At 39.0% G+C, this 72,089-nt stretch overlaps 2 protein-coding genes across 2 annotated transcripts; both read right to left on the reverse strand.

The window, feature by feature from the left end:
- Positions 1 to 22,181: 22,181 nt before the first annotated feature.
- Positions 22,182 to 23,159, reverse strand: LOC149158764 (disease resistance protein L6-like). Its single transcript, XM_089434097.1, has one exon. It carries the CDS (start codon positions 23,157 to 23,159, stop codon positions 22,182 to 22,184), a length of 978 nt encoding a protein of 325 aa, XP_089290223.1.
- A 270-nt stretch (positions 23,160 to 23,429) lies between these two features.
- LOC149158765 (toll/interleukin-1 receptor-like protein) lies at positions 23,430 to 23,825 on the reverse strand. The gene has a single exon (XM_089434098.1). It carries the CDS (start codon positions 23,823 to 23,825, stop codon positions 23,430 to 23,432), a length of 396 nt encoding a protein of 131 aa, XP_089290224.1.
- Positions 23,826 to 72,089: the final 48,264 nt, after the last annotated feature.

The raw sequence follows: 72,089 nt of genomic DNA on the forward strand, positions 1-72,089 counted from the left end.
ACCTCCTCTTTCGGTTTGGAAAGAACTGATGAGGGTTGTTCATCATCCATTGTTGGTGGTTCACTAGCTATTGTGGCACATTCCCCAACTTCTTTCCTGACATACCCAAGTCCTACCTGACGAGGTAATTCCTCTACTTTGATGGGATTAATAATGCCTTGGCAATTAATGCCCAATCCTTTCCATTCATACCCCATTCTCTTCAACAATTTGGAGCCAATTCCTATGGTGTGATTTTCAAAAATAGCGAAATCATCATCATTAAGCATACATGAAGATGGAAAACTAATTTTTACCTCACATGGGTCATGCTGCAGCTTTTCCAAGGCCTCGTCCTTTGCTTGTAGTTGTTGTAGCAAACTCTTCTTTTCCTCTTTCTCTTCATGTAAGCGCATCTTCAATTCATCATTATCTTTTTGAAGATTATGTTTGTTTTGCTTCAGTTCCTCCATGGCCTCTTCTGTGGCTTTCAACTGAAGCTATAACCACTCATTTTCCTCTATTTCTTTATGTAGAGTTTCATACACAATTTCCACTTTCTTGGAAATGTCGAGCATGGTCTCGCACATCGCTCTTTCATCCTTTGTCATTGCACATTCCATTGTTCACACTGCAATTCACATACACGTAAAGACCGCTCTGATACCACTTGATCCAGGCCCGGGTGTGAAGAAGGACCCTTCCAAGACCTTTTACTTTCATGATGTGTTAAAATTTATTTTTGAAAGAACATAAAAGAATACATCTGCATGCAGAAAAGAATAGGAACATAACAATCATCAGCACATGAAAACATAAGACATTGATAACTGAGTTCGTCCAGGAGGGACTATGTCTCTGGGCCCCAGTGTCAAGATGGTGTAGGCCACTGGGTTAGGTGTTGTCAATAATGGTGATGTACACAAGAGATGATGTCTCAATCATACAAGGAAAAATGCCCTCACACAGGAGTGGCTCTAAGAGATATCCCACAACTTGGAACTCTCAATTGAACTCCTATCAGTATGACACAAAAACATGCATGGTGAGCATCCCACCAACATGGCACAAAAGGGATGTCAAAACAAAACACATGCATGACAACAACAAGAGTATCCCAGAAACATACAACAAGGGATATCAAAACATAACATGATGAGTTATGACAACAAGTACATCACATAGAATATTCCACATCAAATCAAGCAAGGAATCATGACAACATGTAATAAACAAGATCCTGCATCAACATCAATCAAGGATCTATGCAGTATAATGCAGAAAGAAGAATTACATGAACACATCATATACCTCACAACCAAGGGCCATCTGAAGAAGTGGATGTCTCACTGTTGAAGCTGCTCAGACCATTGATCTCAAGGCATGGATGAAAGCAGATGGTTGCTTGCACAGAAATGTGGACATCTAACACATAGCTATCAATAAAACGATTAATCTTGTTGAACATCAATTTCTCATCATTGATTGCAAGAAGAATCGAACAAAAAAGAATCAATCAAAGAAGAATTGATCAAAAGATGAATCGATCACAAGAAGAAGAATCAATCATAAAGAGAAGAACTGCTCTAGACTCTTGGCTCTATAGCTCGCTGGCTATCTAGCTCTGTAGCACTCTGGCTTATGTCACTGCAGCTCTAGATCTACCTGAATTTCAAGCACTATGACTCTATGGCTATCTACACTATGGATTGATCAAGCTCTGTATCTCTATGGGGTTCAAGCGCTGTGCTGGCTTTCAAGCTCTCTCTGGCACTCAGGCTCTCAGGTCTCTTCCTCGCAGCCTTTCCACGCAGCCTCTCAGGCTTTCTGTCATACTTCCCACTGTTACATAGCCTTTCCATGCTCCCCTCACACAACTTTTTTTCCCCCTCATCTCTCTGCATCCATCGTGTTTTATAACATGTTTGGATCAAAGCCGCGTTGAAAAATCAGAGGTCAATTTTGTTTATAATGGAAGCCGTTTGCATAGAAGCATCAGCTGGTGCAAATAAATCCTCAGAATAGCCTTCCTCCTGTTAAAAAAAAAATACACTAAAAATTGATAAATTCAACCAAAACATAAAAGATCAGATCTTAAAATTTTATCAAATCGGACTTATAATGCCCATCGGGGCTGTGCCTAATCACTTATCACTATCGCTTTTGCCAATAGCTCTGCATATTGAGGGATCTGTCGATGCCATCACTAATCACATTCACTACACCCAGGGGTCCTAGTCCTCGGCCTTTGGGTTTTGCCGACGCAATCCATCAATGCCGACATTCCATCGCCAATTTACAAGAACTGATATCGCTGATTTAACTTCAACGGCCCCATATATCAGCAATCGCTGATTGGGAGTCTTAAAGTCCACCTTTTACACGATTCTCGATGTGATTTTCCTTATAAAGGATTTAAGTCCATTTTTATGAGAAAAGCCTCCTTTTTCCAAAGGAACCAAGGCAACTTATTTTTCAATAGCTTCATCATCTGGGCTCAGATTGACGAACCATTCATACCTCCGCGATCAAGAAGATGAGATACTTAACATGAACCTGTTTCGAGCATAATCCAAACAATTTGATTTTTGAGCCATCTTTGTCCAGTGTGTCTCTCTGGAACCACCTGGATCACTGAGAGGTAGAGCACGCCTCCTGATTACGTAATTGAGGCTAGGCTGGAGGGATGGATTTCATGATTCTCAGGGCAAAGGTTCGGCTTGAGCACTGGAATTGTGTAGTGCACAGTCCTAGGAGGCAAGAACTGTGAATTGTACAATGTTAAGGGTAAAGGTTGTAGCCTGAGGGTTTGAAATGTGTAATGCACAGTTGAGGAAGGCTAGATGAGGCTAGGTTGCTGAGAAATTTTCAAAATTTGGCTAGATGAGATTAGGTTGCTGAGAAATTTCTGAAATTTGGCTAAGTGTGCGGGCAATGAGCTAATGTAATCAATGACATGACTTGACTATGACCAAACCCTTAGAACACCTAATGGCAAAACAACATATATCATCCATGATACTTGAACCACACATTTCCCTTAGTGTGACAAATTTGTGATGAATTACAACAAGTGAGACACCAAAGATACACTTTGCGACCACTGTGACAACACTTGTGCGACAGTGCTTAAATATTTGGGAATGAGTGTGATGGATGTTTACATCGTTAGATCAACTAATTTTCACAAAGATAACCCCTTGAAATCACCAAAACAATCCTATATACATTGTGCGATAGCTAACATGTGAAAATACAACATTTTTCCTTTCTTGCAAAAGGGACCAAAACACTTGAAGAAAACACATGGAATGGATTTCAATGGTTGTGACAACAATATACAAGACCAAGGTAGGCTCTAAAATTTGGTGCAGGCCAAAATTTTGGATGGTGTTGTAGTAGCGAAAACACTTGGTGACGCACTGATAGAATTCTAGCTTGAGTCTTTCTTGGTTGACTCTTTTGTGCAAGGCCTGTGTTTGATCTAGGTGGCTCCAGAGATGTTCAGAATCCAGAAATAGATCAAAAATCAAATTGGTTAGATTACTCCCAAACCATATCGAGATCATAGTGCTTGTTTCCATTATTCCAATGGTGTGAAAGACACTCAAATCTGATTTCGTATGGTCAATTTATTCACAGTCAAAGATTTGATTAAACTTGGCCAAGTGGCGAGTTTAAGGAGACTACAAATTGACCGTGACCGAGACACAGAATATGGCTCCTAAGAATAGTTAAAATTATAGGATGGTTAATTTGTCCTATATCCCTTATTTTTGGGTTGGTGAATTTTAACTAATGTTTCATATATATAATCAAATTAAAAAGGGACAGGTCGGGCCCGCCAGACCCACCCACCCCCCAACGGTCAAATGATATTAAAATTCAAAGTAATATGGGGTGGCAGGTGGCCAAACCCTGCCATCCCCAGACAACATATAACACATAACAATGGAATGGTGGAACCGCCACATGGTAGAGCGTGTATGGAGGGGGAACTGGTGGGGATCGAACCCACCCGGCACACAAAGGTCGGCCCCAAATGGGTGGTCCCATATTTTACAATGAAAATAGTTAGCTATTATGAAATCTGACAGTTAAAAAAACTGTGTGGCACAATTAACCCTTGTTTCAACAAAACGCCAAAGTGGGGGGTCATCGGGGTTGCAACCCTTGACCTCCCCACCTCAAATAATTTGTATAGCCATTATGCCAAGGATGGTGGCTTTGTAAAATCTGCCACTCAATCACTACTTAAGATACCATTTCTCATATGCATGGGGTAGCAACCAGCAGAGACCGTAAACGGGAAGACGGAACCTCGAACCAGGGTAGAACCATGATTTGCAGAGTGTGGAACCATGAACCTGAGATATTAAGATGCTGAAAAGATTCCCTTGAGGGAAAGAGGCACTAGTGACAGAATTTGACATGCTTATAGTAATTTTTGCATGTTTTCTCACCAGGATTCCAAACATGCAGTTAGAATCTCCATTTTAGTAGCAGAAATGCAGGTGTCCAGTAGCTAAGAATCTTTGGAGAATCTTGTGGAATCTAAAAGATTCCTTGGACGTTGATTTTTTCCAATGTTGGAATCATGCCGACATTATAGTCATTTTTCTCATAATTTTGCAAGGAGCACAGTGGTGTCCTCAGAATCTTCATCTAAGTAGTGGATTTTCCGGCCATCTTCAGGAAAGAATATTTGGGGGAATCTTCAAGATTCCCGAGGATCCAAAATTTGATGGGGTTAGAATTGGACAAGTTTATAGTCAATTTTAAACCACTCATCACCACGAATTCAGTGGTGCAGTCCATTTTAGTAGCCAAGATTTTAATTTTTCGACCATCTTTAGAAGTGCAGGTATATGTTGCAGTTATGCCATGTCTTTCTGCTTGGCTTGCTAAGATGATGTCTTTATTGTTGAGATCCTTGATTACCATTATGTTGAAGGATACTTGTTGCCACATAATGTGAGATTTGTTTAGGTTGTCATGTTGAAGGAGGACCCATTTGAGTGAGAGTTCCTATAGGGAGAACGTCTCATGGAGAGACATGCCACTCAAGTTGAGGGTATTTTTCCTTGTAATGATAAATAACATACCTTGTATATCATCATCATTTGCACCACTTAATGAAGCAGCTTCTACTCTCTTGAAATCAGGCTTGGAGACGTGACCCACATTGGGTGAACTCCATTATCAATGTGTTTTGTATAGTTTGATTTGATGATTTTTGTTATGTTTCATCTTCTTTACAGTATGAACATGTTGTTTTTCATATTATTTTAAATGAAATTATGTTAACATAATAAAAGTAAAATATCTTGGTTAATTCTAGTAGGTGAAGAGATCTAGATCAAGTTTGGTACCAAAGAAGTCTTCTCAGTGATGTGAATTGTGAGTATGAACAATTGAATGTGTAACAAGAAAGAAAATGGAGGATGACAGATATATGTACAAGGTCTTCTAAAAGATGCCAAAAATGGTAGACATAATGTATGCGGCTTATGAGGAGAAGATGTCAAGAGAGGAATGGGAGAAAGAAAGAGTAGAGGACGATGCTTCATTTACCCCCTCGAGTGTACATTCATCTTTTTCATCATCTTCTCATCATTTAGATGAGGAGATCATTCAGAGCCTTCAAGTCAAGAATATCAAATTGAGGAGACTTATATGAGAAGAAAAAGAGGAGAAGCATATATTGCAACTTCAATTACGAGCCGTGGAGGAGGCCTTGGAAGAATTGGAGTGCAAAGAAGGCTTAGAAAATCAATCATAACCTGTTTCAGAATAAACACTTGAGGTAAATAGTTTTGATCATTATTTAGTTTCGTTTTCACATGACACTATTTCTATTGAAAGCATGGAGGTACCCATTTCAAGAACTGGCATGAGACTCCTTACCAAGATGGGGTATAAAGGAGGAGGACTTGTTGTTAATGTCTAAGGAATGACTCGGCCATTTCACATTGTCAAAAGACCTCGATTTTCGGGTTTGGGATACACTAGAGGAGAGTGCTCAAAGGTGTTAGAAGCTTCCAAGACATTGTTGAAACCATTGAAGAAAGAGAATGATTGAAACACATCACAATCCTCCCATGGCATTGCACATTGCAAAGGAAGAGCTAAGGTAATCTCTCATCACCATAATCGCACCAGAGACAGTCAAAGGAGGTATAAATAGTCTTAGTATTCTAAAGTTCATTTTGATTACAAGCATGTTGTTAATAATGAACAGAATTCATGGCATAGAAAACTATGTGGTTTTTGTAGCTTACATAACCATGTGATTGTTGAGTGTTGGAAGAGAATGGTAACAAGAAAGAGGATGAGGCATGAAAGGTCTTCTCCACATCAAGGAAGGAAGAAGGTTAAGCAGTTATATAGGAAGACGACTTTTTGTAGTTATTGAAATAGAGGGAGACATAAAATAGCGATGTGTTGGAGTCTCCATCCAAAGCAGCCTCTTAAGGAAAAAAACTCTCATGCAAGAACTAGTTGGAAAGGTTGTTCGACAAGAAAATATGTCACAAGGAGATGACCCATTCACCTTTACGAATGAGAGATGGTTTTTCTAGATATGGTAGCTTTCCATGGCCGCATATTGTAAATCATGTGATGTGATTTAAATTGTAAAAGCAATGATGTGTTTTCCATCGCTTATTAAAGCAATGAAGACGTTTTGACCTTCTATGGATAGTTGGGGTATTGATTTCCATTATGATGTAAACTTGACCACATAATGTGTAATAAACTCATGGCAAGTATGGGGATGCTTGGGTCATTATTGGTCATGTAATTGAGCATGTAATTTTCAAATATGTACTATAGGTTTGCAGAGGATGCAGGTGTCAGTTCATCACTTATGGCTCTGAAGGAAAAGGGTGAAGGAGAAGGAAGTGTGACCTGTCAGGACACTTGTGGTGCAGAAAATGTACACAATAGTTGCAAATTATGTTCATGCTTTTGGAGGACCAAAAGCTCCTCAGTGGGGAGGAATGATTTAGGTGGCTCTAGAGAGGCTCAGAATCCAGAAATAGATCAAAAATCAAAGTGGTTGGATTGATCCCAAACTAGAATGGATCGTAGTACTTGTCATTCTGATTCCAACAATGTGAATAACACTCAAATCCGAGTTCGTATGGTCAAGTTATTCACGGTAAAAAATTTGGTCAAACATGGCCAAGTGGTAGGCTTAAGGAGGCGACAAATTTAGTGGGACCGGGGCACGAAATCTGGCTCTCGAGAATGGGAAAAATTATAGGATGGTTAATTTTTCCTATATCTCTTATTTTTGGGTTGGTGAATTTTAACTAATGTGCTATATATATATAATAAAATTAAAAAGGGACAGGTCAAACCTGTGGGACCTACCCACCCCCCAATGGTAAAATGATATTAAAATTCAAAGTAATACAGGGTGGCAGGTGGCCAAACCCCGCCATCCCCAGAGAACATATAACACATAACAATGGAACACCAGAATTTCCACATGCCAAAGCATGTATGGAGGGGGAACCAATGGGGGTCGAACCTGCATGGCCCATAAGGGTCGGCTCCCAATGGGCGGTCCCATATTTAACAACGAAAATTGTTAGTCATTAAGGAGTCCGGTGGTAAAACAAACTGCATGCCATAATTAAACATTGTTTCAACAAAACGCTAAGGTGGGGGATTAGTGGGGTTGGAACCCCCGACCTCCCCACCTCAAATACTTTCTATAGCTGTTACGCGAGGGATGGCGACTTTGTAAAATCCACCACCCAACCACTACTTAAGCTACCATTTCTCATATGCATGGGGCAATGAACAATGGAGGCCGAAACTGGGAAGGTAGAACCTCAAACCAGGGTGGAACCATGATTTGCAGAGGGTGTGGAACCATGAACATGAGAATATTAAGATGTTGAAAAGATTCCCTTGAGGGCCAAAGGTGTCAGTGACATAATTTGACATGCTTATAGTCATTTTTATACGCTTTCTCGCTAGGTGTCCAACTGTGATGTCAAAATATCCATCTGAGTAGCGGAAATGTAGGTGTCCAACAGTTAAGAATCTTTGGAGAATCTTGTGGAATCTAAAATATTTCTTGGATGTCAATTTTTTCTAGTGTCGGAATGATGTCGGTAGTCATTTTTCTTAGAATTTTGCAAGGAACACATTGGTATGCTTAGGATCTTCATTTGAGCAGTGGATTTTATGACCATATTTAGGAAAGAATCTTTGGGGGAATCTTCAATATTCCTGAGGTTCCAAAATTTGACAGTGTCCAAATATGACAAGTTTATAACCTATTTTACACCACTAATCACTCGGAATTCAATGGTGTGGTACATTTCAGCGGTTGAGTTTTTCATTTTTCGGCCATCTTCGAAAGTGGAGGTATATGTTGCTGTTATGCCATGTCTTTCTTCTCGATTTTTTATGATGATGTCTTTATTTTTTAGATCCCCGATTACCATTATTTTGAGGGATACTTGTTGCCACATCATGTGATATTTGTTTATCTTGTCATGTTGAAGGAGGACCCATTTGAGTGATAGTTCTTTTAGGGAGAACATCTCGTGGAGAGACACACCACTCAAGTTGAGGGTATTTTTCCTTTTAATGACAAAGAACATGCCATGTAAAACCATCATCATTTGCAACACTTAATGAAGCATCCCCACTCTCTTGATACTGGGCCTGGAGACGTAACCCACATTGGGTGAATTCCAATATCAATGTGTTTTGTGTACTTTGATTTAATGATTTTCATTATGTTTCACCTTCTTTACAATATGAACATGTGGCTTTTCATACTATTTTGAAAAGAAATCTTGCTAACATCACATAAGTAAAAGATCTTGGTTAATTCTGGTAGTTGAAGAGATCTAGATCATTATTCTTCAGGGAGTATTGATTCATTATGCATATCTCATTGGCTACCCCACTTACACTATGTGTAAAACTTGTCTCGTTTATCCCTCTCTCGGTTGAACAAAAGCATGAGATTCAACAATATCACAATGTTTCGAATTAGAAAGGGTAGTGAAGTTTGCAAGCTTTAGATTTTCAGAGTATAGTTCTTCATCTCCAGTGTTACTCCATTGTTAGTAGGCTTGGATAGTACCCGAGCAAAGTAACTACAGAAACATAAACATTGCTCCACTACCAACAAGCCTAGAGAGTTCCCCAGTGGAGTTTCTTTCTTCACCTCTCTATACATGAAGCCTTTCTCTTCTTTCACCTTTATTTATATATTTAAGAGGACCATGCATTAGCACTTATTCATTGTGTGGGTGGAAGAGGGGTCCTGACTTATTGAGAGAAATACAGGTTGTTCCTTCAGATAATCATATAAAGACCTCTGATTTAGGTTTTCTCATTTATATGTTTCCCCTCTTCCTCATCTATTGATTGGATAAGCATGAAAACACTTAAACACAGAAGTAAGTGTGGCATAACGTTTCTAGAATAAACATAAGTATCATAGTTTGACCAAAACTCTCCTTACAGACAAATCGTATTTACCATCGGAACTTCATCGACCAAAATCTATAACCAACACAAGGAAGGATGGTAAAAAGTTAGCCAAATGTTGTGGTGTCACAATACACTTTTCAATTCAATCACACGTAAAGAAGTCAGAGAACACGTTCACACATGACACCTATTTACACAAATGAAAAAAAACAAGACCAATGAATAAACAAGAAAGAAAATAAATTATGTACATAAGGCAGGGCACATCCCCATATCATCATTGAAAATAATGTTATAAGTAATCTCCATTAATGCGAAAAGATTCAATCCTCCTATCTAGTGATTATAGACGATATGTGTGTTGGCCAAGATTTTCATGTATGGTGAACAGTCTAATCCACAGAGATTGGAACTTACTGTGTTTTCCTCTTTCCTCATGGGCTTTGTCCCACTTCAAGACTAAGTCACCCACAATGAATTCATTCCTCCTAGAAGACTTCCTATCGAACCACTTCTTGATACGACTCTAGTGAAGTGAGAAATTTTCTTTTTCTTGTTTCCTTTCTTCTTGCATCTTGTAAAGGGTGTTTATCCTACACTGAACCAATAAGCAAGGATTTCCATGGGAATCATGTGAAAGTTGAAGGGAAGGTAGGTAGATGTTCGAGGGTAGGATGGATTCTTTTCCGTACACCAGGAAGTAAGGTGACGTATTAAGATATGGTTTTGGCGTGACATAGTCACTACATAAGGAGTTCACCAAAGCGAAGTACCAGTTCCTATGTTTAGAGAAAATGGTCTTTTTTATGATGTAGATGAGGTTATTATTTGTAGAATCAATAAGACCATTTCCCTGTGGATAATAATTAGTTGAATTTTTCAATACGATTCCATTTTCCAATGCAAAATCATATAATTTTAACGATGAAAAATATGTTGTATTGTCAAAAAAAAGTGAAGTCAGAATGTCGAACCTAGAAATGATATTCTGCTTAAGGAATTTGATGACTTCCTAATCATTCACTTGTTTGAGTGCAACTTCTTATGTCCACCACATGAAGTAGTATGTAGCAGTAAGGATATAGTGGTGTTTCTTTGATAAGTGCCGAAAAATTTCACCAATCACATCTAAGCCCCATTATTGAAATGGTTCTTCCACTACAATAGGTTGTAATGGGGCGACTCACTTATTTCCTATGTCGGTACACCTTTGAGCAACTAGACACTTGCGGGCATAACCATGAGCATCCTTGAATAATGTCGGCCAATATAAATCAGCTCGCAAAACCTTGTGTGTATTTTTGTCACCTGCGGAGTGTCCCCTGATTGGTCTATCATGGAGATCATGCAATACTCGCGCTGAGTCATGCGCTTCCAAGCACCTGAGCAGAACTTTGTTATGATGCTTTTTGAAAAGAAACCCATGAACCAACTAGTATGATAATTCTTTGAACCTGAGTTCCCTCTTTTTTCATGTGGATAAATGAGTGGGCATGGTTCCATGCTCAAGATACTGATGCACATCCCTGTACCAATAGTTTGTGATGGTAGTGGGGGAAGCTTGCTCAACATTATACATTTTGATTTCATGCTCCCATCCAGATGGATCTTCTTCTTTCGCATCTACTAATTTTTCTTTTAGCCGATAAAGACCATGGCCCTTAATCATGTGAACTAGTTTGAAATCTAAGTCATACTCATGTAAACTAGTCATCCAGCTCGCTCTTCTTTCACCCAGCTCTTGTTGAACAAATAGTGATCTACTCGATGGGTGTGGCACAAAGATAATACAATGATTTTTCAAGAGATAGGGTCAGAAATGCTTCACCACCTTGTAAAATACATAAGCTTGTTTGTCAATGGTCGGGTAGTTGATTCATTTCCTTGAAGGCTAGAACTCATGAAAGATATTGGCCCCTCATTATTTTGATCATCCTTTTGTGTAAGCACAATGGCGAGAGAAGTATCAAATCTGAAAGTGTAGAGAAGAAAATCTTTGGTTAAATTTGGGTTGTGCAACATAGGCACATTTGCTATAGCTTGCTTTATACAGGAAAATGCATCCTTTTCCCTCTTATCCCACTTATATATTGCATCCTTCCTTTCCATCTCCTACATGTGTTTCATGATTTAAGCATAATTGGAGATAAATTTGAGAGAAATTATCTTTCCTAGGAAGGACTGCATGGCTTTTTTGTTCACCGGGAAGGGAATCTGCATTATAGATTTGATCATTTCTAAGTCTACCTTAATCCCACTCTTCATGATAATATGGCCCAAGAGATTACCCTCAGACACTACAAAAATACTCTTCTTAGGATTAAGGGATATCCTGTATTTCTAATATCTCTCGAATATTTTCCTTAGATGGTGTAGGCGGTCATATATTTTCTTGGAAAACATTATAACATCATCTAGATATACCACTATGTTTTTCCCAATCATTCCACGAAACGTAATTTACATTCCATGTTGGAATGTCACACTGGCATTTACTAGCCCAAATGGCATTCTTTTGAATCTGAACATACCCCACTTCATGCAAAATGTTGTCTTGAGTTTGTCAGACTCAAGACTAGAACCTAGTTACAGCCAAAATACACACCTAGAAAAGAAATCATTTATGACCCTGATACTATCTGCAATATCTATTCCATAGATGACATAGGGTAGTCATCTTTGTCTGAGGCATGGTTTAAGTTACGTTAATCAACACACAAGCAGATTTCCCTAGAAATGTTTCTTACTAGGACCAAATTTGATACCCAAGTTGAATGTCACACTTTATAATTGATTTGAGCATCCAACAGTTTCCTTAAATCCTTTGGAATCAGAGGCTGAATTTTTGGATGTACCTTCCACAACTTCTTTTGGAAAGGCTTGACCCCTTCTTTAATCAGAATCACATTCTGGATTATTCATGTGTCATAAATTTTCAGCTCATCATACATCCACGCAAAAACATCTTGGTACTGCTTGAATAACCAGAGGAATGCTTTCCACTCTTGTGGTGTGCAAAAAGTACCAAGATTAAAAAACTTTGGATCTTTTTTTGTTCTAATATTTATTTTCTCATGTGACATCATTGAGCTAGGGATTTTTACGTTAACTGACCCTCTGAAGTAGTTTTTCAAGTCATACAACTTTTCCAATGATATGGTGCCTTTTAGCATGGGGTTCTCTTTGTTTAAGCAAGCTTCATCCTACAATGCTCTCTCTTGCTTGTCTTCATCCATAGATGCATCCTTAAATACATTAGTATTCACCATAAAGTGCAATATATGATGTTCATCATTAAAAAACGTGTAAATTAGTAATATTGTCAGGGATGGAAGGATTATAAAGAATTTCTACAAAAAAATTGTCCTTAAGCGGTGATAACCTAACAATAGTATTTGTTAATGCATCTGAAATTGTGTTGTGTTACGCATCCTAGGAACATAAAAAATATTGAAAGGTTGGAAATGAGAAATCAAATGTCATACCTCTTATTGATAACCTTTTAGATGAGGTGGCATACAGTGTATAGTGTCACGTACCTATTGTACGATAATTTCTGAGTCACATACTACTTTTAGAATCCCAACATTGAGGTCAATGGACCTTTGTAAGCCCAAGATGAGTGCTTCATATTCCGCGGTGTTGTTCATGCACTCAAATTCCAGGCGGCCTTAGATCACATGTTTTCTCTATCATGGTTCTACTAAAACACAACTAGCTCCAGAGCCCTCCTATGCCTTCGAACCATCAAAATACAATGTCTAAACATCATATGTACAAGGACTATTTATTGCACTAGTAATAATACCATTACTCCTACATAATGTACAAATGTCATTTTCACTAATTGGACTAGGAAGGAGTTCCAACTATGTTTCAAGTGGGATCGGGGATGCCTGAGAAACATAGCACCCCAAATCAGTTTCTGAGAATAAATTCCCAAAGTTAATATCCGTGAAAGCCACATGTTCATTTTTAGCTTCAAAGGGAGTTACATTATGTTTCCTATAAGGCTCTGAGTTAACCTAGATTTGATTGTTTTTAGCCTTGTACAGAATCCATAAGTGTGACCATTCTGTAGAAAAATACCCTTGTAACTTCTCAGACCAATCTTTGGTCAGCAATGCACAGTAAACTTCTGGAATGTCCAAAATTACTATGTTTATACATTGGTGAACTCGTTGGTCGGATGATAATAATATGAGCACATTTCTAAGTTCCCCAATAGCATGGAAAAGATTCTTGTCTATTTGAATGGTTTGTCTATCTTTTTTATCCAATTTTCCATTGATTTTATTTGGTACATATAAAGGCATCACGTTTACAGATGCACCAGAATCGACTAAGCAATTGTGCACATTACAATTGAAAATTTAAAACGTTAAAAGAAATGGAGGGCAGAGTGTATTAGCATCTAATGTTCAAGTCTTAAGTATAGATTCCAAGGAACCAGAGGACTTTCTAGACCCCTTCTATGAAGAAGCATCATTACCTTTGGCAGACTGTTCGAGTGTGTGGACAAGAAATTCTCGTTGGCTAAAGGTCTTTGTCATTTCAAAGAGTGAGATATTTGCATGAGATTTCTTCATTTCATCCACTATGTTATAATATAGTGCGAGGGACATTTCCAAAGTCTCTAGTGGATTTGATTTATCTTCTACTTACGAAATGATGAACTTAATTTTGTTGTTTGTAGAAGAACTTTTCATTGTAGCAACATTTCTAGACTTTCTCTGAGTTTTCTGGGATGATTTGATGGCCGATGTGATCTTCATCAACAAATTCTCTTTCAATTTTTTCTTCGTCAAGTCTTTTGTAGAGGCCAACCCTTGGTTTATCAAATGTATCAAGTTTTTTCTATTGATTCAAGGCCTCACTCAATGGTTGTTCTTCGACACTCTTCTTCTTAGCTGCAAAAACACAACTGAATGCATTCACTTCTTGTCAAACATTCATAGTTTCTTTGTTAGCATCATTCTCTTATATCGGCTCAGTCTGGTCATCTGAAATTATTGTATCAAAAAAATGTGCATCAAGAGTATTCATGTTGTGGTTCCATTGTGGGCATGTTTTTTTTTTGTTTTTGTTTTTTGTTTTTGTTGTTTTTTTTTTTGAATGATACTCTTGCTGAAATGACAATATTGTTCCATGCTTATACTCTCAACATTCAGCACAAAGTTTGAGCTTTGTGTAGACTTGGCTGGATGGTTGTTGCTACTGCTAAAGTTTGTAGCCCTTCTCAGAAAGATAAATTTAGGAAGCTTGCTACTCATGGTGACCTTGCTTGACCTTTTTTTTAACTCTGCTAATTCATTGGATAGAGAGTTGATGGTGTGGGTCAACCTCTCAAGATTGGTTACCACTTTCTCATTGGCCTTACATAAAAAAAGTCCTGAGACCTTTTACCTATGTATTTGGATTCCTTTATTGATTCATCATCTGTAATGACTCCAATTGCGTGCAATTCCTTTTCAACTGTGATTGCTTCTTTGTAATTTTTAGCTAATGTTAGCTTCATAGTTCTTTTCATGAACTATACAATATTTGTTGGTAAGGAAGATGTGCAATAATCAATAGTGATGGAGCCATGAGCTTTTTTGTCTATGGGAAATCTATTCAATATACATTTAAACCTCTGATTAAAATCCTTCACTTTCTATTTCTGCTCCATCTTCAGACTCCCCAGATCTCTTAACAACATGCCTCGGGTTTTATCATTAGCAAACTTCTCAAGAAATAGTTTCTTAAAACCCCTCCAATTCTGGATTGAGTTCAAAGGAAGGCTATGATATGATATAGATGCACTATCATCTAAGGTACATGGAACATACCTCAAGCATTTGTAGATGCAGGTAATATTTGTCCAAGTGGTCCTCTGCCTTCACTTCTTTTTTAGGTTCATACTTTGTTAAAAATTTCTTCGGGTGCATCAACATCTTCTATAGCACAACTCGTAGTGCAAGTGGGCCCTAAGTCATCCTATCCAGATCTTGGTTCGCCATATCTTTGTCATTGTTTTCCTCCTCATCGTCGGAATCTAATGGGTCTTCTCCATCTACTTCTTCATTGACTAACCCATGGAAAGTATCATTTGAGAGTACAACATTGTCATCGTCACCACTGTTAAAAGATAAACGTTGGTCTTTTTTCTCTACATTTTCTGCAGTCTCTCCCAACTCTTCAAGGGTGGAGAGAACCAAATCTTCAATTTTTGAAACGACTATCCCAGTAGGGTTGGTCACATTATTCTTTGGAAAATACGAAAGGTTATGTACTCTAGGTATCAATCCATTTACTCTTGCAAATTTACAAGTGATAGGATGGATGGCCTGGATATGGTTGTAAGAATTTTTGTATGTTTTTCTGAGACCAAGCTGAGAAGAATCACCAACTTTAGAAATATGAGTATGGGAGGTGTTGGGAATATTATTTCCTTGACTGAAATAATTAGGATTTGGGTGGTTGAGGTTATCAATCATAAAAAAATTATTTCCATCCTTCTAGTGGCATAAATGTTGATGGTGTTGGACCTGCCAACATTCAAGGGGTCTCCCTGATATGTGGTCCAAATTAGACCTCACACTACTTGCGAAAGGAGTCCCATCCAAAATATGTCCCGATTTCTAGTTTCTTAAATATTTTCCTTCTCTCTAATTGTCAGCAAGGGAGAGGAGTGCAAATGTGCCTTCGAAAAGCGAGTGTGCCTGGTGAGTGTTCAATTGTAAGTGTGTCAAGGTGATTCTATTGCAGAGGGAGAAAATAAAGTGAGCCTCTAAGAGAGAGGTAATAGTACCGCCCTAGTAGATACACACTACAAAGAAGGATTTGTCTAACATCCAATAAAATATTCTGCAAAGATGAGATAGTCATTACAACCAATCAACAAGAAATGTTTTTCTAATATCTAGTGGAATAGTCCACAAGGATGTGATAGTAATAGTAACCATTACATAAAATTCTCAAGATAATAAGTACTGAAATAGTTCAACTACTTTAGTGTAGGTGAAAGAAAACATGAATTACAAACTTCCACAAAATAGAGACTTGATGATTTTTCAATTGCGCAGCTTAGGCAATCAGGAGTGAAGCTTGAGCCTTGATACCGTGCAATGCGCAATTCAAGATATAATGGGTAGGGAGATTGCACAATTTTAGGACTCAGTGATACGGATTGAGTGATTTCACATTGCTTCTATTAGAAAATTATATATTACGGAGCAATGGAACACATAAAATATTGCAAAAATATAAACACAGAAAACACATAAAACAAGAGAGACACAAATATACGTGGTTCACCCAGTTTGGGCTACATCCACGGAGAAATAGCCAGTCCTTATTTTATTATATTATTCAGCAAACTGAAGCGATACAACCTACAACAGATTTGCTGTAACACCCTCTTCGCTCTCAATCTCCTCTCTCTTCCTCACTCAGAATACAGATATCCATAGACACAATACAATTCCCTCATATATAGTGAGGGGTTGCCTTATAAAGAAAAAAACCCTAAATTAAACATAACTTCTACCGTCAGATCATCCGCCTAATGAACGGCCCAGATTGACTAGAAATTGCTAGACTTTTACAAGACAATTTTACATCTATTTTTATCTTCAGGGGTGCTGCCCCCAAACCCCCGCTAGGGGACCACTGGCCCACAGACCCCCCATCAGGGGGGATTTACCCCCCACGTGGAGGGGTGTACAGTCTTCCTAGGGTATACATCCGGCTGAAACCTTTAAATACAGACGATAATCAGGCTCCACACCCAACAATCTCCCACTTGGAGACTGATTAACAACTCGATCGTTGCTTCATTTTCTAGACAATGACTTCAATTTTGACCTAGCTATTTCTCATCTTCTTCATCATACTTGAAGACCAACTGAAACTGAGCAGATTCTCAGTTTCTCCCTGGTTACAACTTTTGTTAACATATCTGCAGGATTCTAGCTAGTGTGTATCTTTTCCAACTTCAATTGTCCATCTTCCAATGTTGACCGTATGAAATTGTACTTCATTTGTATATGTTTAGTCTTGGAATGAAATGCAGAGTTCTTTGCAAGATGTATGGAACTCTGGTTGTCACTGTATAACCTGCACAACACCTGCTTCTTACCCAATTCATCTAGAAACCTTTGTAACCAAATCATTTCTTTACTAGCCTCTGTAGCAGCAACATACTCTGCTTCTGTTGTTGAAAATGCAACAACACTTTGGGTTTTTGAAACCGAACTGACAATTATTCCACCTACAATAAACACATACCCTGTTGTGCTCCTCCTGTTATCTCTATCACCTGCCATGTCTGCATCAACATATCCCTGTAGAGAAATATTTGAACCACCAAAGCATAATGCTTGATTTGTGGTACCTCTCAAATCCCTAAGATTCCACTTCACCGCCATCCAATGTTCTTTTCCTAGATTGTTCATGTACCTGCTTACAACTCCCACTGCATGTGCAATATCAGGCCTTGTGCAGACCATTGCATACATTAAGCTTCCAACTGCTGATGCATATGGAACCTTAGACATATGAGCCATTTCTTCCTGAGTCTTGGGACATGCCTCCTTACTTAATTTGAAATGGCTAGCTAAAGGTATACTAATTGGAACAATGTAAACTTTGAAACGGGAACTATAAACTCAAAACGGGAACTCTGGCCCAAAAACCTCAAAAAAACCACAAAAACAATGCTCAAAACGAAAAGTGTGTATACTGGAACGATGTTTTTTTTTTTTTTTTTCAGGTGTCAATTTTGCGGCTGTTTTAAAAATGGCAGTGACTACGAAATTTTCCTGCAAAATATAGCTTCAGAACGAAAGTGTTGATACTGGAATAATGATTTTTTTTTTTAGGGTCAATTTTCATACTTTTTAAAAAATACTAATAAAACCAATTTTTTATGTCTCAAACAAAGTTAAAATTTAAGGAAAAAACACATTAATGTTTCTAGTAGAATATCATTTTTCTTTCCTAAGTATAAATTTAACATGTTTTCAACCACAACATGCTAGATACAAAAGAAATTGAAATTTTTTCAACTATAAAACTAAAAAAACATGACATTATGAACAAATTATATCACTGAATGAATTCAAAAGTCTTTATTTGTATACTGAATAAAACAGACATTATATCTCTAATTTGATATTGCATTGTAGATATTTAAACAATAAAATTTATCATACTTAAGACATAATCCAACAACATAAAAATGCTTCATAACTTCTCATCTAACAAAATATGGAAAACATTAATTTTATTTGAAGATACGATGCATACATCAGTTATATAAACTATCTTAAACAATTATTCAAAATCACTCATATTTTCTTGCACACCATCAGAATTCACATCTTCAAATGAGTGACTGGATGCTGACGAAGATGTTCCATATTCTTCTCTTTCATCAACTAGTGCCCCATCTGAGTTCACATGCATGCCCAACATTCCAGGTTTCAAAAGTCTTCTAAATCTACGACTGGTTTCAGTAGACTCCCATGTCAACATTGTTCCTTCTGGTAACAACCTTTTTAGAATCTCTGTCGTCTTGAAGCGAAGAGTTCCTCTCTACTTCCATGGTGGATTTTTGCAAACAATACTAATTTTTTTTATATATTTTTTCTCTACACACTAACCATAACATAACCATACTTATTTGAATGAAAAAGGGACCAAGTAAATTGATTGTTATCCCCCACTCTACGTATTTAGTGGTTTAAAATTTAAAATTGTTCTTTAACTTGTTTGTCTTTTCATTATTTTCAAAAAAAATTCCACGTGGTGCATCAACTCGCAGTGATCATTGATGCTTTTACGAGCCACACTATGTACAATGGGTTAATATATAGAGAATATTGTTGGTTTATTATGCTTGTTAGTATACTTAGAAAGAAAGGACATACCATTTATGGTGATTTGGTACATCTTAACTCGCTATTGAGTTAAAATTTCCTGCAATTGTCGGTCAATTATTATTATTAAATGTAGTAATTCACCTTTAACAATGCTCCAATAGATCTTAAGTACATTAATAAACAAATTTCATGGCCGTATTGATGTGCCTTTAATTTCTATGATGCACTACTGGTGGTGCTCCAGGACATAAAAAAAACACCATGAGATAATATTTTAAAAAATTATTGTGCCAATGAATCCATGATACTTGAGAACACCAATGTTCTAAAAATTATTACAACGCACAATTGATGATGCATTATAGTAAATTGGGAATCAATGACTTTTACTCATTATTTTGGCAGAAAACTTTAAGTTTAATATTCAATGAATATAACAAAGGGTAATTTAGACTAGATTTTTTTTATTTTCCACCCGCCCCCCACGCCCAGAAAGATCTAATAAGCACCTTCAAATTACTGAGCTTGATATTGCATACTATAATCATAATATTTGACTACCTACACCATATCTATGTGTGAAAGCTCTGAAATGTTCATCCATCCGGAAACCTGCCAAGAAGTAGTGGAAGATATGGCGGATATATATATATATATATCTATATATATATATATATATATATACCATGGATTTGGCACCCTAGATCACTCTTTCTACAATATAATAGCATAGAATGGATATATGAATACTTTCATATGAAACGTGATAAGAGTTCATTAATAATACCCTGCACTGAATAGATGAACCTTTTAATACATCTCTTAAACGAAAGGAACGTTGTGAACGAGTCTTTTACGACGTTTCAGGGAGGAATGCTGTGAATATCTAGAGGAAAGTTGTCAGTGAATCTTTTAATATTTAGGAATGCTGTGAAAGAATCTTTTAATGCATCCTTAACTAGACTGTATGTTCGGGTCATCCGAGAACAAACTGCAAGGTCAACCGTTGAATTTCTTGCTGGGAAGTTCCGATAACCAAAGTTACAATCGGGTCTAGGTCTTCTGTAAAATACTATTGGATATATATTCCTGGAAGACCTGCTCAGAGTTAATGGATGATATGACCGTCACCTATAAAAATTAAATAACCCATAAACATAGGGATTCACAGCCTTTCTCCAGCGAATGTGTTACAAAGGTTCATTTATTAGGTCCCAATCTTATGGCACTAAAATTTATGTTGGTGTGAGAAGACTAACACCTAATAATAAATGGACCTTTTTAATACTTTCTTTTGGAGGAAGGCTCTAGGTCTAATTAGAAGCAAAGGGCATCTACATTAGAATACTATAGACATGGATGGAAAAATATTATCATATAGTTTGTGAAGCCATATTATGTCTACTTGTACTTTTGTTTAAATTATTGTTGTGAAGCCATATTGTGTCTACTTTTACTTTTGTTTAAATTATTGTTTGGTACAATCAAATGAAGATATTGAATATATCGATGAAATCATGGACAAAATGTCAATATTTGGGAGTTTGGTTTGTGACATACGATAGAACCCTAGAAATAGATTTATCAATGTAGGTGAATTTTGCCGCTATATCAATTGGATTTGGATAGTCACTCAATTGGATGGACACCTAATAAATGAACTTTTTTTAGTAAATATTTTTGGAGGGTTGTAGGTATAATTAGAATCAATACTCTTCTGCTTTAAAATACTATAGATCTGGATGGAAAAATATTTGCATATAGTTTGGGACGTCATATATGGCCCGATACAGGTGGAACTACTATTGTTTAGATTATTGTTCTTGTACAATTGTATAATGATATTGAATTTATATATGAAATCATTGACACAACGTTAAAATTGGGGAGTTTGGTTCAATTTAATATGTGACATACGATAACAGCCCTAGAAATAGATTTATCAATGTAGTTCGTGGATTTTGCTGCTATATGCTTTTGATCTTCGGTAAAGACCGTCGTCGAGGAAGCTACTGCAGCGCTCCAAGCGCCAGGCATTCGGGCCATTGGAATTGAAGGAGATGTTCACAAGATAGAGGATGTTGCTCATGTTGTTGAAGTAACAGTAAAGCAGTTTGGAAGACTTGATATTCTTGTGAATGGTGTTGCGCGCAATTTTCTTTGTGCTGCAGAGGATTTATCACCAAATGGCTTCCGAATAGTATTGGATATTGACTCTGTTGGAACATTTACAATGTGCAATGCTGCATTGCAATATTTAAAGAAAGGTGGACTTGGAAAGTCTCCTTCAGAAGCTGGTGTTATTTTGAACATAAGTGCGACATTGCATTATACAGCAGGATGGCATCAAATTCATGTCTCTCCGCCCGCACAGGGCCACCCCCGGGCCGCCCCGCCCCGCCCGAGGGGCGGAGCATCGATTCCGGGAATCGACGCTCCACCCCTCGGGTGGGGCGGGGCGGCCCGGGGGTGGCGCTGCGCAGGCGGCGCCCGGCAGATTTCATCAGTGATTTCATCAGCAGTGACTTGGAAGCTTGAGGATGGCATAGCAGTATTTGCTGAGAATAAGAAATCTCAGATCCTAAATGCAGTAACAATGTTAGAATAGAAAGATTTACTCCAAAACAAACACTCACATTTTTGAGAGAGAAGAGAAGATATCAATAGGACAACAGCGACTTGATATAGCATCAGTTGTAAAGATGGTTGTGGAAGGAGTCCACTTGATCTGGGTAGGGCGTAGTATATATATAATTAGGCATCTTACTCTCCACAAATGAGCAGCCAGCACTTCGAACGTAGAGCAATTTCCTGACAGTTGCCCGCTTGCTGAGACCTGGCTCTTCAAGGTTTGAAGCGTTTCTTCGTTCATAAAAAATGTTTTGAGTTTGCATCGCTGTTTGTTGAGGTTGCATAGTTCGGAAATCCACTCCATCCCGACGCATTCCATATCCTTATGGCCGTATTTTTCGGGTGGCTGGTGAAGAAGTAGGAAACGTCCTGGAACATCTCCTTCTCGTCCTGCTCCAGTGCATCATAACTCGTTTGAAGTTTGTTTTTGATGTCTCTATTCAGCCTTTCGAATGAGTTATGCAGTTCTATCTCCCATTCCTTTTCAGATTTCCCATTAAGTAGGGCTCCGAACTCTTTAAGCAACAGAGGTAAGCCAAAACACTGTCTCATGAAGCCATCCACTACATTTTCAGATCCGATAACTGGGCTGGGCTGGTTGAAGGCGTGCCTACAAAAGAGCTCCCTCGCATGCTTTTCGGCCATCGATTTCATTTCATAGAGCATAGATTGGGGGCGGCTAGTAAACACGCTCCTGTCACGGGACGTGATAATTATCAAACTGTTGGTTTGAAGGACTTTTTGGACCAAGAGGGCATCTACTTGCTCCTTATGATCAATGCCATCTAAAATAATGAGAAAGCGAGAAGTGGTCTCAACTTTTGCGAAACGATCCTCGAGAATCCACTTTCCTTCAATCACGTTGTCAATCTCTAAATCAAGATTCAGTAACCTTTTCAAAATAATTCTTTGAAGAGTCGCCAAATTATTCACTGCAGATGTTTTGCACACATCATGGAGAAAACACGAGGCATCAAATGCAGAACGTTTGACGTTGAACAGTTCTGTAGCAAGGGTTGTTTTACCAGACCCGCACATGCCCACTATTCCTACAAGTTTAGGATTATTCTCCCTCTCCCTTCTTCTGTCGAACTCACCCACAGCTTCCTCAAGCCCCACTGGGTGTTCGGCAACTTCTAATGATGATCTCCTCTTCACCTCTTTTAATACGGTGTCGACTATGTCCTTGCAGAGCTGCCCCAGGTCCCTGAACATATTTACATGAAAGCCATGTGATAATGCGGAATCTAATCAATCCAAGATTTTTATTTTCTCATCTGGAATTTATACGGAGATCTACTTTCTCTGTATTTGTTTACTTAGTAGAATCAGTCTGTTATGTGTCTAGAAGGAATCAATCTGTTATGTGTCTAGAAAGGCTTTTTATGCTCGTAAAAATTAAGAACTAGATACGATGGTTAAATATTAAAATAAATGACAAACAGCAAAACTACAGAACCAAATAAAGACAGCTATTGATAATCCTTACTCGTTATGATCATTTAATTCCCATCCTTTGATATTGGAAGCTTTATGGAGGGCTTCCTTCCATTTCTTAATCTCTGCATTGTTGTATCTGCCATCCGATTCGTGTTTCCGAAATGCATCAGCGTATACTCCCCAAGAGTGACGAGCGAAGTAAGGCGGAATATGATGAAAAACGGAAACAATCTTAGCATCGGTTTCTAACATTAAAGCGAGTTCGGCCAAACACCAGGGAGAAAAGGCATAGTTCTCGGACAAAATAGCGATTTGAACAGAAGAAGAGAGAATGGCGTGTTGTATTTTGTCTGGAATGTGATCGCCCAACTCAAATTCGTCAGAATCGAGAAACGCGCGCAGTCCCATTTGTCGGAGAGAATGGTAAAGAATGCTTGCCATCGACTTCTTCACATCAGCCCCTCGGTGATTGATGAATACGTCATATAACGATTGAGAGTTTGTGGTCGATGGATTAATGAAGTCGCTGCTGTCCTATTGATATCTTCTCTTCTCTCTCAAAAATGTGAGCGCTTGTTTTGGAGTAAATCTTTCTATTCTAACATTGTTACTGCATTTAGGATCTGAGATTTTATTCTCAGCAAATACTGCTATGCCATCCTCAAGCTTCCAAGTCACTGCTGATGAAATCGCTGATGAAATCTGCTGGGCACCACCCCCGGGCCGCCCCGCCCAGCCCGAGGGGCGGAGCGTCGATTCCGGGAATCGACGCTCCACCCCTCGGGCGGGACGGGGCGGCCCGGGGGTGGCGCTGCGCAGGCGAATCTTTCTATTCTAACATTGTTACTGCATTTAGGATCTGAGATTTCTTATTCTCAGCAAATACTGCTATGCCATCCTCAAGCTTCCAAGTCACTGCTGATGAAATCGCTGATGAAATCTGCCAGGCGCCACCCCCGGGCCACCCCGCCCCGCCCCTCGGGCGGGGCGGGGCGGCCCGGGGGTGGCGCCCCGCAGATTTCATCAGCAGTGACTTGGAAGCTTGAGGATGGCATAGCAGTATTTGCTGAGAATAAGAAATCTCAGATCCTAAATGCAGTAACAATGTTAGAATAGAAAGATTTACTCCAAAACAAACGCTCACATTTTTGAGAGAGAAGAGAAGATATCAATAGGACAGCAGCGACTTCATTAATCCATCGACCACAAACTCTCAATCGTTATATGACGTATTCATCAATCACCGAGGGGCTGATGTGAAGAAGTCGATGGCGAGCATTCTTTACCATTCTCTCCGACAAATGGGACTGCGCGTGTTTCTCGATTCCGACGAATTTGAGTTGGGCGATCACATTCCAGACAAAATACAGCACGCCATTCTCTCTTCTTCTGTTCAAATCGCTATTTTGTCCGAGAACTATGCCTTTTCTCCCTGGTGTTTGGCCGAACTCGCTTTAATGTTAGAAACCGATGCTAAGATTGTTTCCGACAAATTATGGCAAGGTGTGTACTCATGGTTTTGTATTATAAATGTAATTTAATTTTTTTACGGTTTTAATTAGGGTATTAATAAAGTATAATAAAAATAAGTGATGGAAGATGCTATATTTTAATTGAGTGGATTATTTTTAATTGGTTATATTTCTCTTTAATTTTCATAACTTAATGTTTTGACCAAGAACCCTTTTTGGCATGAAAAGCTTACGAGTTGGGGTTTATAACTCTCACCAAATACATTTTAGAAATGCTTGTCTTTCTTCTTAATGAGTCTTTGACTGCTCACACTTACATTACTAGAACATGCTCTTTTGAGGTTACCTGTGGAGATTTAATTATGTAGTATATTCCTTTTATGGTTTTCTATACAAATTGTCGATTGTACAAGTGCTTTATAAATCATATCTGGGTACATTGTGTGGAGAACTATGGTATCCCCAGGCAACTAGATGCAAAAAAAATTATTTACGTTTTGCTAGGGATAGTAAAAGGTTACTATTATGTTATGCATGTTGCTTGTACATCTTCTTTGGTGGTTGTTCATTTTTCATTAGAAAAATAAAGAAAAACCCTTATGTTCTCACATCTAAATTTTTTTTCACCATTTTGGGTATTAAACACCTTGGAAGGAAACACATGTGAATGATAAATCCTATAATAGTATGCTTGACATATATTACTAATATTACTAATTTTAAACTAGTTTTTCTTTCAATTTTTCTTAGCTCTCATGTATTACTTTCTTCGACTCTGATATTTTTCTCATTACATTATATTAGTTACAGTTGATACTTTTCAAAAATAGCTTGAAAGCCTTCATTCAACATATTATGTTTATGTGTGTTAGATAGAAATATCTAGAACAATAAATTCACTTAGTATTAAAAACAATCTACACATTCATTTACACATTTTTTTATGTTTTCAAGAGTACTTATATGTGTGTGTGTATGTGTGTTTAGTCTGTGGATAATGCAGGCTTAACCTAGGGCTTGCAGCAATATTCAAGCCCATTAATTAGCGTTTATGATTGTTCCCCTTTGGTTCAATGGCTTATAGTTTGTTTATTAACCTCGATAACTAACCTAACCCAAAGAAATATTACATTCCTCTTTTGATTTCATAATTTTCAAATTACAAAACATTAATACATTGGAATAACCACAAGCATAAAAAATAAAGACAAAAATCAGAAAACAAAAATACATGTTTAACATTCATTCGCTTATATGAATAAATGACTTGGCCTACCGCAAAAACACAGTGAATAGAAAGATGCTCTACCTAAACAATGGGAACTGGTACCTGTACTGGAACTCCCCCTGAGCAAATTTTCTTTTTGTTTTGCTAAACTAAGAGTTGTAACTTATATTTCATTAAATCGTAAAGAAAAATACATAAAATACAACAGTCCCCAAGGAACTTTGGGCTAAAGAAATATCAAACTACTTAAAGCCATAGACCCACAAACCGAACAACAAAACCCTCGAAAAACAAACATAAGTCAACACCGTTCGATCACCCCTCAAAGATCTGACGGATGAGGCTCATATCGGGACGAGAACCTGCAACCACGTTAAAATTAGAATCGAACCCACTGAGGAAATACAGACCATTCTAAAAGGATTTTGGGTCTGAACGAGGGGATAACCCTCGAGCATGTAGTCCACCCGAAATCCACCGATTCCCACCATGAAGCACAACAAACTCAAAGGATAACACTCACCTTGACCTACATACATATCCTTAATCGCCGAATCTTCTCGCTAGATCTAACGGCGGAGGAAGACATCGCTTGACCTACATACATATCCTTAATCATCGAATCTCCTCGCTAGATCTAACGGCAATTGAGAAAGATCCATTACAATGCAATTTCATTCAGCAAAGAATTAATGCTCTTCAATTTCTTCGAGATGCAATGCGAGAAATTGGGTTGAAGAAAGGGGACTTTAGTGAATCACGTGTGGCAAAAAAGGCAAAGGAACCCCAACCACCATTACATGGAATGTTTGGAAAGACATATATTGGGAGATTTGCAGACATCAAAGACCCATTAGAAGAGGAAAATGAGCAAAATGAAATAGAAAATATTGTGGAAGAGGACAATGATGAAACTCTAGAGGACGAAGAATTTGGATTACGTGACATTGTTGATTAAATTTAAGTTATGCTTGTAAATCCAGCTTTGCAATGTTTTGACTTTGACATTTTATGAGAAGAATAAACACTCAATTAGGGTTTTTATATGTTCAATATTGGTAATATGTGATTTTTGCATTGATTTTTAAGTTAATCATTATTTTTTGAAAAAAAAAAGTAGTTATTATTATCTTTTTGACATGTAATTCATAAAAAAAAACTATTATTTGACCATTTTTAGTTAATATTTTTGTATAAAAATTGTGATTTTGACATGTTAATTCTAGCAAAAAATTATCAAAACGTTTAGTTTTTTTGTTATATTTATGTTAAAAATGGTTATTTTTTATGTCCATTGTTAAAAAATGTTGTTTTTTAGAAACAATTATTTCATGTGGATTGAAAAATTAATTAAGGATGTCTAAACATGTAGATTATCTAAAATTCAAACTATCGACTTTCTAATTTAAAAACGCAAAATAATAAAAACCCCACTAAAAAAAAAAAATTAAGATAGAGAACAAGAAAATATGAATACAATGACGACCTCAAAAACTATCAAATTTAGAAAATAATTTTTTACATTTCACACACTAGAAAATTTAAAGTCAAAAAATAGGTCTTTTAAAAAAAGGGTGTGATGCAAAATACTCACTTTTTAAAATCAGGATGAAAATCACTACCATTCACTACCATTCTAAAACTTAATGCACATGAAAAAAATTAAAGTTCCAAAAACCATGTTCTAAAAAAAACATGTGTATTCTGCATCACCACTTTTGAAAATCGGGTCATTTTTTTGCCACCTCTACAAAACGGGTAACAGTATCAGTTCCCGTTTCAAAGTTTACATTGTTTTGGTTTTGCATTCTGCATATTAATCCTTTTCAACACCTTTTCTATGTACTCACTTTGAGACAATGTTAATTTGAGATTATTCTTGTCTCTAGTTATTCTCATACCAAGGATTTGTTTTGCAGCACCCAAATCTTTCATTGCAAATGAGTTTGCGAATTTCCTTTTTAGAACATTTATTTCCTGCATGTTAGAACCTGCAACAAGCATATCATCTACATACAATAACAATATAATATAGTTGCCATCATTTTTCCTTCTGAGATAAACACAATGATTAGAGTGATATCTAGTATAACCTTGATCAGACATAAAACTATCAAATTTTAGATACCACTGCCTTGGAGCCTATTTTAAGCCATACAAGCTCTTCTTCAAGCTGCACACTAGTTTCTCCTTCCCTTTTACCTCATATCCTTGTGGTTGTTGCATATATATCTCTTCCTCCAAATCCCCATGGAGAAAGGTTGTCTTTACATCTAACTGCTCAAGATGCAAATCTTTAGCTGCTACTAGACTTAAAATAGTTCTGATTGAAGTCATTTTAACAACAGGAGAAAATATTTCATCAAAATCAATACCTTTCTTCTATGCAAAACCCTTCACTACAAGTATAGCTTTGTACCTCTGTTTTCCTCCATCTTTTTCCTTCATCCTGTAAACCCATTTATTCTGCAATGCTGTTTTACCTGCAGGCAACCTAACTAAGTCCCAAGTCTGGTTATGTGCTAAGAGTCCATCTCTTATTTCATGGCTTGCTCCCATTTCTTCCAGGTTTCTACCTGCACTACTTCTTCATAACATTCTGGTTCACCAGAATCAGTTAACAATACATAATATAATGAAGGAGAGTATCGTTCAGGGGGTCTACTTATCCTGGTAGATCTTCTAATACCACTTTCAGGTGTTTGAAGAGCTTGTTGCTGTTGTGGTTGTTTTTCTGGTTGTTGATCATTATGATTTTCAGGCACCATCACTTTTCTTGTGATATTGTCAAGCACTGTGTATTCTCTGTTTTCTTTTTCCTATTTCTTTTCCTACAATTGATTCTTATACAATACCTTTTCATTGAATATTACATCTCTGCACCTAATGATTTTGTGATTTTCATAATCATATAAGCGATAACCAAAATCATTAACACCATATCCAATAAAGGTACATTTCTTTGATTTTGCCTCAAGCTTTGTTCTATTTTCTTTGTTAATGTGGACAAAGGCTTCACAACCAAAAGTCTTCAAAAATTAGTAGTTTCCCTTTTTACCTATCCATGCCTCCTCTAGAATGCCACCATACAAGGAACTTGAAGGTCATTTGTTTATTAGATAAACAACAGTATCTACATCATCTACCCAAAATTGTAAAGGAAATCCTGCATGCAATCTCATGCACCTTGCACGCTCCATGATTGTCCTATTCATCCTTTCTGACACACCATTTTCTTTTGGTGTTCCTGGAACTGTCTTCTCTTTGCGAATTCCATTATCTAAATAGTACATATCAAACTCTTTGCTGCAATATTCACCTCCATTATCTGATCTAAGACACTTCAACCTTTTCCCTGTCTCATTTTCAACCAAAGCTTTCCATTTCTTGAAAGTATCAAATACATCAGATTTATTTCGAATACAATGTTAGAGTCGGTCTTGTAGCCCTCCATCAGTGATCAAAGCTCTTTGCATTTGCATAAGTAGGTGTCTCATCAATGTCAATTTTTGCATCCCATTAGGCATGCCATAACCCTGATGGAGGAGCTGGTGTCTTTCTCCCCTTCCTGGCATTGCTGGATCAAAGTCATTTCAGTCCTTAGTCACTTTCAAGTTTGTCTTGTCTTGGCTTGAGGTCAAAATCCTAGGTCTAGGGTTTTGGTCAAGTTTGTTTACAAGGTCATGTCTCTGAAGGTCAGTAAGTGACCAGCAAGCCAAAGGGATGATTTCAAAGTGTTTCTTCGAAAATTTCTATCTTGTACAGTTAATTTTCACCTTGGATTTAAAAACCCTGTTTTTAAACCCAAGGTAATTTTTCAATTTTTTGTAAAAAGTGATGAAATTTCAAAAAAATTTCAAAGACAGCATGTAACCCTGGCTCCCTTGCCAAGATCCCTCAGATGATATCCCTGCAAAAAGTATCGAGCAAAAGCATTAAATGAGTCAATTTCAGGACAGAGGAAACCAAAATGGTCAATTTTATAAAGTGTCAAAGAGAAACATTAGAAAGTGGGTTTGGGCATGAAATTATTTCAAATCAAAGCTATAAAAGCCCAATCTCCCTCCATTCACCCTCATTGTGCATATAACTCACTTGCAAGAGAGATTGGGCGAGTGTTTGAGCGAATTTGAGAGCTGGACAGGCGCGCGACCCGTCAGGCCAGGTGCACGACTCGTCAGAGGCGCGCGACCCGTCAAGCGCGTTCCGGCAGTGTAATTTTTCAACGGGCGCGACCCGTCAGTGGCACGCGACCCGTTGGGTGAGGCGCGCGACCCGTCAGCGCCCTGCTTACCAAACCGACTGCAAATTTATCCAAGGACCCTCCGAAATCGCTAAATTGACGAAGGTAGGCTCTCCAACTTAAGAATGGTTGCTTGTTATGGTCAATGGGAATCTTGATTGCATTTTTAAAGGATCTCCATGTGCAAGAGAAAAGCTCCATGTTGCTGCATTTTAAATTTGTAAAATATGCCTAGGGTTTTATGCTATTTGAAAGGTATTCCCCTTGTAATCATTTTCCCCATTTCCCATGTCATTTTCCTTGTCTTTCTATACAAATTTCCATTTTAAATTTGTAAAGCAAACCTAAACTCTACCCCTTTTCCCTAAAAAATGAAAAATCAAGCCCTAACCCTACCTCTCATTATACCCATGTAAACAATGTATATAATGATGCATATGCAATGATTTTTGCAATGTTTTTTTTTTTCCCAAAATCCCTGTTTTATATATTTATTCCCATTTACCTTTTAAAGTGTCCCTCCCCTAACATTCCCCTCATGCTCCTTGTCCCCCTTGAAATAGCATACAAATCAGCATTTTACAAGGTAGAAACAGCAGTACATTTTGGCCACTCTGCTCCTTAAACAATGTTAGAAACCGAAACCTATGAGCAGAGTGATGACCAGGCATCAGCTTCAGAGATTGAGGTACAGAGGAGGCCTCATAAGGGTGGAAAGGGTGGTCATCATAAGAGAGAGGAGCCCACTTCTTTGGCAGATTTATAGGCTTGTCCTATGGCAGTTTCATGTTTCTAGTACATGTCTTGCTATGAGTTTTGCGAGAGGATCTCTTAGATTCAGCACCACAGAGAGTTGGCTCGCCTATTTGTTTTACATTTGCATGACGGACATGTCAACCTTGCCGAGGTGGACTTTACATTGACACCCGAGATGATTGCACAGGCCACAGGGATACCCAATGTCGGAGAGGTATGGAATAAGCGCAAGGTGTTGGACAACGTTCATTTTGAGCCTTTCGTTAGACCAGCACTCATGAGACACTTGACAGGAGTGTTTCCCTTCAGATTTCTCAGGAGTGAGTATGCTCCCATGATGAGGCTCATCATGCTCTATTTTACCTGTGAGGGCAGATTTTCACAGGCATATTCGTACCATATTCGCCTATTGATGCACTTCACACGAGTACGGATCATGAACATCCCTGTTTTCTTCTATCAGAACATTGAGAGGATGGTGTCCATGATGCAGAGGAAGAGCCCGGCACAGCAGTATAGGAGCCTTTACCATTATGGTTTGATTCAGCTTGTAGTATTACATCAGTTGGCTCAGCAGGGCATCTCATGGGAGGACTTCATCTCTCGTGAGCTTTTCACAGCACCACCACCGCCACATCCTGAGGTTATTCATGAGGAAGGAGGACCATCACAGCAGCATGAAATCCCCGTCACTAGACATGTCAGCTCCTCACTTTTGGTTACTTATCAGAGAGGCTAGAGGGCCTTATTTGCAGCAGCTCGGTGAGTACTTTCTCCACAGCAGGTGGAAGGGGTCTCGCCTCCTTCATCAGCTCAGCGAGTGTTATCTCCACAGCAGGTGGAAGGGGCCTCGCTTTCTTCAGCAGCACAGGTAGCACAGAGGGGCAAGCAGCCCAAGATTGATGAGGGGCCATCAGGTGTTCCAGCTATCGAGCTTATTGATCTTGATGTCAGTTCTCCTAGCCTAGAGTCTAAGGAGATCATTCAGCACCTTAGAGCTGAAAATGATGCATTGAAGAGGATATTAGAGGGGGCACAATGGACAATCTCATATCTAGAGCAGCGCAACAAACAGTTGGAGGATGAGCAAGCTCTTGATGAGTTGTGGAGGATCTGTAGTGACCGCAACTTGAATCGAAGAAGACCCGGTGATCCATTGCCCGCTGAGCGAGAGTCCATGCTTATCCAGCTCAATGCTCACTTGGAGAGGTTGTTGGCTAAGGCCAACCAAGATAAAAAATTGTTGAGAAACATGAAGAACCATTATTGGGCGAGAATGCATGTGCGCAAGGCAAAGATGAAGATGTTCCAAAGGCGGTTGGCCAAGGCACAAAAAAGGAGAAAGAGGCACGATCCCCTCCATATCTTGGCCGAGGCCTCATTGAAGGACCAAGGCACTAAATAGCCTAGCCACAGCACAAATCCCAAGAAATTTTGAGCATTTTTGGTAAATTTTGGTTTTTTCAGGCAATTTACAGGTTTTCTCCATTAACGGGTCTCACCCCCCGCGCGACCCTTCATCCTGGCAACTCCATTTTGCAAAAACTCAGCATTTCTAGATTTTTCATGAGAAGTTACATATTCTCATCCATGGACAAGAGATTTTATGAAGTTTTGGGCCTCTAGAGAGTAAAAAAACAAGCAAAAAATGACTTTCTGCCACATTTTTTAGACACAGAAATCAGTCTTGGGAGATTGCAATTTTGGAGGGGCAAATGACCACCAAATTCAGAAATTCCAGTTGGGTTGGAAATTCGACTCACAGAAATTTCCAACAAGACTACTCTTGCTCAATTTGGACACCTAGAAGTGCCCCAAAAGTGGTCCCAAAGGCGTGCGACCCGTCAGGCAGAGGCGCGCGACCCGTCAGACAAATTTCTCCAAATTTCAGTGTACATCTCAGAAAAACGCAGTTTGACCCTGTTTGACTTTTTGGGGTGGATTATTATCCTCTTTGATGTAATTAATGTACTTTTATGAAAATTTTACACTTATGTACCTCTTCTAGAATATTCATTCATGAAAAAGGTGAAAATTAAATGAATGAATTGGTTTCCTAGCTTATAGAGGTAAGTTGTTTTGACTGCCTAGTTTTCAGTGCTTGGTTTAGAAGTGGTTGAAACAACTCCTAGGATAGTGAGCTCGACCCATGGAGGCAGGGAAAGAGGTTAGATGATCTATATTATGTACTTTCTTGCTCATTTTCATGGTTGGACTCTTGAGGGATAAGCTATCATTGTATTATTCACTGTATCTCTGCAATTTTTGGCTAAGGAAGACCAGGGTTTTGCAGTCCTTTTTGGGATTCTTGTGGTTACATGTATTGATGGTGTGTTTTCTCTATGTACTTGTAAGTGTGTTATGTGAATCATTTCCTTTATTTTCCTTCTGCACATTAAACAAATGAAGTGTTAAAGTAGAATTCATGACTGTCATGCTCTGCTTTTAAGTTTGTTTAATTTCAATGTTTTCTACTGTTTAAGGAGAATTCAAAGTTATTGTTTGCTCTCCTTAGCTCCTCACCTATCTTTCTCATCCATTCACCTCAATCTAAGGCATCAATACTGTATCCTATCTCGCCCCAAAGAACCCCCTGCAGAAACTGTGTCCTATCCCCGCACCCAAAATTGCCATTCCTCAATTTGCCACCAAAAACTCTAAAAATCCCAAATCAACCCTTTTGATCAGTTTATAAGCCTAAAATCAGTGTTACCCTATTGGTTATCTCACCCATTGAAGATCTTTCTCGAGATAGATTGGAGAGAGCCCTCTCTTGCCCCGTAGGGCTAGCTACGAGGCTAAGTGGTTTGATGTTGCCTTGAGGTTTACCTTTCTCGGCCTGAGGTGAAATTTCAAGCGCTAACATACAATAAATCCAAGTTTTTTTGGTTGCATCATCAATAAAAGTAACATAATAACAAGAGCCACCAAGAGATGATACCTACACAGGTCCCCATAGATCTGTATGCACAAGCTATAATTTTTCGCTCTTCTTTTCTTTCCCAACTCTAAGGAATCTGACTCTCTTCTGTTTTCCATAAACACAATTCTCATATAATTTTAAATCAACATTCTTCAAACCTAGCAACAAATTTCTTGAGTGAAGAATCTGCATCCCCTTCTCACTCATGTGCCCGAGCCTATGATGCCACAATGCTGTATCTTCTCCTGTGGGGGTTAAAGCATTAAGAGAATTAGAAATACCATTGCATAAATACAACATACCAACCTTTTCTCCTTTCGTTATTACCAGGGATCCTTTAGTGACCTTCTAGGTTTTATATGTGAAAGTAGTTACACAACCTTCACCTCCAAACTGCCATTTTGAAATCAGATTTTTCTTCAGATCTTGAACATGCCTTACCTCCTTTAGTAGCCATTGGTTTCCATTCTGTTGTTTTACAAGAACCTTACCCATTCCAACAATTTTACAGGGTTTATCATCACCCAAATGGACATGTCCAAAATCTCCTTGAACATTGATATGAAAATATTTCTTATTAGGTGTGGCATGGAATGAGGCCCCTGAATCTACCACCCAGGAATCAGTAATATTTTCAAAAGAAAGAATCAAAGCATCTTGCAACACATCACCTGTTACATTCACTTCATGATTAATTTCTTGTTGTGCATCTCCTTCTTTTCCCTTCCGAGACTTGCAATCTTTCTTCAGGTATCCTTTCTTCCCGCATTTCCAGCACACTATCCCTGATCTGGACTTGGATCTGCCTTTCCTTGATTTACTGCGATATCTTAAGCTCTTTCCTCTTTCCATTTTTCTTCCCCTCGACTCTGCACTCAAAGCATTACCCGATGTCTCATTGGAGCTTTTCCGTCGCATTTCCTCGCTAAGGATTGCATTGACAACATCTAGATCTAGAGACAGAGTTACTAATGGCCATAACTAAACCATTCCAACTTTTTGGCAATGAGCACAGAAATAATAGAGCCCTAACTTCATCATCAAAATTTACCCCTACAGAACTTAACTGACTTGTAACTGTATTAAAATCATTTAAATGGTCTGCAACAGATCCACCTTCTAACATCTTCATATTAAATAAACGCTTCATAAGAAATACCTTATTTAAGGCCAAGGGTTTTTCATATAGTTTGGCCAATGCCGACATTAAACCCTATGTTGTCATTTCCTTTGAAATATTAAACACTACCGACTACGCTAGGCACAACCTTATTTTTCCAAGTGGCTTTCTGTCCAGAATATCCCATTATGTGTCTGTCATACTCATTGGCTTCTTTGTCTTTCTGCTCAATGGTAGGTACAGATCTCTCTGATACAGATAATCTTCCATCTGCATCTTCCACAGCTGGTAGTTTTTGCCATTGAATTTTTCGACCCTAAACCTACCATCTTTCGCCATTGCTCCCACTCGAACCAAGAACCCTTCTCTCTTGCGAGTTTATCAGCCAGATAGACCTTCGGCTCTAATACCAATTGTTAGAAAATTATATATTACGAAGCAATGGAACACATAAAATATTGCAGAAATATAAACATAGAAAACACATAAAACAAGAGAGACACAGATATACGTGGTTCACCCAGTTTGGGCTATGTCCACGAAGACACAATGAGTCCTTTTATTATATTATCCAACAAACTGAAGAGATACAACCTACAACAAATCCGATGTAACACCCTCTTTGCTCTCAATATCCTCTCTCTTCCTCACTCAGAATAAAGATATCCATAGACACAATACAATTCCTTCATACATAGTGAGGGTTTCCTTCTAGGGAAAAAAACCTTAAATTAAACATAACTTCTACCATCAGATCATCTGCCTAACGAATGGCCCAAATTGACTAGAAATTTCTAGACTTTTACAAGGCAATTTTACATCTATTTTTAGCTTCGGGGGTGCTGCCCCCAAACCCCTGCTGAGGGACCACTGGCCCTCGAACCCCCCAGCCGGGGGGGATTTACCCCCCCACATGGAGGGTTGTATAGTCTTCCTAGGGTATACATCCAGCTGAAACCTTTAAATACAGAAGATAATCAGGCTCCACACCCAACAACTTCGTCTAACTGTGCAATTCTGCAAGGAATATTAGACCTAGTGATTGTGTAATTGCACAGCTAAGGAGATCAAGTGCTAAGCTTGATCTCAGAGACTTGCAATGTGCATTTAAGACTAGTCTGGAGGGCTGGATCTCACAATTATGGGGTCCATGGTCCGAGCTTGAGCACTGGAACTACACAGTGCATGGTCCGAGCTTGAGCATTGGAACTACACAGTGCATGGTCCTAGGATACAGGAACTGTGCATTGCATAGTGTCAAGGGGAAATATGCAACTTGAGGGTTCGAACTATGGAATGCACAATTGAGGAAGTCTGGATGAGGCTAAGTTGCTGAGAAATTTCAGAAATTTGGCTAAGTGAGGGATCAATGAGCTAATGTGATCAATGACATGACTTGACTATGACGTCACACTTAGAACACTTCATGACACAACAACATAGATCATCCATGTGACCTAGATGGCTCCAGAGACACACAGGATAAAGAGGGCTTATGAAAGCTCGAAAATCAAAGTGATCAGAATGATTTTGAACCAGGACTAGAGCGTAGATATCGTCGTCCTGATTGTGGTGGTGCAAACGGTTCGTCAATTTGATCTCATATGAGGGAGAACGAGCCAGTCAAAGTTCTTATCAAAGTTGGATTGTGGGCCAGGTTTAAGTGTCCTACAATTTGACCAAGCCCGAGGCATGAAACTTAGCTCCTGAAGTGGGCAAAATTGTTGCCTTTTTAATTTGTCTAATAACCCTTATGGTAGACAAATTCTAAAAAGGCCCCATTTTTAATATATATATATATATATATATATATATATATATATATATATATGAATGTCGTGGCAAGCCACCACCCCCGCCACCCCCAAAAACCATATAAAAAAAATAAAAATAAAAAAATAATTTAAAAATATTGACGCCATGAACCCGCCGGTCCAACCGCACCCCCAAATATTGCATATAGTTATATATATGGGGTGCGCACCCGGCCCACACCCAACCAACACCAAACATAAAATGAAACCCAACGGAATGTGGCCGGAAGGTTTGTTAAGGGTGCTGGTAGGGGTCGATCCCACCTAGCCCACGTGGCTGGCCCCCGAGTAGGCATCCCCATGAATGTATTCAACTTACAACGACACACTCCACGGAACTCGCAGTCATTACCACAGTACAACCACATGACAGCACCGCGGTACCAACAACACCCCAAACAATTAATGTGCCAATTTTAAGTGCGGGAGGCATGGGACGAGCTACCCAATGTGGACCCGATCCCCATTTAAATACATGCAGTTATGTTAAAACAAGAAAATGTTAAACCATGGATGGGGCGGGGTTTGAACTCCTAACCTCCTCCACCTTATGCAGAATCCTAAACAATCCGCCAAACTGATTTCCTTGGTTAATCCACCCGGAAATTGATATAAACCTCATTTTCATAGTGCGCCTAGACAAATGGAGGAACCAAGAGTGGGCACAAAACACGAGGTAGAGTTTATTTTTAATTAATTTCTATGCAGGTGGAACCATGACTGAGCAAAATTTCTAGGAGGGTGAAATTTTCGCAGTGTCCAAATTGGACAAACTTTATGTTGATCTTACACCTCTCAGCGACACGAACCCGATGGCATAGTCAGTTTCCTAATCTGAGTAGTTGAATTGCAGAGGACCCGGAGGAGGGAATCTTTAAGGAATCTAGGGGGAATCTAAAAGATTCCTTGAGCCCCAGATTTCCACTTTCACAGAATTTGGAAATTTGATAGTAGATTTTCCACTATTCTACGCTACAAATCTATTTTCTCATTCCATTTTTCAGCCACTTTTCTAAGTGGAGTGTAGGTGTCAGCATTCATGTGTGAGCAGTCACTTCCATGAGATTCGATTTTGTGAGATCGATGGTCCAAACAACTTCAGCAGTTTGACATCCTTTTCTTCATATGGCCTCAGGATGTGAGGTATATGCAGTGTGTTCATGTACTTCTTTTGCTATGCATTGTACTGCACAGATCCCTATTTGATGTTTGATGTGGGATCTTGTCTCTTACCTGTTTTCATGGTTCTTGCTTGATGTGGTGCAGAATCATTTGTGGGATGTACTTGTTGTCATGATTCATCATGTTTTGTCCGAGTTCCCTTTTGTTGTCATGTTGATGGGATACTCCTGTTGTTGCCATGTATGTTTGCATTGAGATCCCTTTTTATGCCATGTGTGGAGTACTAAAGAAGGTATGTTTTTGGTAATTATTTCAGCATCTTTTCATTAGAACTTACAAACCTTTTGCATCATGAACTAGGAAAATGATAAGGGATTGTAATAAAACTTGTGAGATTAATGTGCAAAATGAAAACACTGACTATTGTCATTTTCTTATGCAGGAAGAAGGAAAAACGAAAAGCTGTCGTTCCAAAGGAAAGGACAAGGATGGGTTAATCGTTGTCCCTTTGATGGGGAACCGTATGCAAACAAGGCAAAAAAAATCAAATCGAATCAGCCCTGGAAAGGAAGTGGAGATATTGGCTCGGCGCAAGAAAGAAAAGAGATAACTAAGGACTAACGGTTCGGCAAATCCCTCAGGATCCCTTGATCCTGAGGGATCACTACTTTAACTATTTTTTGCACCTAGACATCTCCGCCTTCACCATTATAAAAGGGGCAGCACTGTTAGCTCGAGGGGTCAGTCGAGTCCTTATGTTTTATGTAATTTATCTTAATATTGAAACTTTGATCATCGAGTCTCGTTGAGAGCTGATCTACTGTAATTATGTTTTATGCATTAATACAAACTTGGTTGCTATTCCATCTCTGAGTCTGGAATAACTTCAAGCGGTGTACCCCTGGAGGCTAAGGGCTCGACCCTGGAGGACACTTGCTCCTGTACTATTACATTTGGTTTATGCGTGGTTTTCTTATCAGCGTTATTTGGTAATCTGATGTGTTTTGTTAGTTTACATCACATGCTCTGTTATGTTTAATTTACTGAGGTTTCTAAAGACAAAACTCTTGCATTAACTCTACAACGTATCACTATTCTTTTAAGTTTTGATATAATACTGTCGGTCTTTACAGAATATTGTTGTTGTTCAATTATAGAGCCTCTGTGTTGTGCACTTATTCATTGATATTACGGAATTCATCTTAGCGATTATGTCTCTGCGATTGTTGAGTTTATAGACATTGTTGTTCCATTTTGAAATGCAGTCGTACTCTCTCTAACTGAGATTGATAACTGGATCAGATTAATAATAAGGTGTGTTGTGTGTGTGTATGCAAGGTTTTCAAGCGTTGTTCTATAATTCACCATTAATCAGTGTTGTTTCATTTTGGTGTGTTGTTCAATTCGTCCTTAAGAGTGAAGGATTGCCATTTGATTCCTGTAGGTCACGATTAGTGCATTTGATCTTGTAGACTAAGGTGTTACTGCTTGTTAGACTTAGTTGTTATTACAGTTTCCTGTTTGGTGTTCCATTTTAGATTTGTTGTTCTATTTTTGCTATTCAATTTCTTATCTGCCGTTCCATTTCCTGTCAATCGTTATTTTGGTGTGAAGAGTGATCTAAGGCTGCAGTGAGCATTGACATTTACTGTCTGGCTCCCAGATCCATGATCTGTTCTCTGATTTCTTTTAGTTCCATAAGTTTACAAAGGGATGAGTTACTGCTACTGAACCCTTGACTGATAAATTGCTTAGTTTTCTGAATGTGTGGTTTAATCTTTTGAAGTAGTTTGCTATAAACAAGCATCCATTTACTCTTGTATTTTTAAAAACTGTACTACTAGAATTACTCTAGCAAATGATAGCCTCAGATTGAGACACTCTTTGAAATAAAAAAATGTTCCTGGATTGACAAACTAATGTGAGGTAATTAGAGGTGAAAGAGACCCTTTTTATAGCTCGACATTTTGGCGCCATTGCCGGGGAAAGAGTGTAGCCATTTATTCTTTTTTAGAATAGTGTGAGAACCTGCTCGGGAAGAATTGGGTTTTAAAAACGGAAGGTAAGAACCTATGTGTGGAGCATGTAACAACCCTACTCCTATGCCTGCTTTCCTACAGATTTGCTGCTGTTTTGTTTGGGTAGAATCTAGCAGTTGATTTGTGTGCATGACTAAGTAGAAAAATCCAGAAAAGAATTCCAAACCTCTACCCAAGCCAGAAAAAGCTAAGGGGCCAGTGACCCTTGGCCAATCAACCTTCATAGACAAAATCTTCAAGAAAGCAGAATCTCAGCCTTCAGTAGGACCCAGAAAAGTTATTTCTAGACAGCCTACTAGTTCCCTTCAGGCCACAGGATCACCATCTATAGCCTTTGCTGAGGTGCATAGTCAAACTGAAGAGCAGGACTTTCAAGAAATTGAAAATTCTACTCCAGAATTATTGCAAGAAGGGAATTTTAGCAATCTTTGTGAAGGAGGAGGAGAGATAGGGGAAACTGAGGAACCGAGGTCTCCTCTTGGGACAACTCAGCCATTAAACAGCCAAGACAAGGGAAGTGCTGCAAAAATCATTGTTGAAGAAACTCAATCTCCTCAGACATTAGGCACTCTCATTATCCCATACAAAGGAAGTGTTATTAAAACCATTCATGTTAATGCCATTCCTTCTCAACCTAGGAATACCCTCCTAGATATCCCAGAAGGTTATTGGCATATATTCGACCAAATGTCTCAAAACCAGCCAAACACCCAAACCTCTATATTGCAATACCCCATAGTGGATACTGCTGCAAATGTGCCCATGAAAGCAATCCCTCTTCAACATATCCCTACATTCCACGGTCTTACATTAGAAGATTCAGATGCATTTCTATCTGAGTTCGATGTGCTGTGTAGGGATATGATTACACCACCGACCCCTAGAAACTAAAATTATTTCCCTCTACATTAAAAGGGGCTGCCTTAAGATGGTTTATGGGATTAGGTGGCGGGGTTATAAATAACTGGGATCAAATGAAAGAATATTTTCTAAAAAAATATCAGGACTATTGCAGGTCTAGATAACTGAAGGATGAAATATTCCAGATGGTAGCTAGACCAAATGAAACATTAGAGGAGTATGTGGAATGTTTTCAGTATAATCTTCAAAGATCTCCTTATGCATCACTACCTTTACCTGATAATGTGTTAAAAACAACATTAATTAGGGGCATGAAGGAACAATGGATTGAAACATTAAACATTATGGGAAAAGGAGATATTTATCAGGAAAATTTTGCTGACATTATTGACTTATGTATCAGGAGCTCGAGAGGCAGCACAAGATTAAAACCGGCAGAACATGATCAGTTTGTAAGAGATAATAAAATTTCGACAGAAGGAGTAACGCGTGCAGAAATTGGAAATCTATTGGAAAATTTTAAAACTGATATATTAGGGATGCTAACTACACAACTTGATGTTATGCAAGCCAAATAGAAGCAAATGGAGGCAGAACAAAATTTTTCAATCTTCTGTCCCCAATGCAGGAAGAAACATAGCCATAAGGAGTGTCCACTAGATGCAGTCCGAACATGCGCCATCTGCACAAAATATCACCTTACGGAAAGTTGTCCCTCACTTCCCGAATTAAAAGCAGTATATAAGGAAGCAGAAGAAGAGCCAGAATTGGTATATTTGCTCAACCAGCGCCGTTAGTGGCAGCCGCAACAATCTGGTATGTTTTCAGACCCAACCTCTTCTTTTTAGTCTCCGCAGTATAATGCTGAACAATATAATATGTGGCAAAGTCAATCCCAACCCTCGTTTCCAAATTGGTCACCATAGTCGTTTCCTTCATAAACCCCGTGGCTGAATCAGGTAAGCCAATCTGGTTGGCCAAATCTTCCGTATACCCCACCATATTGGCAAAGTAGCACATACCCACCACAATGGACTCCCCCTACTTCACAAAGTTTAGCCTGGCAGAAAAACTAGCAAAGACAGATGCATAAGCCAGTAGGAACCGTGTCGCTCCCTCAACCTACACTGCCAACCTTACAAAAAAATCCCCAGTCTAATATGAGACCACAACTCCCAGCCCAACCCAATCCCAATCCAAATAACAAACTGGTCCAATCTGTCCAAATAGTAGAAACATCGAAAATAGGAGCTGATCTGAAGGAGTGTAATGATCTTCAGCTAAGATCTGGGCGTATTATTGAAACTGATGGAGATAAGACAACCCATGTTGAAAATCAGTTACCCAGAGAACATTTGTCACAAGAAGAGGATGTGAACAAACAACAAACTCATAACCAAACAACCACATCCTCTCCCCCATTCCTAGAACGATTAATCATACCTCAACCTACACAATATCCTGATTTTGACATTCTGAGAGAATTACAGAATTTGTACATAAAAATTCCATTCCTCCAAGCCATTCAAGACATCCTGATATATGCAAAGACTATTAAAGGATTGTGTGTAAAGAAATCAAGGATGAATATGGCAAATAATCCAAGAGTTCAAGTAGTTGGCACTCTATCTGAAAAAGATGCGAGACCTGTTCGCCAGCCTCAGAGGAGACTTAATCCTCATCTAAAGGATGTGGTAAAAGCTGAACTTCAAAAAAATTTAGATGTCAATTTCATCTATCCTATCTCCGATAGTAAATGGGTCTCTCCGCTTGTGGTGGTACCAAAAAAGAATTGGAATTGGAGAATTTGTGTGGACTACAGAGAACTAAATAAAGCAACACAAAAACACCACTTCCCTCTCCCATTCATCGACCAAGTATTAGACACTCTGGCAAGAAATAAATTCTTTTCTTTCCTGGATGGCTTTAGTGGATACAATCAGATTCAGATTGCCCCTGAAGACCAAGACAAAACCACTTTTACTTGTCCTTGGGGAACATTTGCCAACAGAGTTCTACCTTTTGGCTTATGCAATGCTCCTGCCACATTCCAAAGGGCTATCCTCAGCATTTTTGCAGACCTAATAAATGAAGGACTTGAAGTATATATGGATGAATTTACACCGTATGGAGACAATTTCGATCCAGCATTGGATACACTAGAAAAAGTCCTACAACGTTGCATTGCTACCAGGCTTTGTTTAAGCCATGAAAAATGCTATATGATGATGACTGAAGGACTTATTCTAGGACACTTTATTTCAACATCTGGCATTCAGGTAGACCCAACCAAAATCCAAATAATTTTTCTTATTCCCACTCCTACCACTCAAATGGAGGTACACAGTTTTCTTGGATTTTCTGGTTATTATAGGAGGTTTATAGAGCATTTTTCGCATATTGCTGCACCTCTATATGCACTAACTGGTAACGTTGATTTTCTTTGGACAGAAAAATGTGAACATGCTTTCCAGGATCTGAAGAAGCTTGTGTCCACAGCCCCAGTCCTTCAAGGACCAAATTGGGATTTTCCATTTCAGATATCATCTGATGCCTCAGATACAACCATTGGAGCAGTCCTTGGGCAAGAAGAGGATAAAAAACCATATGCAATTTATTATATTAGCAAAAATTTATCCCCTGCTGAATTAAATTACACTGTTACTGAGAAAGAATTTCTAGCTGTAATACACGCTGTCAATAAGTTTAGACATTACATTACTGGATATCTTTTTATCATGTATACAGATCATTCTGCCATCAAATATTTAGCAAACAAGCCTATCACAAATGGCAGAATAACTAGATGTCTTCTTTTATTGCAAGAATTTGATATTACCATCAAGGATCGACTTGGAAAAGAAAATCATGTAGCCAATTTTCTCTCAAGAATTCCAAAGCCAATCGATGCAGCAGCAGTGGAAGATCAATTTCCGGACGAGCATCTGTTTGCTATCACTGTTTGAACACCCTGGTATGCTGATGTTGCCAATTACCTAGCAGTAGGTAAACTACCGAAACATCTAACTCCTAATGAGCGGAAACAGATTGTTCAGAGGAGTGCTCGATTCTCGTGGGTTGGAGGCTACCTATTCCACACAGGGGTAGATATGCATATCAAAAGATGCGTTCGAGAGGATGAAATCTTCGACATTTTAAAATCCTGCCATGACGGACCATGTGGCGGACATTTGGCCGATCACAGAATAGGACATAAGGTGCTGCAAACAGGGTATTATTGGCCTACAATTTTTAAAGATGTAAAGAAATTTGTCCAAGCTTGTGACAGTTGCCAGAGAGCAGGATGCCCTAGTCAGTCCGATGAGATGCCCTTGAACCCACAGTTAGTCATTGAACCATTCGAATGATGGGCCCTTGATTTCGTCGGACCAATTAACCCATCCTCAAACCAAAAAACATATATTCTGGTGACAACAGAATATGTCACCAAATTGGTTGAGGCAAAGGCGTTTCCGAGAGCTACAGAAGATTCTGTCATACATTTCTTGTTCCATATATTTGTGCGTTATGGCCTTCCAAGAGATATAATTACAGACGGTGGACCATAGTTTGCTAGGAACAAAATAGCTGCAACACTCAAAAACTATCATGTCCAGCATAAAATCACTACTTCATACCACCCACAGGCAAATGGTCACGTAGAAAGCAAAAATAAAATAATAGAAGCAATCCTAACAAAGACAATTGCGTCACATAGACGTGATTGGGCTACCAGACTACCAGAGGCAATGTGGGCTTACAGAACAACATGGAGAAGTACCACTGGTTACTCACCTTATCAATTAGTGTTTGGAAAGCAACCCATTTTTCCCATAGAATTTGAAATCCAAACACTGCGAACAACACAGGAAGTTGGCTTAGATTTAACTGAGGCACAAATTAATCGATTACAGCAGATCAATGAGCTCGATGAAATCAGGATCTCTGCACTCCAAAACATTGCACTTATCCAACAACAGCGAGCTAAATGGCATGATGCTCTCATTAAAAATAAAGTCTTCCACGAAGGAGACTAGGCACTTTTATATGACTCTAGGTTTCAAGACTTTCCCGGGAAACTTCAGAATCATTGGTTGGGACCATACGAAATCCAGAAGGTACATGACAATGGTACTCTTACTCTAATCACTATTGACGATTCCGGATATGCCTTTAAGGTGAATGGCCATCGAGTTCGTCTTTATCACAAACCACTCACTCGGGAGTCCTTCTGCCAGTAGCTACACCAAGACTCTGATATGGAAATTTTTGGGGAGGGAGAGAAGTCTTCCTCACCTTTGATTCATTAAGTAATTTACCTCTTTTCACAGTTTGTACATAATTTATTTTGTTTTGTTTTTGTACATATTTTTGAATCAAACGCTTTGCCGTCGCTTTTCGAAGCAGCAACAATGTTATTATTTTTGTTGTTCCTTTTCTCAAAGGGACAACTTTTTCATTCTATTGTTCCTTTTTCAAAAGAACAACACCTTTTGGATCGGCCGTCATTTTGCTTTAATTTTGTTCTTTTTCTTTATTTTTTGCTTTCTGTTGTTCCTTTTCCAAAGGAACAACACTTTTTCTTTTCGTTGTTCCTTTTCGAAAGGAACGACATTTGGGTGTTTTTCTGTTCCTTTTCCAAAGGAACAACATTTTCAATTTTTGTTGTTCCTTTTCCAAAGGAATGACATTTGTGTGTTTTGCTGTTCCTTTTCCAAAGGAACAACATTTTCAATTTTTGCTGTTCCTTTTCCAAAGGAACGACATTTGTGTGTTTTGCTGTTCCTTTTCCAAAGGAACAACATTTTCGATTTTTGTTGTTCCTTTTCCAAAGGAATGACATTTGTGTGTTCTGCTATTCCTTTTCCAAAGGAACAACATTTTTTATTTTTGTTGTTCCTTTTCCAAAGGAACAGAATTTGTGTGTTTTGTTGTTCCTTTTCCAAAGGAACAACGTTTTCGATTTTTGCTGTTCCTTTTCCAAAGGAATGAAATTCGTGTTTTCTATTGTTCCTTTCCCAAAGGAACATCATTTTTTATCTTTGCTGTTCCTTTTTCCAAAAGGAACACCACTTGTGTTCTTTTTCTCTTCCTATTTGAAATAGAAAAATCCTCGTATTCCTTTTACTTATGCTTGCTCCCCTTGTTGTTTTAAATTAAGGATGCTTACTATTCCTGTTCTTTCAAGTCTTTTGGAATATAGCTATGCACTTATGGCATGCTCCTAGTGGAATGCAGATGATCGAGCTGAATGAGACACCTAAAAATGAAATGAAATAAGAGAAATAATCTCTGACGGGGGGATGACCAGACCGACTCTAGCATTGGTTCCAATGGGGATGGTAACTCCAAGGAGGTGCCAAGAACGGCAGATCTCTGGAAGAGCTAGACAGTTCCTTCATCCATTGGGCTATGGAGTCATTATTTCGACAAACAACACAAGGCTTTGACTCATTTACTGACTGAAATTTGACTCAAACTGACTCAATTATGAAACCAACATGACTGAAAAACTTACTCGATGAACTGAACCCAAAACTGAAATCTTTCTTTAGAATTATAGCCTTCACTTCGGGCCCCAAACTGAAGAAAAGATCACAACACACACTGTTGGGTGTGGAGCCTGATTATCTTCTATATTCAAAGGTATCGCCACATTGGACCCAGTTCGAAATGGGGTCGGCAACGACACCCGTAAAATATTCGCTGCAGGGGGGATCCAGGGGGGGCAGCTGCAACCTTTGGGAGCCCCCCCTTGGCGGGGGGTTTCAGGGGTAGCGCCCCCGAAGCTAAAAACAGCTGTAAAATTGCCTTGTAAAAGTATAGTAATTTCTAGTCAATCTGGGCCGTTCATTAGGCGGATGATCTGATAGTAGAACTTATGTTTAGTTTAGGGTTTTTTTCCCTAGAAGGAAACCCCTCTCTTTGTATGAGGGCATTGTATTTGAGGCTGTGTGATAGATGTGTATTTTGTGAGCGGGAAATAGAGAGGAGAGAATGTGAGAGAAAACAGAGGATATTACAGTGGATCTGCTGTAGGTTGTGTCTCTTCATTTTGATGGATAATAGAAAGGAAGGACTGGCTGTTCGGGGTGGACGTAGCCCAAACTGGGTGAAATACGTATATCTGTGTCTCTCTTGTTTTATGCGCTTTCTGTGTTTATATTTCTGCAATATTTTATGTATTCCATTGCTCCATAATATATAATTTTCTAACAACTGGTATCAGAGCCGAAGGTCTATTTGGCTGATAAACTTGCAAGAAAGAAGGGTTCCTGGTTCGAGTGGGAGCAATGGCAGAAGATGGTAAGTTTAGGGTCGAGAAATTTAACGGTCAAAACTTCTCGTTGTGGAAGATGCAAATGGAAGATTATCTATATCAGAAAGATCTATACCTACCATTGGGCAGAAAATCAAAGATGCCGACGGGTATGAAAGACGAAGAATGGAACCTTCTCGATAGAAAGGCACTCGGAAAAATACGGTTGTGCCTTGTTGTGTCAGTCATCTTCAACATTTCGAAGGAAACCACGACAGAGGGTTTGATTCAGACGTTGTCGAAACTATATGAAAAACCCTTGGCATCAAACAAGGTATTTCTTATGGAACGGTTAATTAATATCAAGATGTCGGAAGGTGGATCTGTTGCAGACCATTTAAATTATTTTAATACAGTTACAAGTCAGTTAAGTTCTGTAGGGGTAAACTTTGATGATGTAGTTATAGCTCTGTTATTCTTGTGCTCATTACCAGAAAGTTGGAATGGTTTGGTAATGGCCATTAGTAACTCTGTTTTTGGATCTAGTACTTTAAATTTTGATGATGTTGTCGGTGCTATCCTTGTTGTGGAGAAAAATGCCTATGCAAGACGATCCTATCCAACTAAGGTGTGACAGTGCCTTAGCAACAAAAAGAAATAGCTACTCTAGTATTCTTCCTTTATGAATTAAGAATGAAGAGAGATGGATGGACTAACCGGTGTCTTCCGTTTTTCCCTCGATCCAGTTTCTCTTCTCTTTGGGAGTTCCCAGCTACTTGCCTTCTCGCTCACCCAGCTTCAAGAGGTTTCTGCAAGATCACAAGAAGAGAACACTACAAAAAGACATAGATTCATAATCATAACTAGTTCAAGATTAGAAATAAACTAAACATACTAATGCAGTCATACATCAAAGATACACCAGTATATAGGAGAAACCAAGATAGCTTTATTGATTAATAACAAGGTTCAGGAAGAGATACAACCCAGAGGGCTCCAATCCAGCATCTCCTTCCCAGCAAATGAAATTTGTATCTTCACCTTCCCTCAAAGCATTAAGCACCCAATGATTCCAATCTCAAACCAACAGCAATTCTTTGCAATAACAAAATTCCAGCCTCTAGATCTCATGGAGGAGAGATCCATATATAGATGTTTGGAGAGAGGATGAGTCAGCTTGAGATCTGACTAGTGTCCTCTCCCTCTGTCAGTTCTTTCTTCCACTTGGAGGTTCTTGCTTCCGAATTCACTGAGGCAAGTGTCATTGAGGAAGATTCTGGAAGCTTCCAGGGTCTTGACACCTTGTTGAATGAACTTGCCATTTGTCAATTCTCGCTCAGCGCACCCTGGTAGTGCTTCTACCTGCGTTGCAGTGCAGGTAGCTAGTGCAGACTTTGCATTTCAGCGCAGACAGCTAGTGGAGCCTCTGAATTGATCTTGAATTGACTTGTTTTTGAGCAGTTTCTGGTGGAGAACTTCTGTGAATTGCTGTGGTTTGTTAGCCTTGTTCCTCTAGGGGTAGGAACAACATGTTTAGGGACTTTGGATCCCTTAGATTATGGACATTTCATGCTTATAGCTGTAAGGCACAAAACTTTCTATAACAGTTGCCCCCTAAAGTATGAGGCTGTTTATCGGGTGAAATGCTTTATCAGGAGGATCCGAAGTTCATTCATTGCTGGGAGGAGACCTGTAATACAATACAATACAATACAATACATTATTTTTCATACTGCTTTCATGATCTAGCTGAGGTGGGCATCCCCATGCTCAGCTTTATAAATTCATTTTTCTGTACATAGAACAGACAATCGTCTGATTGTAGACTGATAATTTTGATGAAAATATCATCCTTTGGGTAGGATGATTATCTGCTGCAATGATGTACATGTCAATGTCTTTATCTTTCCTGAATATATATCGCAGCCCGGATGGATGAAACTAGATCCGGGGTCTTCAAACTCGTTCGATCTTCACTCTAAGTACAAGTCGATCCATGTGAGAAAAGTTCTGAAGTCGAACATGGAAAGACATCGCTTGATTACCGGTCAATGAGGTAAACCGTTAACAAGCGCGAGAGGAATCACCGATAATGATAATGACCCTCAAGGTACTGCAGTACAATTCACGTGGTGTGAATAAAGGACTTGGCGTCGAACACCACGCAAAATCTTTCGGTCGAAGGTCATTGATGTATACCTGTTGCCGGAAGAGAGAAACTTGCCATTGAGGCATGCAAGCTTCAAAGTACTGAAGGGGTTGTTCCTAGATCAACTTCTTGGATAATGAGCTGATGTCGACAAGAAGCGATCCATCAAAGGAGGGCCTTAATGAATCCCACATCAATGACACTAAACGGAGCTAATGATTTTGATGGAGGTGAAAACGATCTGATGACATATGATTCAGGGTGGCGGTCATGAAAGGATGAAGGATAATGTACGGCAGTGGATGGGACATGGTTGACTTCTCTGAACGACTTCTCTTGAACATATGGCGACACTTATGCGATGGATCAGTAGCATTACCCCAAATATGGATGGTATGGCGAGACCATGGTGATGTGACCGGTGAATGAAACAACCCAACCCGATTGTGGTACGGAGGAAAAGTGTCATGTTCAAGAGCGACTTGCTACCATCAAAGTTCTCTTTAGTTTCTCCCAATTTTTCCCCAGTCATTGCTGACCAGTACCTCTTTATTTTTCTCAAGCTTGAGGAGGATAACATATGCTTGTTCTATAACTTGCCCTTCGGGCAAGCCCATCGCTATGTTTTAACGAGCCTAGCGATAGTGAAACTCGTTCTCGTCTAAAGACAAGTTTGTCGCTATTTAATGATTTTAACGAGCCTAGCGACAAAGATAACTCGGTCCTTTTCATTTTTAGAGAGTCTGAAAAGGTACGTAAAGTCAACTCTGAAAGTCCTTTTTCGTCATCTAATCCCTTAAGACCGAAAAAGTATAAAACAATACAGAAGGGATGAGTTTTCGATAGTTTTAACGAGCCGAACAAAACAAGCGCTCGATCATTTTGTGCAATAATCCCTCAGGTCCAAAAAGATTAAAATCTAGAAGAGGGATAGCACTTCCGGTCGCTTTAACGAGCTGGAAGGCCAAAACTCGGCAATCTTTTCATATTTTACGAGTCAGATGAAAAGAGCTTAAAGAAGACTCATCTTTTGAGGAACGAGTGATGAAACGGGTTAGCAGCTGATTCCAGGTAAGGCTTGGAATTTTCCAATCACGACAGTGTCACAAGGATGGCTAGTGAAATCACTCTTCGCAGCTGTTCCTCAAAATGGGTAAACAATCATATGGAGGTGAATGATCGGCCAATGGAAAAGTGGAGGTGACGGTGCAAACACGAACAAGGCTTTAATGGCTGATGGTATTACATTCACTGTGGTTATTTACCGGGTAGTTCATTTTTTAACGAGCTTAAACGCGGATTGAAACACTTGCTCAATCTTATGTTTATTTTTTAACGAGCATGAACTATGCGCTAAAACTGCTCGGGTATTGCGTTTATTTTTTAACGAGCATGAACTGTGTGCTAAAAATGCTCGATTAATCCAGTCATATGATAAGAATGTCTCATTAAGATTCTATTTTTTATGGAGCTTCATCTCACAAAGCTTTTCTCCGGATCCTTTCGTTATGCAAGCTCGGAGACGACCAATCCTACGAGTTTAAAGGGTTAGACCTACAGGTTTAAAGGGAAGGACCTAAAAATTTAAAAAATAAATAGCCGCCCCTTGCTTGCACTCCAAAAGGTTTGCATGCCCCCAGGCATAAAACAGAGTTTCAAGGTTACCTCTACTTCATCTTCCGCCAAAACAATTGTTTTACCGAGAGAGGCCTACCTCTTTCAGGTTACCCAAAGATTGTTCTGTTAATCTTTCAAACGAAACACTTCTTCGGCGATGTCTACCGAGATAAACAAAGGTGAGTGACGATGCCCGCCCTCTCACGTAACTTTGACAAAAGAATCTTATTCCAGAACAACCCCTCTTCCAACCACGGACGGGGTACGGACTAGTCATATTCTCCCGCGGAAACCTACCCTATACCCAAAGTTTTCCTGCCGAAGCAGACCAGGACGCATGCCCCCTGGGTTCCGGTCATATCCTCCCAGATTACTCGTGCTCATCAGGAGGATGGACCTTGGGTTGAGACATTTCTTGTGTGAAGAGACCATTTAGGGATGGTATATGACTATTTGCGATGCGTGATCCGGGAAATGAAAGCTGGTCTACGAGCTTGACCACTCTTCCTCCATGTGGAAAACACATTACTTTAAAAAGTGAGGAGACGATGGCTCCCATGCAATATATATAGTCTCGTCCAAGGAGTAGGTTATAATCCAAGGGTCCTTGAACGACCATCACGTTCATTTGAACGGTCTTCCCTTTCAATGTGATAGGCACATTGGGGAGGATCCCTAAAGGTCGACTGGTTCCTTTATCGAAGCCTGTCAGATTTCTCATTTCAGGAAAAAGCGCTGGCGAACCAAGCGCTTTCCAAGCAATAGAGGAAAGGATACTCACAGATGACCCCTCATCAATGATGGTGCCAGCCATTACCATTCTGTATATTTGAATGATAATTCTGAATGGTATGCTTGCTGGCAAATGGGGTCTGCCTAGTTGGTTCCAGTCGAACGAGACAACTAGGTTGCTTGGTGGTGGGACCGAATAGATGGTCGGGTATGACTCTGACGAAGTTCCTTCCTGCGATAAAGGAATGGGCAAATTTCCCCCTTGTTCGTCGGAGTCTGTGTTGATGAAGCGAATTTGGACGATGTCGTCTTTATTTTCCTCTGTGATGGTATCATTAAAAGATAGAGCCTCTGAAGGCAAAACCGGGTCAACTGCCGCCTCAACCTTTTGAATTTCGTAAGGTATGGATTTAGACGGTTCATCCTCAATGATAGGTGCTTCGGCTGACCACCTGAGCGGGCCATCCGGGTTCTCAACTGGCGAAGGACTTGGCAGGAGTTTTTGATATCCAGGAGGAAGTTGCACTCGTAAAATTGGGCGATCTTCCAAAACTCTTTTAGCCTCGTCTAAGAAGGGACAATGGTGGATGGCATGGTCGCCTTCACACAGTTTGCAGGGAAATCTAGCTTTCCCTCTCTGTCCTATGACTTCACTTTCACTAGTTGACGGTGAGCTGTCAACATGGCTATCAGAGGTTGACGCCACCGAATTGTGCAAACGGGGAGACCATTCCGTTAGTATCCGAGGGATGCAGGGACAATCTCTGTGGAAGTGGTCTCCCTTGCATATGACACATGGCGATTTAGGCCTAGTCAGTGCTGTGTGTGGATTTTTGTCAGACGCCACTTGTTTGCGCCCAGTTGCTTTTGGCTCCTTCTTCTTCTTCTCTTTCTTCTTCTTTTCCTTCTTCTCCTTAGGAACTTGGTTTTTTGTTTTACCAGTTCCGTCAAGCGAAGAGGAAGGAGGAGAGGGAGAATTAGATGAAGTGGAAGGCTAGTGGGTAACTCTGGTCTGGTCTAACTGTTGATTCGACTGTTCAGGAATAGTGGTGTTCTGAATGACATTGGTTGAAAAGAGCTAGACCGGTAGGCCAATTGTTAGTCCTGGAAGCGACAATGTGGCCATATGGAGCGCACCAACATCTCCCCAAGAGGAGAAGGGACTAGGATTTCCACCAAGGGGAATTCCTTGGTTGGTGTGCTCCATTTTCTCAACCTAAAGATCAACGCAGGAATAACGGTGATTGTTCCGTTTAAAATAAATTTTAACGACGCTTTAGACAACTTGCTTTTTCACTTTTAAAGAGTCGAGAAAAAGCTAAAGATGACTCTAGTCTCCTTCGATGTTTTAACGAGCCCGAAGTGACAAATGCTCGGATGGACTTTTTCCGTTATGGAGTCTGAAAAAGGCCAAAAGGAACTGCTCTGGAGTTCTAGGTAGAGGGTGTGCCAAACTTTTCGCAAAACCGCAGAATACTTTTTAAGGTACGGGGGGTCGATCTTCCTGAATGTTGTGTTCAGTGCATTGCGATCAGTAGGGCGGCCGACACGGCTTCCTAAGGATAAAGGTTTTATGCCTATAGGGGTCTCCCAATATATACGTGACAGTACGTGGGAGCACAATCCATACTGGCGCTATCGTCCCTCAGGAGGAATCACCCACCATCAGCAAGATCGACAGTCACCAGGCTTTACGACGCCGGAACACATCTCTAGCCTAGACCTCTATGTTGGGCGTTATGTTGCAAAGCGTTGTTAAGTTCATTCAATTTATTTTAGGTTGATCTTTTTAGAAGTTTGCCTTTTGAGGTTCACCACGAGATGTATGATACAATTCCTAAATGTAGTCTAAAGATGATAAGCAAGCTTTTTATCTTTTCAACTATGAAAATCCTAGCTACAAAGGGAAAAGAAAGACACCATCTTTTCTCAAAGAGAAATCAGCACACTCTAATGCACTTTTCCTAAATCAAGCATGCAAACTATCAAGATGCAAATGCACCATGCAGGTGTTTGTTTTCTGATTTCTTAATATTGATGCCTAAAAAGAAAGCTTTTTGTACAACTTTGAATTTGCTTTTAAATGACAAATACAAACAAGTTTACTTTTTCGAAATCAGAAAGGGTAGAAGAGATTACAACACTTAATGATTTTCGAAATGAACACTTGTTTCAACACTTAAAAGAGACAAACTCAAACCAAAAGCAAAAGTAAATGTATAATCAACTGTACATAGCCAATGAACTCTCTCCTAAGATCACAATCAACAGATCTGAATCAAGGGCTAGAGGATGACTATTTCACTCTTGCAAAGGAAAACTGTAGATGATGCCACAAACACATAAAAACACTCACAGTATTTTTGTACAAAAGGAGGTGGAATTTAAGCAGAGAAAAGGAGTTATTAGACAGGTACCTATGCTGGTTACAAGCTGCAAAAATCAGAGATCAAAACAAGGCAAAACAAAGCAGAGAACCCCAGCTGCACAAGGCCTAACTGGATCAGCGCACCCTCAACACAGCGGTTTTGACATTCAGCACAGGTAGCCTTCACGGGACCTGCGGTGAAATGCAGAACCTCTTCACAGGGTCTGCGCTGAAGGAGAAACGAGAGTTTCTCACTGGGTTCTGGGTCACAGTTTGCTATTTAATCTACAGTTTCAGGCCAAATCAAAGCAACAAGCAAGGTACAATCAAAGGGATGCTTTGAGGAAGGGCTAAGATCTATCACAAAGGATCATCAAATCATTTGTGAGTCCATTGTTCAGATCATAGACAAATCCAGTGATTGGATCAAAGTAGCAGCTGTCTACTTTGCCTCTGAGAATAGTAGATGCAGTTCGATTGTTGTTGTTGAGTCTATGAAACAAACAATGATGGAAACACAAATAAAATGACTAAACAGATGTCCCCAGTGGAGTCGACAATTTGTTGTGGGGAAGAATGCCTATGCAGGACGATCCTATCCACCTAAGGTGTGACAGTGCCTTAGCAACAAACAGAAACAGCTACTCTAGTATTCTTCCTTTATGAATTAAGAATGAAGAGAGATGGATGGACTAACCGGTGTCTTCCATTTGTCCCTCAATCCAATTTCTCTTCTCTTTCAGAGTTCCCAGCTACTTGCCTTCTCGCTCACCCAGCTTCAAGAGGTTTCTGCAAGATCACAAGAGGAGAACACTACACAAAGACATAGATTCATAATCATAACTAGTTCAGGATTAGAAATAAACTAAACATACTAATGCAATCATACATAAAAGATACACCAGTATATAGGAGAAACCAAGATAGCTTTATTGATGAATAACAAGGTTCAGGAAGAGATACAACCCAGAGGGCTCCAATCCAGCATCTCCTTCCCAGCAAATGAAATTCCTATCTTCACCTTCCCTCAAAGCATTAAGCACCCAATGATTCCAATCTCAAACCAACAACAATTCTTTGCAATAACAAAATTCTAGCCTCTAGATCTCATGGAGGAGAGATCCATATATAGATGTTTGGAGAGAGGATGAGTCAGCTTGATATCTGACTAGTGTCCTCTCCCTCTGTCAGTTCTTACTTCCACTTGGAGGTTCTTGCTTCCTCTTACTCATCACTAGTCGAATTCACTGAGGCAAGTGTCATTGAGGAAGATTCTAGAAGCTTCCAGGGTCTTGACACCTTGTTGAATGAACTTGCCATTTGTCAATTCTCGCTCAGCGCACCCTGGTAGTGCTTCTACCTGCGTTGCAGTGTAGGTAGCCAGTGCAGACTTTGCATTTCAGCGCAGACAACTAGTGGAGCCTCTGAATTGATCCTGAATTGACTTGTTTTTGAGCAGTTTCTGGTGGAGAACTTCTGTGAATTGTTGTGGTTTGTTAGCCTTCTTCCTCTAGGGGTAGGAACAACATGTTTAGGGACTTTGGATCCCTTAGATTATGGACATTTAATGCTTATATCTGTAAGGCACAAAAATGTCTATAACAATCCTTAGCGAGGAAATGCGACGAAAAAGCTCCAGTGAGACATTGGGAAATGCTTTGAGTGTAGAGTCTAGAGGAAGAAAAATAGAAAGAGGAAAGAGCTCAGGATATCGTAGTAAATCAAGGAAAGGTAGATCCAAGTCCAGATCGGGGATAGTGTGCTAGAAATGTGGAAAGAAAGGACACCTAAAGAAAGACTGTAGATCTCGGAAGGGAAAAGAAGGAGATGCACAGCAAGAAAACAATCATGAAGCAAATGTGACAGGTGAGGTGTTACAAGATGCTCTGATTCTTTCTTTCAAAAATACTACTGATTCCTGGGTGCTAGATTCAGGGGCTTCATTCCATGCCACACCTGATAAGAAATACTTTCATGACTATGTTCAAGGAGATTTTGGACAAGTTCATCTGGGTGATGATAAACCTTGTAAAATCGTTGGAATGGGTAAGGTTCTTGTAAAACAACATAATGGAAACCAATGGCTATTAAAGGAGGTAAGGCATGTTCCAGATCTAAAGAAAAATCTGATTTCAACAGGGCAATTAGGCGGTGAAGGTTGTGTGACAACTTTCATAGATAAAGCTTGGAAGGTCACCAAAGGAGCCTTGGTAATAGCAAAAGGCGAAAAGGTTGGTACATTGTATTTATGCAGTGGTATTTCTAACTCTGTTAATGCTTTAACTTCCAAAGGAGCAGATGCAGCATTATGGCATCATAGGCTCAGACACAGGAGTGAAAAGGGGATGAATATTCTTCACTCAAGGAATTTGTTGTTGGGTTTGAAGAATGTTGTTTTGGACTTCTGTGGGAATTGCATTTATGGAAAACAGAAGAGAGTCAGATTTCTCAGAGTTGGGAAAGAAAAGAAGAATGAAAAATAGAGCTTGTGCATACAGATGTATGGGGACCTGCTCAAGTATCATCTCTCGGTGGCTCTCGTTATTATGTTACTTTTATTGATGATGCAACTAGAAAAACTTGGATTTATTGTATTAAGAGTAAATCTGTTGTATTTGATACTTTCAAGAAATGGAAAGCTTTGGTTGAGACTGAGACAGGAAAGAAATTGAAGTGTCTTAGATCAAACAATGGAGGTGAATATTGCAGCAAAGAGTTTGATAGGTACTGTTCAGAGCATGGAATTCGCAAAGAGAAGACAGTTCCAAGAACACCATAAGAAAATGGTGTGTCAGAAAGGATGAACAGAACAATCATGGAGCGTGCAAGGTGCATGAGATTACATGCAGGATTGCCTTTACAGTTTTGGGCAGTTGCTGTAGATACTGCTGTTTATCTAATAAACAGACGGCCTTCAAGTTCCTTGGATGGTGGTGTTCCAGAGGAAGCATGGACAGGTAAAAAGGTAAACTACCCTATTTTAAAGCCTTTTGGTTGTGAGGCCTTTGTCCATATTGATAAAGAAAATAGAACAAAGCTTGAGGCAAAGTCAAAGAAATGTACCTTTATTGGATATGGTATTAATGATTTTGGTTATCACTTATATGATTACGAAAATCACAAAATCATTAGGAGCAGAGATGTAATATTCAATGAAAAGGTCTTTTATAAGAATCAGTTGCAGGAAAAGAAACAGGAAAAGGAAAACAAGGAATATGCAGTTCTTGATGAAATCACTGAAAAAGTAAAGGTGCTTGAAAATATTAATAATCAACAACCACAACAACAACAACCACCACAACAACAACAGGCACCCCAAACACCTGAAAGTGGTGTTAGAAGATCTACCAGGATAAGTATACCCCCTGAATGATACTCTCCTTCATTATATTATTTATTGTTGACTGATTCTGGTGAACCCGAATGTTATGAAGAAGCAATGCAAGTTGAAAGCAATAAGAAGTGGGAGGTAGCCATGGAAGAAGAGATGGACTCCTTAATGCATAACCAGACTTGGGATTTAGTCAGGTTGCCTGTAGGAAAAACTACATTGAAGAATAAATGGGTTTACAAGCTAAAGGAAGAATATGGAGGAAAACAGAGGTATAAAGCTAGACTTGTGGTGAAGGGGTTTGCATAGAAGAAAGGTATTAATTTTGATGAAATATTTTCTCCTGTTGTTAAAATGACTTCAATCAGAACTATTTTAAGTCTTGTAGCAGTTGAATATTTGCATCTTGAGCAGTTAGATGTAAAGACAGCCTTTCTCCATGGGGATTTGGAGGAAGAGATATATATGCAGCAACCACAAGGATATGAGGTGAAAGGGAAGGAGAAACTAGTGTGCAGGTTGAAGAAGAGCTTGTATGGCTTAAAACAGGCTCCAAGGTAGTGGTATCTAAAATTTAACAAGTTTATGTCTGAACAAGGTTATACTAGATGTCATCTGATCATTGTGTTTTATTGAAAAAGCAAAATGATGGCAGCTATATTATATTGTTATTGTATGTACATGACATGCTTGTTGCAGGATCTAACATGCAAGAAATAAATGTGCTCAAAAGAAAATTGGCAAATTCATTTGCAATGAAGGATTTGGGAGCTGCAAAAAAAATCCTTGGTATGAGAATAACTAGAGATAGGAAAAATCGTAAATTAACATTGTCTCAAAATGAGTACATACAAAAGGTGTTGAAAAGATTTAACATGCACAATGAAAAACCAGTTAGTACACCTTTTGCTAGCCATTTCAAACTTAGCAAGGAAATGTGCCCAAAGACCCAAGAAAACATGGATTATATGTCTAAAGTTACATATGCATCAGCAGTTGGAAGCTTAATGTATGCAATGGTCTGCACAAGGCCCGATATTGCACATGCAGTGGGAGTTTTAAGCAGGTACATGAACAATCCAGGAAAGGAACATTGGATGGCAGTGAAATGCAAGGAAAATTTTAAGGATGGAAAATTTTCTTGAAGTTTAAAACATTGGCGAATATCACTAATCCCTAATATGCAAATTATAAATGTTTATTGATATATTTGTAAAATTAATCAAATTTATAATTATTTTATATATAGTCTCTATATAATGTTGGCGATTTTTAAGGTAAAATAATTTTATATTCTAAAATTTGGGCGAATCATCTTTTATAAAATTGGAAATTGGCGAATCTTTTTTGTGGAAAAATCCTGGAAAATTAGCCCACTGGGCGAACATTAGCCCCTAAAATTTTCCATGGTGAAATGGATTCTCAGATGTTTGAAAGGTACCACAAATCAAGCATTATGCTTTGGTGGTTCAAACATCTTCCTACAAGGATATGTTGATGCAGATATGGCAGGTGACAAAGATAACAGGAGGAGCACTACAGGATATGTATTTACTATTGGAGGAACAGCTGTTAGTTGGGTTTCAAAAATCCAAAGTGTTGTTGCACTTTCAACAACAAAAGCAGAGTATGTTGCTGCTACAGAGGCTAGTAAAGAAATGATTTGGTTACAAAGGTTTATAGGTGAATTGGGTAAGGAGCATGATATGGGCACATTATACAGTGATAGCCAAAGTGCCATTCATCTTGCAAAGAACTCATCATTTCATTCCAGGACTAAACACATACAGCTCAAGTACCATTTCATACGATCAGTGTTGGAAGATGGAGAGTTGAAGCTGGAAAAGATACACACTAGCCAGAATCCTGCAGATATGCTAACAAAAGTTGTAACCAGGGAGAAAATAAGAATATGCTCAGTTTCAGTTGGTCTTCAAGGATGACGATGAAGATGAGAAACAACCAGGTCCAAATAAGAGTCATTGTCCAGCAAATGGAGCAGCAATGGAGTTGCTACAATCAGTCTCCAAGTGGGAGATTGTTGGGTGTGGAGCCTGATTATCTTCTATATTCAAAGGTATCGCCACATTGGATCCCAATTCGAAATGGGGGCGGCAATGCCGCCCGTAAAATATTCGCTGTAGGGGGGGTCTAGGGGGCAGCACCCCCGAAGCTAAACGCAGCTGTAAAATTGCCTTGTTAAAGTATAGTAATTTCTAGTCAATCTGGGCCGTTCATTAGGCGGATGATCTGACGGTAGAACTTATGTTTAGTTTAGGGTTTTTTGCCCTAGAAGGCAACCCCTCTCTTTGTATGAGGGCATTGTATTTGAGGCTGTGCGATAGATGTGTATTCTGTGAGTGGGAAATAGAGAGGAGAGGCTGTGAGAGAAAACAGAGGGTATTACAGCGGATCTGCTGTAGGTTGTGTCTCTTCATTTTGCTGGATAATAGAAAGGAAGGACTGGCTGTTCGGGGTGGACGTAGCCCAAACTGGATGAACCACATATATCTGTGTCTCTCTTGTTTTATGCGCTTTCTGTGTTTATATTTCTGCAATATTTTATGTGTTCCATTGCTCCATAATATATAATTTTCTAACAGGGTTGACTGTTGTCCCTTTGACGGGGAACCGTATGCAAACAAGGCAAAACAAATCAAAGCGAATCAGCCCTGGAAAGGAAGTGGAGATATTGGCTCGGTGCAAGAAAGAAAAGAGATAACTAAGGACTAATGGTTCGGCGAATCCCTCAAGATCCCTTGATCTTGAGGGATCGCTGCTTTAACTATTTTTTGCACCTAGACATCTCCACCTTCACAATTATAAAAGGGGCAGCATGGTTAGCTCGAACAGTTAGTCGAGTCCTTATGTTTTATGTAATTTCTCATAATATTGAAACTTTGATCATCGAGTCTCGTTGAGAGCTGATCTACTGTAATTCCGTCTTATGCATTAATACAAACTCGGTTGCTATTTCATCTCTGAGTCTAGAATAACTTCAAGCGGTGTACCCCTGGAGGCTAAGGGCCCGGCCCTGGAGGACACTTGCTCCTGTACTATTACATTTGGTTTTATCAGTGTTATTTGGTAATCTGATGTGTTTTTTTAGTTTACATCACATGCTCTGTTATGTTTAATTTACTGAGGTTTCTAAAGACAGAACTCTTGCATTAGCTCTGCAACGTATCACTGTTCTTTTAAGTGTTGATATAATACTGTCGGTATTTACAGAATATTGTTGCTGTTCAATTATAGAGCCTCTATGATGTGCACTTATTCATTGATATTACGGAATTCATCGTAGCGATTATGTCTCTGCGATTGTTGAGTTTATAGACATTTCTATTCCATTTGGAAATGCAGTCGTACTCTTTCTAACTGAGATTTATAACTGGATCAAATTACTATTAAGGTGTGTCGTGTATGTATGTGAGGTTTTCAAGTGCTGTTCTATAATTCATCATTAATCAGTGCTGTTTCATTTTGGTGTGTTGTTCAATTCATCCTTAAGAGTGAAGGATTGCCATTTGATTCCTGTAGGTCACGATTAGTGCATTTGATCTTGTAGACTAAGGTGTTACTGCTTGTTAGACTTAGTTGCTATTACAGTTTCCTGTTTGTTGTTCCATTTTAGATTTGCTGTTCTATTTTTGTTGTTCCATTTCTTATCTGCCATTCCATTTCCTGTCAATTGTTATTTTGGTGTGAAGAGTGATCTAAGGCTGTAGTGAGCATTGACATTTACTTTCTGGCTCCCAGATCCACATCTGTTCTCTGATTTATTTTAGTTCCATCAGTTTACAAAGGGATGAGTTACTGCTACTAAACCCTTGACTGATAAATTTCTTAGTTTTCTGAATGTGTGGTTTAATCTTTTGAAGTAGTTTGCTGTAAACAAGCATCTATTTACTCTTGTATTTTTAAACACTGTACTACTAGCATTACTCTAGCAAATGATAGCCTTAGACTGAGACACTCTTTGAAATGACAAAACGTTCCTGGATTGACAAACTAATGTGAGGTAATTAGAGGTGAAAGAGACCCTTTTTATAGCTCGACACCATGTTGGCGGGATGATCATCATGCATGAGTTTTATGTCATATTAATAGGAGTTTTTTACTAAGAGTTCTTGTAGCAGAACGTCTCTTGGAGCCACTCCTGCGTGAGGGAATTTTCCTTGTATGATAGTGACAACACCTCATATGTACATTATCACTATTGACAACACTTAATGCAGTGGCCTACACCGTCTTGACACCGAGGCCCGAAAACGTAGTCCCTCCTAGATGAACTCCGTTATCAACAGCTTATGTTCTCATGTGTTGATGATTGTCATGTTCATCTTCTTTGCAGCATGTACATGTCTTCCTTTATGTTCTTTTAAAAATCCAATTTAACACATCATGAGAGTAAAAGGTCTTGGAAGGGTCCTTTGTCACACCAGGACCTGGATCACCATGACACATGAACCAAACATTTCCCTCAGTGTGACAATTGTGTGACAGCTAACATGTGAAAAGATGACATTTTTTCTTTCTTCTAAAAGTAGACAAAACACTTAAAGGAAGCACATGGAATGGATTTCAATGTTTGCAACGACAATATACAAGACCAAGGTAGGCAAAAATTTTGGAGGGTGTTGTAGTAGCAACCACATGTTGGTAACTGGATTCACTTTTTGAGGGATTTTGGAGGGAAAGCTTCCTCCTTTCAAGAAGGATGCTTCCCCATCTATTTGTATAAGTACCAATTCGAATTTTCCTCTAGGGACAAGTATTTCTTAGTCTTATTGTGGAGAAAAATTGTTGTTTAGCGGCTTTACTTTCATTTCTAACAGGGATGTACTTGGATTGATTCAAATAATGAAGTTTGGTGTCATTTTCGGATTCTAAGGCTTGATTCCTTCATAGAAATCTAAGTATCCTTGGGCTTGGCCATCCTAGGAGTCTCATAGCCCTGTTGTACAAATATCTTTATCTTCTTTGAATCTCTTGTTCGGTTGCATTTATTATTATTTCATTTTTTTGCATTTAATATCCATGCTTCATTTGATGTAGGTTATATTGGTTAAATTATTGAAGTGAGTTGTTTTGCAGGTTATTTATGAAGTCACAAGAATTATGTATCCTTATAAAAACCTTTCAAATTCATATCCATGATTGATCTCCTTTGGATTGGTTTACTAGTTCACAATTTTGGAATTTTTGGAAGTATCCTGTAGCAAAACAATAGTAATTTTCTGCTATTTTTTAGCACACGTTAGCAAGGATCTTTTGAGTTTATTCCACTGATATTAAATCATAAAAACATTATATTTAATAGCAAAATTCACCCCATAGCATTTTCACTTGATCAGGTAAGGCATTTGGTAGGTTAACTAGCTCACTAGTTCTAAAATTTCTGGTTTTTAGATTAGTAATTTTCTATTGTTTTTTGGCATATCTTAACAAGGGTATTTTTGAATAATTCCACTCAGATTGGAGTCCTAGGACATTGTAATTAATAAAACAAAATTACCCCATCTCATTTTAATTTTATTTTATTGGGAATTTAGCAAGTTAACTCAAGCAACAAACATCCTTTACCAAACCTATAGTAATCCTATAGCAATTTGTTTTCAAAATCCTTCTTGCCTAGATTCACTCCAAATTCATGGTAGAAGTAGATTTATAGCCTATGGATTCTCTGAGGCCACTTTCATTGAGTTGAGGCTTGGTTAGGTCGCAATTTAGATCTTACATTTCTTTCTTCTTGAATGTTGATTTCTGTAATTAGTCTAGATTTCATTTCAACAATTTACTTTAAGAAAAGTGTGATTTCCTTCTTGCGAAAGTAGTCTAGGAATTTCTTTTTTACCAAGATAGAATTGATTTCCCTTAATTTCATTTCCTTTATAACAATATAAATTATATTTTCTTGGTGTTCGTTGTGCTTTACAATTTTTCATTTAGAATAGATTTCCTTTTTTGTCATTTACTTTCTAGAAAAAGTAGAATAGGTTTGCTTATTTACCTTTTTCAACTTATGATTAGTGGCTTACCTAGATCCTTTCTCATTTGAATTCATTTTATTTCCTTATTTCACTTGCACCAAAGGGAGTCAAAATAGGAAGAGTAATTTGTATGTTGCACATATAGTGTCGACCCATCTTAAGTTTGTACGAACCTGAGGTTGATAATTTAAGTCAATAGCCTCAAGAGCATTATTTTTGCAATACTAGGGCTCATCACCCTTGATGAAACCTTTGCTCCTATTTCCTGATTAAAGGAGATTAGAATGTTTTTGGCATTTTTTTTTTTCAAGAAATTCAAGACATATCATATGGATGTCAAATTTTCCTTTCTAAATGGAGAGTTGTGTGAAGAAGTATACATTGAGCAGTTTGTTGGTTTTCAGTTATCAGAATAGCTAGTTTATGTTCAAAAGTTGAGAAAGGCCTTGTATGGTCTCGAGAAATCCCCACAAGATTGGTATTCCAAGTTGGATATTTATTTGCTAAAGCTAATAATGGAAAATTGTTAGTGGTGGTTGTCTATGTTGATGATATTATTTTTGCTAGTGGTTCAGGTCAACTAACATGCCAATTTGCAGCTGATATGAAGGCCAGATTTGATATTATATGCTTGGAGAAATTTCTCATTTCCACGGTTTATAGATTGAATAGTCCTCCGAAGGAATTTTATCTCACAAAGCAAGTATCTCAATGAAGTAATGAATAAATTTGGAATGGAGGAATGTTCTTTGGTAAGAACTCCAATGGTTACAGGTTGTGAGCTCGAAAATACTAATGAATTACCAGAGGTGGATCAGGCATTATATAGATATATTATTGGCATCCTCTATATTTGACAACCTTAAGACCAAACATCATGCAAGAATTTCGCATTATTGGGAGATTTCAAGCAACCCCAAGATAGAGCCATCTTCTAGCAACAAAGAGGTTTCTTAGATATCTTAGACCCACAATGGACTACAGAATTTGGTACCCAATAGGTAAATATTTTTTATTTTTTATACTAATGTTGATTGGGTAGGTTATGTAGATGACTTAAAGAGCACTAGTGGTGGTGCTTTATTTCTTGGAGAATGTCTTGTTTCATGGTTAAGCAAGAAGCAAGCTTCAATATTTCTCTCTACTTTTGAAGCATAATATATAGCAGTAGCTTCTTGTTACACTCAAACATTATAGATGAAGTATACTCTACAAGATGTATAAGTGTTCTATGATCATCCTATTCCAATAATCTGTGATAATACAAGTGTCATTAGCACGTCCAAGAACCTTGTTTTCCATTGAAAAACAAGGCATATTCCTATCAAGTACCATTTCCTTTGATAGCAAGTTGCAAATTAGATTGTCAAGCTAGAGTAGGTAGATGATATATTCACTACATCGCTCCTAAGAGATCTATTGAAAAATGCAGCAAGAAAGTCTCAATTTGATTTTTCCTTGGGAAATTTGAGAAAATTAAAATTTCCACATCAGCAGAAAACTTGGAGGTGGTTAACTTGTGTGACATGTCACTTGTCACTTAGCTCATTAAATTCGAGTTAGAGGGCTTGGAGTTTAATTAAGCATGTGTCATTTCTAATTTGTAGCAACAAAGGTCAGTTATTTCAAGTTTTTTTCATTTAAACTAGTTCTAACTATTGATGGAACTAGTGGAAGGTCAATAATGTAGTGGGATAGAATTCTAACTCAGTGATAATCCAGTTAATTGATCAATCGGCCCAAAATGGCTAGTGCATGTGGAGAATTTGAGTTCCCTAACTGGTAGATATTCCAAGGTAGTGTAACATTAGTTTTGGATTAATATTTAGTGTACAGGTGTTGCATGCAACTAGATGAGAAACCTTGGGAATTGCATAACAAATTGGTGGAAAATTCCTAAATAATAGGGTCTTAATTATTCAAGAATTATGCAAGGAAATAAGGGCTCAATCAGAGGTAGAAATTGACTAAATCTAGGTCAAAGTTTCTCATTAAGTAGAGAGATAGGTTATTCACTTGTAGGTTGAGCTCAAAGTGAGCTAGAAATTGTAATAAATTCTCTATACATCTGATTCATGCAAGTAGGCTTAAGGGGTTTTTAGCAATTGATTTTCCCTAGAAAATTATTGTGCATGCGTTTTATTTCTTATTTCATGTCTGAAATTGTCATTCTAAATTGTGAATCCATTTCTACAAAGCAGTAGAGTAGAATTTTCTCTCTTGATTTAGATTAAAATTTCTTGAGTAGTTTGTTGGGCGTGGGATCCCCTAAGGGAAGTTTTGGGGCTTAGAGTCCAGACTCTGATCGAAAATTGTAACTTCAATGTAAAGATTGCATCTTTTGGGCGTAGAGCATGTAGATTGTAAAAGAGTCACAGGGTTTTCCACCCTCAATTTTATTATTGTAATGTTGGCTGTAGAGATCTACCCATGGTCCGTAGACCATGGGATTGTATAAATAGAGTGAGGCTCTAAGTAGTTAAGACACGGATCTAAGGATGAAGAGTTCAGTCATATCTGAAGTGCAAAGTCTAGCTTTGGGTTGTAGAGTAGGAGAAGGCTTTGCAGCTAAGTGCGCGAGGCCTAGTAGTCCGCATCTGAGTGCACGAACCCGTGCAACTGAGTGCATAGGGTGAGTTGAGTCTATAATAGTTGGAGAATTAATAAAGAGAAGTTTCATATCCATTATGCATATTTATTTTCTATTTTATGCATCTGTTACATTGAATATACATTGCCATTTTAATGCTTATATGATGAGTGAATATGTATGAATGTGTTGATTAAGTGAATACAAGATAGAATATATGTTTATGCGAAGTTGACTAATATTTGTATGAAGATAAGTAATATTCGCAGTGTAGCTTGGCGAAATAGTGCAGTTAGTTTCCATAGCAGCGCAAAAGCATCTCAGCCCCTGGTTAGGACTTCACGAAAGGCGATTATAACGAATCGCGAGGATATTGAAGGTTAGAACAATGCACGAAGTAACCTGCACAAAGATAAGCACAGTTGGACTAAATCATCACCATAGACATCTTAAGGGTGAGGAAACTTGGTTCCAACATCCCCCCATACTACTTTGGGTGAGACTTCAGTATCTGCTCCGCGGGCTGTTGCCGAAAGGGCCAGTAGTGTAGGGAATTTTTTGGCTAAATAACTCTAAACTTGGGTCAGGCCCCCTCAAGGCAACAAATGGTTCCCTTGCCAAGACCAGAATCTACATAGAGATGTTTGATGTCATATCATTGGAATCCAACTAAGAAGGAAATTGAAGGCTGGTTGGATAGAAGAATTCACAAGTTCGTAGCTCAGGAGAATAGGAACCTTCGAATATCAAAAGAAGAGTGGTTAGACTGCTACCTATTCATGGAGATCCACAAAATCTTCTTGGCGTCCTTCCCTATTGAGCTATATCAGTGTATTGTGAAGCTAGCAGATAGCCAAGGGAGGTGGAAGCTTGACAGTCCTATTGTGTGGACCCCAGAGTTAGTGTGAAGGTTGGAAGCATCAGAGGATAAGATCACACATGTCGTTGATCATTGGCTCGATCATATTATAGGAGGATTCATTACCAATTTCACGGTTAACACCTCAGTTAGCTACAACGAAGCAAAGTGACACTTTCTCAGAGGACCGTGAGGTAAGTACGTAAATTCTTTGAATACTTGGATTAAAATGTTATTCTGTGAAAAGAGGGTTATGCAGTTACCTTGATGTTCAGGGCTACGCAAAGTGGAAAAGCTTACAAGAACGAAGGGAATAAGGGACCAAAAAGTAGCCCCTTGATTTCATCTCTGTGAGGGGACGAGGAAGAGCTCACGGAGATCTCACCACGAAGTGCGATCCCTCTGATAAGGCAAGGAATTCTATGAATACCACCTCCACCTACACCACCACCAGCTTCAGCACCATCGCCTTCATCTTCATCCGTACCACCTCCACCACCACCGCGATTCAATATGGCAAGCACAGTGAAGTTGCCTATGTTCAAAGGTTTGGGAAATGAGGATCCGGACCAATTTTGGTTCATGGTAAGGGCTGTATTAGAAGCGCAAGGAGTTAAATATGACAATATAAAGAAAGCGACATTGGTTAGCACCCTGGAGGACTGCGCGCTGGCCTAGTATATTAAGCACTCCAATGATAATCCAAATGCGGGAATCATGGATATCCAAGCAGCGCTAAACAGAGAATTTAGCAAGCTGAAGTCTGAAGCATAGTCAATCATTGGATTCAAAGAGATCATGATGCTACTAGGTGAGACTCCTTGGGAGCTGGATCAGAGGCTGAAATGTACAATTCGTGAAGCTAATATGAATCTGATGGATGGACAACATTGCGAGTGGTTTGTAGCTTCACTAATTCCACATTTAAGAAGTGTGCTATCGCAGCAAAAGATAACGACTCAGGCAGAGGCCTTAGAGATTGCTATGAGGCTACATGAGACCATGATGTAGGATCCTAACTTAGGAGTTCAATAGATCCACGCATAGCTGAAAAATTTATGCCTTGAGATGCAGAGTCTAAAACAGGACAGGACAGCTCGACCAGAAGTACGTGAATAGGTATGGTGTGTAAAATGAAAGGGCCAGGGTCCTGACAAGGATCACTACCCAATTTTCACAAATTACCTTGCAAGAGGAGGACTAATGCCCTTAAGACCGGAAGTGAAAGTAGGACCTAGCGTGGCACCTTCTCTGTGGTGTGCGATCTATCAAATATCAGGAAGACATGCCATGGACAATTGTCACTTGTTACAAAAGTATATGCAAAATTCGAAATAGTTGTTCTGTAATTTTTGTAGGTCAGTGGGACACGATGAGCGCACTTGTAGAAGCTATGAGTTAATGATGGATACAACTTCCACCTACAGGTTTTAGGCTTAAATGCGACCCATTGACCAAAATGTAGGAATGGCACGAACAAGATTTTAGGGGTGCGAATGAGGCCAAGGCAGAGGAGGACCTGGAAGAGGTCGCGGACAGTTGATATGATACAATTGTGTAGTACCAGGACATTATGCCTGCGATTGCACAAATCCAATGTGTCTATCATGTTTGTATTGTAACTTGTTTGATCATGAGACAGAATATTTTCTTACACTAATAGTTAGGATACGTGACAAAGGAGCACTACCGCCTCCCCTGACTTAGAACCTGCATATGATGAGGTCTGAGCTGCGCAAGGAAGATCCGAATGTAAATATTGTGCTCTGAAGTGGAATCGTGATGGGAGATGACAAAGGAAAATAGCCAGAAGATAGTAGTTAGGTTGGAAAAGCTCTGGCAAAAGAAGCAGATTTTGATTTGGAGCACACTCGGGAAACCTTCATGGAAGCCAAGAAGAGCTTCGTTGATGACTCCACTTCTAAAAGCAAAGATAAATCGGAGCCAAATATGGACCCAGCTACTGCATGATAGTAAGGCGGTGAAAGGGTTATAGGAACTCATTAACAAATGTGTTGGGATCGTGCCAGGAGAACCGTGCGTAGTCAGGAACATTAGAAAACATAAGACAAGAAAAGGAAGAGAAATGAGACTAACCATGCAGATCGAATAATATGAGATGGATCAAGTCATCCTAGATTTAGGATCAGATGAAAATGTTATGCCGAAACAGACATGGGAGTGAATGGGGTGACTTGCACTACAGTGGTCTCTAATTTAGCTGCAAATGGAAAACCAGCAGAAAATAATACCCATGGGGTGATTGCAGGGAACAACCATGGATATTGAGGGAGCGAGCGCGCTGGCAGACTTTGAAGTGATAGATATTATCGATGACAGTGATCCCTACCCCGCGCTCTTAGGAATTTATTGGGCCACTGACATGAATAGGGTGATTAATCTAAAATAGCAGAAAATAATTTTTGAAAGGAAGTCACTGCGCGTAGTTATACCCCTAGACCCTGATGAAGAATCATGCTATATGAAGCTAGTGCACAACTATAAAAGTGATGATGATTTAGATAGCATCTATAAGATAACAGTGTGAAACCAAGACTGGGTGAATCCCACTACGGATGGGTGGATTGCATGGGAGTGTGAAAGCTCTTGTACTTCAGATTCAGACGAGGAGACGAAGCAATGACAGAATCAGGTAACTACACTGAATTGTAATATCATGACAAGGTCGCTACGCTACGTATCTGTTGAGATTGCAACAAGATGATGGAGCTTAGTGAAAAGAGTGGCCTTCACTAAGTGGGCCCACAGGAAAATTATGGCGCAAGTTCTATTTTTGATCCCAGCAGGGATGATCACAGTGTGGGTGACCACAGTGTGAGTGATCACAGTGTGAGTGATCAAAGTCTATTTTTAGACCGGCTGTCAAAAATAGAAAAGTCAAATATTATTGTCTCATAATAATATTTGGACTATAAACTTGATCTTATTCACTTGGAGCACTTCAGGATGAGCTACAGATGTGGTACATGCAGATCCCAGAAGGAAAAATGTGGTTACCTATGGGATGACTAATATTTTCATGTAGGACTTCAGTTAGAACTCAAGTGAGTTGAGTTTAGTGGACTGGAGGTGCAGTTGATGGAGTTGTGTTCAGTTTAGCTTTGTTAAACTGGTTCTATTTAGTCTAACTGGCAAATAGACTAGAGATGAGTTGGGTGAATTAGTTATTAATTAATTCACAAGTTATTAACTCATAATGCAACTATAGAATACATCAGTTAACTCAGTTGCATGTCAGTGCATGTTCAGTTCAGCAGGGACAGGTGTCAGAGAATCAGATTGCTATCAGTTGTGACTATAGTTGTGCATGATGATTTGCACAATCAGAGGGATTGAGTATGCCAATTAATTGGCCAATATCAAGAATTGTAGCCTGTTCTCACGTCCAAAACAGTGTAAGTTATTCTTTGCAGGTGAAATACGAGTTTGTTAAACCATTCTCATCAATTCTTGAGCAGGTATTGAGCAGTGGAGGTAGGCAAGCAGTGGAATAGATTTGGAGATCAGATCTTAGCTGTATTGTGTGTAACAGGTGGAGCTGGTACTGGATAGCTTGTGATAAGCATTGTACTTTGTAATGTTACATGGTCTCAATCATTAATATACAGATAGTGTGGGTTTTTTAGCGAGATGCTTTCCCCGGGTTACATACTGTGTTAATGTGTGAATGCTCTTTATGTTTTATTGTTATTGATGTTGATATATTGATGATCAACGTAGAGGAGCTTATGTATTGTGTATGTATTCCGCAATAGTACATGATCAGGATAATCTTTGTTGAATATGTGTTAAATTATTCAAAATTTCTACAGTATCGACAAAAGTAAGAGACCTACCTACTTATGATGGTCTAAGTGAGGTAGATACCTTCTTGAATAAATTTGAAAGGGAGATTCCAGAAAAGAAATGCTTCCAGGCCTTGGACTAGATATTGCACGCTACGCCCGTGAGGTGGTGGGGTACGCACAAAGAGATCTTTGACTACTAGTGTGAGTGTAGGAGAATGATGTGCACATAATTTGGGAAGCCTAAGGTGTGACTGACAGATAAATACAATGGACGAGATGATCCGTGCATGCGTCTAGCCAGGTGGCTGCAGGCATATGGAAAACAACCTATGCGGATGCACATGAACTCTGCAATGAAGTGTGTGGTCAATAAGCATGTGTTGGAGGGGAAATGTGAAAATGGCTCTTAATGTTGGGAAGACATTATGTAGGAAGAACAGTCGCTCAAAGGTTCTCCACACAGAAGCACTCAACAAGGTATGCAATGCGCAGTGAAGTGATTGGGACCTACACGTACCCACAGTATTATGGGCTTATAGGATGACATGCAAGAAACTGACGGGATAGACACCTTTTAGGCTTGTCTCTTGAGTGGAAGTTGTAATGCCTATGGAATAAATCGTGCCTAGTCTACGCATAGTAGCGCTCATAGGTATGTCGGACCATGGAGCCCTGGAGGAGAGGCTCGTGCAATTGGAGGAGCTCGAAGAAGAATGATTCTTGGCTGGATTTCACCAACAGGTCCAAAAGCAGCATGAAAAGGATTGGCACGATTGACATATTAAGTTGTGCACCTTCAAGGTGAATGATTTGGTGTTGTTGTATGATAGTAAGTTCGATAAATTCCCAGGGAAGCTCAGAATGCATTGGTTGGGATTGTATATTATTAAGGAGATCATAGATGGTGGCACGATACAGTTGGTAAAGTTAAATGGAGAACTCTTCCCAGGAAAAGTCAATGGCAATTGGTTGAGGGTGTACACAGGGGGCTCGGCCATCTGACTAGCTAACAAAAGCACAGTCTTAGCACTCCAATGAACTGAAAGGAGGAGCATGGCTATAAACTACTCTTCCCAGAGGTTGCGCGATGTTAGGACTGAGGGTAGCTGTGTTGCACGTGGGTCAGTTGGAAAGTGACCATTACAGTCACTATTCACAATGTGATGGTTGGTTTGAGACCAAATGGAGTGGGTGGCAGGCATTTAGGGAAAACTTTGTGGGCTAGATTCTTGAAAATCTACTGCCAATCGAGTACTAATGGACTAAAAATGGGGGGAATGGTTGAATTCAAATTCAAAAGATGCTATAAATTACAAATGGTTTTCTAGCAAACAACACTTGGAAATTTCAGGACTGAGTTGTTACACACATAGACATTCATGAACCCAGATCTGTTCAATCTTCTGAAGGCAAATTCTTT

Source organism: Pinus tabuliformis, chromosome 5_2 (genome assembly GCF_031772625.1).
Source record: "Pinus tabuliformis cultivar Carrire ecotype Pingquan chromosome 5_2, CPIR1, whole genome shotgun sequence".
In the NCBI taxonomy this organism is placed as follows: domain Eukaryota; kingdom Viridiplantae; phylum Streptophyta; class Pinopsida; order Pinales; family Pinaceae; genus Pinus; species Pinus tabuliformis.

What these genes read in the sequence shown, in the direction of transcription:
- LOC149158765 (XM_089434098.1), bottom strand. Translation starts at nt 23,825, where the DNA reads ATGGCAAGCATTCTTTACCATTCTCTCCGACAAATGGGACTGCGCGCG.
- LOC149158764 (XM_089434097.1), bottom strand. Translation starts at nt 23,159, where the DNA reads ATGTTCAGGGACCTGGGGCAGCTCTGCAAGGACATAGTCGACACCGTA.